This window comes from Triticum urartu, chromosome 2A, assembly GCF_056163025.1.
Source record: "Triticum urartu cultivar PI428250 chromosome 2A, HENAU_Tu73, whole genome shotgun sequence".
NCBI lineage: Eukaryota > Viridiplantae > Streptophyta > Magnoliopsida > Poales > Poaceae > Triticum > Triticum urartu.
Window position 1 is genome coordinate 707228245 of NC_141874.1, and position 72089 is coordinate 707300333.

At 44.6% G+C, this 72089-nt stretch overlaps 2 protein-coding genes, 1 long non-coding RNA gene and 1 other non-coding gene across 10 annotated transcripts; 3 read left to right on the plus strand and 1 right to left on the minus strand.

The window, feature by feature from the left end:
* Nucleotides 1–3686: 3686 nt before the first annotated feature.
* On the minus strand, nucleotides 3687–5941 carry LOC147987005 (uncharacterized). The gene is made up of 6 exons (XM_087540219.1): nucleotides 5855–5941; nucleotides 4924–5014; nucleotides 4728–4790; nucleotides 4517–4633; nucleotides 3963–4204; nucleotides 3687–3875 (listed from the first exon to the last, which is right to left on the minus strand). The coding sequence occupies exons 3-5, from the start codon at nucleotides 4785–4787 to the stop codon at nucleotides 3992–3994; spliced, it is 390 nt and encodes a 129-aa protein (XP_087396345.1). The 5' UTR covers nucleotides 4788–4790; nucleotides 4924–5014; nucleotides 5855–5941; the 3' UTR covers nucleotides 3687–3875; nucleotides 3963–3991.
* Nucleotides 5942–26254: 20313 nt separating this feature from the next.
* LOC125539907 (uncharacterized) lies at nucleotides 26255–29879 on the plus strand. 7 transcript variants are annotated; one of them, XR_007297085.2, is made up of 4 exons: nucleotides 26255–26726; nucleotides 26919–26978; nucleotides 27236–27639; nucleotides 28103–29879. It is a non-coding gene; the product is annotated as an uncharacterized LOC125539907 (long non-coding RNA). The 7 variants fall into 7 exon arrangements; XR_015617513.1 differs by having other exon boundaries at nucleotides 26255–27639; nucleotides 28103–28712; nucleotides 29298–29879; XR_015617510.1 differs by having other exon boundaries at nucleotides 26255–26978.
* On the plus strand, nucleotides 26950–27014 carry LOC125541955 (small nucleolar RNA snoR101). Its single transcript, XR_007297745.1, has one exon. It is a non-coding gene; the product is annotated as a small nucleolar RNA snoR101 (small nucleolar RNA).
* A 210-nt stretch (nucleotides 29880–30089) lies between the features above and the next one.
* LOC125538039 (uncharacterized) lies at nucleotides 30090–38025 on the plus strand. The gene is made up of 10 exons (XM_087542230.1): nucleotides 30090–30102; nucleotides 30796–31617; nucleotides 32255–32374; nucleotides 32743–32851; nucleotides 33696–33785; nucleotides 33956–34080; nucleotides 34177–34357; nucleotides 35265–35307; nucleotides 36908–36996; nucleotides 37632–38025. The coding sequence occupies exons 1-3, from the start codon at nucleotides 30090–30092 to the stop codon at nucleotides 32368–32370; spliced, it is 951 nt and encodes a 316-aa protein (XP_087398356.1). The 3' UTR covers nucleotides 32371–32374; nucleotides 32743–32851; nucleotides 33696–33785; nucleotides 33956–34080; nucleotides 34177–34357; nucleotides 35265–35307; nucleotides 36908–36996; nucleotides 37632–38025.
* The last annotated feature ends 34064 nt before the right edge of the window (nucleotides 38026–72089 follow it).

Consider the following 72089-nt stretch of genomic DNA (forward strand, 5'->3'; position numbering starts at 1 on the left):
GAGTCCATAGTAAAATAACACGAAGCTATTCTTTCCGTTCGATCTATCCTAGAGTTCATACTAGAATAACACCTTAAGACACAAATCAACCAAAACCCTAATGTCATCTAGATACTCCAATGTCACCTCAAGTATTCGTGGGTATGGTTATATGATATGCATCACACAATCTCAGATTCATCTATTCAACCAACACAAAGAACTTCAAAGAGTGCCCCAAAGTTTCTACCGGAGAGTCAAGACGAAAACGTGTGCCAACCCCTATGCATAAGTTCACAAGGTCACGGAACTCGCAAGTTGATCACCAAAACATACATCAAGTGGATCACGTGAATATCCCATTGTCACCACAGATAAGCACATGCAAGACATACATCAAGTGTTCTCAAATCCTTAAAGACTCAATCCGAAAAGATAACTTCAAAGGGAAAACTCAATCCATTACAAGAGAGTAGAGGGGGAGAAACATCATAATATCCAACTATAATAGCAAAGCTCACGATACATCAAGATCGTGCCGAATCAAGAACACGAGAGAGAGAGAGAGAGAGAGAGAGATCAAACACATAGCTACTGGTACATACCCTCAGCCCCGAGGGTGAACTATTCCTTCCTCATCATGGAGAGCACCGAGATGATGAAGATGGCCACCGGTGATGGATCCCCCCTCCAGCAGGGTGCCGGAACAGGGTCCTGATTGGTTTTTGGTGGCTACGGAGGCTTGCGGTGGCGGAACTCCCGATCTAGGTTTCTTTTGGGGGGTTTCTGTATTTATAGGAATTTTTGGCGTCGGTCTCACGTCATGGGGTCTCTGAGTCGTCCACGAGATAGGGGGCCGAGCCCAGGGGGGTAGGGCGCGCCCTCCACCCTCGTGGATGGCTCGTGACTCTTCTGGCCCAACTCTTTTACTTCGGGGGCTTCTTTTGGTCCATAAAAAATCATCAAAAATTGGCACGTCAATTGGAATCCGTTTGGTATTCCTTTTCTGTAAAAGTTAAAAACAAGGAAAAAACAGAAACTGGCACTGGGCTCTAGGTTAATAGGTTAGTCCCAAAAATCATATAAAATAGCATATAAATGCATATAAAACATCCTATATGGATAACATAATAGCATGGAACAATAAAAAATTATAGATACGTTGGAGACATATCAACGACCCACCATGGAGGCACACATATGACGCATTCTGTCGAGCCCAATGCCACGTTGCCGTGCCCTCCTGCATGCTTCGTCTCCCCCAATCACCCTATGCCGCTCCCACCCACGCGCGCCAACGCCTACTTCCTGGACTCTGGGAGATTTCCTTGCCGCCGCCACCAAGTAGATCGATGCCGCCCTCCCACCCCCAGGCAGACGCCCGCGACGCATACCTCCCAACTTCACCCCGCGATGTGGACGCTCGGCTGCCTCCCCGTCTTGCAAATCTACAGCCCCGCGAACGGCTGAGCAACGCTCGTAGATCCACATCTCGCGCACCCTGGGCATCGTCGGGGTCGGTCAGAGGATCACATCGGCCGAGATGAAGGCGTACGAAGGCCTCTTCGCCACGCCCATCCCTCTGCCCATCCTCTCGGTCATCGTCGCGCTGGTTGATCGCAAGCTACTCGTGGATCCCACGATCACGCCGATTGCCACGGTGATCGCCGGCAGCGCGATTGAGGCATGACCGCGCCCCCGCACCCCTCTGTCGACCTCTTCTCCATGGATCACGAGCCCAAGATCCTGATCTGGAATGTGCGCGGCCTCAACGCGCGCGCCCGCCTTACCTCCATTCACTCACTTGTTGTAACCGCCAATGCATCCATCGTTTGCCTCCAAGAAACACGATGGCTTTGGTTTGCTCGTCGACTGTCCTCGAAGCACTTGGATCGGAATTCGATGACTATGTTTACCTCCCTGCGGATGGCACCCATTGTCGGTGTCAAAACCGGCGGATCTCGGGTAGGGGGTCCCGAACTGTGTGTCTAAGGCTGATGGTAACAGGAGGCGGGGGACACAATGTTTACCCAGGTTCGGACCCTCTTGATGGAGGTAATACCCTACTTCCTGCTTGATTGATCTTGATGATATGAGTATTACAAGAGTTGATCTACCACGAGATCGTAGAGGCTAAACTCTAGAAGCTAGCCTATGATTATGATTGTCCTTCTACGGACTAAACCCTCTGGTTTATATAGACACCGGAGGGGGCTAGGGTTACACAGAGTCGGTTACAGAGAAGGAGATCTACATATCCGAATCGCCAAGCTTGCCTTCCACGCAAAGGAGAGTCCCACCCGGACACGAGACGAAGCCTTCAATCTTGTATCTTCATGGTCCAACAGTCCGGCCAAAGTATATAGTCTGGCTATCCGAGAACCCCCTAATCCAGGACCCCCTCAGTAGCCCCTGAACCAGGCTTTAATGACGATGAGTCCGGCGCGCAGATTGTCTCCAGCATTGCAAGGTGGGTTCCATCTCCGAATACTCCATAGAAGATTTTGAACACAAGGATCGTGTCCGGCTCTGCAAAACAAATTCATAACGTGACATCCTGCCATGGTCTGGTCATTACGAACCATTTTTCCCAGCCTGCCACTGCACGTGTTGCGAGGCGGTTTTATTGGCACGTCTTGTCGAAGCAGAGATCGTGCTCCCCTTATCACGGGATTCTCATCAATACGGGTGTGGGTAACCCAATTGTGCTTGTTAGTATGACTCCTCGATTTTAGGCAAGTTCCAAACCGCCACGCGGAGGACGCTTGGTATTCACCCTTTTTATAAAGGGGCCAAGGCCTGTCCTTTTCTTCTCGCGCTCGATCCTTCCCTTCCCCCACGTCGAGTTCCAACACCCAAGGCTCAGGCTAAGCGCTTTGGACCTTCAACCATGTCTGGATCCAACCTTCAAGGTCGGTGGATGGCCTCCTCTGTCACAGAGGAGGACATCAAGAAGCTAAGGGAAGCCAGGTATCTGACCACACTACAAGAGGACAGAGCTTTTGTAACACCGTCTTGTGTTACTACCGGCCCAAAACTATGTTACTAGGCCATATAGTAACACAATTTGAAATGTGTTCCATTAGACCGTGTTACTACGTGGTGTCAACTGTCACACATAATAATTGTTACCATATATTAAAAAGTGTGTTACAATTACATTGCAGTAACATGTGTATTATGTGTTACCAAACACACTGGTAACACATTTTTGTACTTATAGTAACACTGTTAGTAACATATTTGCATAGACGCAGAACATTGGTGGTAACATGTTTCTGTAACAATAGTAACACAACTGGTAACACATTTTTCTAGCATGGGAACACAACCAGTAGCATAATATCCAAATATTGTAATACTATAATTAGTTGTCAACTACTCTAGTAACAAATTTTGTAACTATAGTAACACCATCGGTAACACTACTATGTCAATATGGTAACATAATTAATGTATTTGTTTTTTATTATTACCCACAAAATTTGATACCCATTTTATGGAATATAAATTTATTTAGTAAATAGATGCAATTGCATAAATAGTTAATCATTTTATTATTATGTTGGCAGCATCAAAATGATATTGAAACTGAACCAGAACACATCTAGAAATTGGTATGAAGATATTTATTACGAATACACAAGAGTGTATGATACATATGCATTACAATAAATATATCAGTCATATCATTTTGAGCAGAGAAAACACAACTATCGAGAATATCACACCATAGCATTTGCATCAATTCGACGAAAGAAAAAAAATCTTGTGGATGATATTACATTTTTCAATCTATCAATGTAAACTACGACTATTGGTAGCTAAAATCTTCAAAAAAAAATTGCTTCTTGATCCAAGAATTCAGCTTCAACTCAATTATCCTTCTCTTGAATCTGTAAAAGAAAATTGCACCTTAGATATATGTGATTAAATGTACACAAATATGATTTCAGAATGTGGAAGAGAAGATTTTAACTTACAAAAGCTGAAGGCCATGCAATTAAGTATCCTAAAGTGAAAGCCTCACCAATTGTCTTGCAACCCAATCCCTTACCAACTCCTCATTATCAAGAATAGGTTGATATATGCGCACAATGGCAAATTCAACACCTAATTCAATGCCACCAGCCTTAGTTCTTTGATCAGTGCTCCGAATAGTACCATACACAACATTTTGCTTGTTGGGATATGTTGAAGTCTTTAAAACTACTTTAGAAGCAGCCTATATTACAATCAATATTAGCATTCAACGACAATGATAATATAACTTGTAATTTGCATGAACAATATGAGATCTTTAGAACGTCAGCCCAGTAAGGTGCCCCCAAAAAACTAAATAAACTGGACCCGACATCAATGTCTAATAATACCCAAGGTCACCTCGCTTACTCATGCTTGGTTAAATATATCCTTTACTTGCATACAACAGATTGAGCAAAATTTGTAACAAAATCCATTTTTCAAGCAGGCATGATAATGTGGTCTGGGTTGGGAATTTAGGTGCAGTAAGCCATGCCCCTTGGTGAATCTTTACCTTGATGGAAGAAGTACGCCTTCTTTTTGAGCTAGCTGGGTGTGGGTGTTCAGTTCTATTCCCCTGCTGGTTCTGTGTTGAAACAGATTCACCTGTAAGATCCCTCATTTCCCTCACCTACCAAGAGACAATAATATTAGATGGAATGATATTCATATCTTGAAGCTACAGAAAGCTACAACTTCAAAACCCAAAAGCACACAAAATTTACCTCTGGCACAGAATCAATAACAAGGTCTTCATAGTGCAGGTATATGGTCAGCATGTCCATCACCTACATATATATATGGCAATTGAACCATTACAAATAAAGACAAATTAACTAATGACATAACAGGGATAATTTTATTTGCCAATAGACATGAATTCGTAGCAGATAAATGAGGGAAGGAGAAAGGAGAATCCACCTAGGACAAGATTGTAGTCTCGGACAGGGAAATCAAGCAATACAAGTTGTGGAAGTCCCCTCGGCAATTTGGGTCCCAAAACCGATGAAACCTACCAAAAGAAACATGTGAATGTAGAGGGCAGAGAAGTACACAGTAGCATGTCAATGCACTATCAGCTTATCATAACTCAAAATAGAGAGAGGAGGTACAAGAACATGGGTCCAGCCACACCCACACTCAGATATAACACTGTCGACATATGGATTCAGGACAGGTTTAAGTTGAAAACTGTATAGATTATGTAAACTGAGCAGTATTCAAGCGACGGATAAGATTCTGTTAAGAACTATGTGATAGTACAGCAGCAACATGTTGCCTCATGTGCCATCCCAATAAGTCAAGAAGCAGCAGCCAAGGTTTATTCTAAGTCATACTTCTTCACGTTTGAGTTTGTCAAAAATATATCACTATTTGGAACACTAGATTAGTTTTATACTTTTATTAGAATCTTTAGAAAATATTCACAATATGTATAGTTTATTTTGCAGATCTTGCCATATTTTCTCTATAAATTTGATCAAATTTAGACACGTTTCACCTAGAACGCCCTAGCAGAAGTGTAGAACATGCACCTACATATCAATGGATTGATCTGATTGATGGATTAAACACAGGCCCAACACAAAATTATAGCCAGCCACAACCGTACATGGTTTATGGGATTTTCTACATCAGTGATGGTTTAATTACTTATCTACGTATGGGCTAATTATGCAATTAGCTGCGGCCATTAGCATGTACAGTACACACTGTCTGCTACGAATCGTTAGGGGGGCTAGCGAGCGGCAGGGGTCTGACCCCTGATCGCCCCTTCGTCTCCGCCCCTGCATCTGTATAGCGGCGTTCGTAGCAGTCAGATCAGGGAAGGGGTGGGCATTCAGATCCATACCAGCCAAGAGATCGTACCGCAACGATCCAAACGGCAGCGAGGCAGATGAAGGAAGCGGCGGCGTGGCAGATCGATACGGGATTTGGGCTGGGGGGGGGGGGGGGGGGGGGGGTCGGGGTGGGCGCTGAAGGGGCGGCGTTTTTTGAGAGAGAGATCTCGCAAGCTTTATTAATTCAGAAAGATGTTCATATATACAGTAGCTGGGTTATGAGGAATACCCAACCACACATCTTTCCCTAATAATAAAGCATGAATTGAAAGCTTTATTAATTCAGAAAGATGTTCATAGGTACAGTAGCTGGGTTATGAGGAATACCCAACCACACATCTTTCCCTAATAATAAAGCATGAATTGAAAGCTTTATTAATTTAGAAAGATGTTCATAGGTACAGTAGCTGGGTTATGAGAAATACCCAACCACACATCTTTCCCTAATAATAAAGTACGAATTGACTCCATGGGTTCACCGTCACAATACACTTCAGCCCAGTCCTAATACGCTTTTATGATTACGTTTTGGAATTAACCGATGTGGTACTAACCAAACATTTCGTTTTTGCCTCCATGGTAGCACAATGGTAGACTTGGGCTTGCTTTAGTCCAGCCCATACACGTATTTAAAAAAAAGAATACCTAACCACACATCTTTCCCTAATAATAAAGCATGAATTGAAAGCTTTATTAATTCAGAAAGATGTTCATAGGTACAGTAGCTGGGTTATGAGAAATACCCAACCACACATCTTTCCCTAATAATAAAGCACGAATTGACTCCATGGGTTCACCGTCACAATACACTTCAGCCCAGTCCTAATACGCTTTTATGATTACGTTTTGGAATTAACCGATGTGGTACTAACCAAACATTTCGTTTTTGCCTCCATGGTAGCACAATGGTAGACTTGGGCTTGCTTTAGTCCAGCCCATACACGTATTTTAAAATAAAACAGGGGGGGGTGGAATTGATACACTGTGATTTGATCACTGGTCTACCTAATGTATGCCAACAAAGCAGACCACTCCGGCTACGCTCATGTCTGTGCTAATGTAGGCATTCGTCTTTTAAGAATAGAGTATGAGGTGTACACGGGCTGAGGCAATGAGCACGGTCGTGCTGGGCCGGGCCGACTGCTCCGGCGCACGGGACGTACAAAGGGAGTCGGCTGGACCGCTGGAGGCAGTTTTTCATATTTGTTTACGTATTAAATAGTCCCACCTTGCTATTTTACATAATTTTTTATCAGTTTATATACGTTCTTAGGTTGTCTAGCATCAAGGAGCTGCTTTGGAAATTAAGCAAAGAATATGAGATGAATAAGATTTGTCCTTAATGGAACAAATGAGGGGCAGAGCACAATTATGTGGATCCAAAAAGAAAGGAAATGGACACTACATGAAAAATAAAGAAGGAAAGAGAGGAAAAGTAAAATAGATGGTAATTAAGGACGTGCGGGAATCGATGGCAGGCGGCCCTCATCTTACGAATAAAAATGAAGTGCCATTCTTTTCCTACATGATCCTCATTAAATTCACTTCATTTTTTTTCTTTCGTTGCAACAGACAACATGACATTTTTTTTCCTTACACTTATAATCCTTACTAAGCTTGCACCAAATTTATAACACATTCAACATTATGTTGCACATACAGTCTTCGCTAAATTTATGTCAATTGTTTCTGACGTTGTAACCCATCGGTATATATACTATTTTTTATATATAAATGGAGGTATAATATTATTGGTCCTCCCATTTCATATGACCATGGCGTTTCTTCATACTGAGCTAGGCTATTCTGCGGTTTCTACCCCGTTCTCCCGCGTAACATTTCACCAACAAAAAAACAATGCCCTCCCAACAGGTCCGTGCGACCCGACCCAACCATCCCGTTTAGGAGACGAGTCAAAAATAGTTGACGGTGACTGGAATCAAATGCGGAACCCCCACTGTTTTTGGTGTTGATCATGTTATCCCGCAAAAAAGGTGTTGATCGTTTTCAACTAAAGTTGAATTTGGTGGTTGTTTGTGTCCTTCACGGACTGGTACTAAACTACTACAATGTAAAATCCAGATCACGCAAACACAAGGCGCAAGCACTAGATTATGCAGATTTGACCGGGATCTCAAACTTGATCGTTCGTTTATCTGTCCATGCGGGGGATGCAATTCTTTATTGGATCCAAGTTTGGGTGGAACGTTCGCTGTGTAGTGGACATCGTGACCGACATTGATGACAAAGAAAAGAAGAGATAATAGGTATTTCATTATGATGATGTTCCATACTGCTCCTATGGAGTCCCTCTTTGGACTGTTGGACGCGTATATCCAATGAGACTACTTTTCCGGTTGTTGGCTGGAGCTATCATTATGACTGCAAATTTCTTTTCAGTCAAGTAAATTTATATGCTCACCAGAAACCAACGACAGGTCAACACTTATCAGCAGTTTGCAATCTTTATTAGACTATGCATAAGCCAAATGTTGTTTTAGTTAGGCAATGTAGAAAACATGGTCGTGATTTATGTAGATTGGGCAGTCCCTTCAAACTGCATTTTTCAATCTTGAGTGGACGATTACATGTTTTCTTATAGAAATTGACTATATGTTTGATGAATTGACTAATTATTTTTGCCCATCAGATTAAACTAGGTCTTAATTTGAAGGTACAATTTAGGTTGCTGGTGTTGGTTTGTTTATTATACTAATTATGCTCTTTAGACAGAGACATGTTGTCTTCCTCATTCCTCAGTCGCTATGAGCTGGGCATAGATCGATGACCCGGTTAATCCTGATTTGTTGCAACATATGTTTTCTCCACATAGGTCTAAATAATGCAACCTCTTCTTAGGCTGTGGAAATATGATTTGGATGGAGGTTGATGGACTAGAGCAATTAAAGGGATGTGATATTTTCTTCTCCCGTTGCAACGCACGGGCATATGTCCCATCTATCCCTAATAATAAAGCACGGATTGACTCCGTGGATTCACCGTCACAATACGCTTTCTTTCTGTGAATTTATGCTTTCGGTTTGAATTTAAAACATATACTCGAGGTGGTACTAAACCGTTGATCGATTTCGCTCAAATCACTCGACACCGAGAAAGCGAACGAAACAGCCCATCAAGAACGAAGAAACAGGCAAGTGACCCGCGGGCGTAGCTCAGGCATTACCCCGGGAGGCCGTATGTTTCGTTGTCACGCGCGTGGGCCGAATTGACATAGTCCACATTTTACTAAACCGATGAGCAGAGGAGCAGTGAAAAATACTTTCTGCGTGAGGATTAGAACTCATAAATAGTCCCACCTTGCTCCTTTTCAACCAATTCAATCAATTTATATACGCGGGCGACTTTTCCGCATCAAAAATCAACAAGCCTCTGAGAGGAACAGAACGAAGGAATTAATCCGCGAAGAGTAAGTAGGTCTGAAGGAAGAATCTCAGATAAGCACGCAATCGGCAACCCCAGGAGAGGGAACATAATGGAATTGGAAGGATGGAATGGAATGGAACGGAGCCCCGCGAGCTCGGCCAAGCAAGGCCGAGCGTCGGAGCAGAGGAAGAAAAGGGCACCAACGGACACCACTGCTCGGCGGACCCGCGATTGGCGAGGAGGGTGCACAATGTCGGCGCCCTGACGTCTTCTCCTGGCCCAGGCTGGAGGCGGACATGACACGGTCGCGCACTCCAGGGAGAGTGCATCGTCGGCGCCGAGGGAGGAGGGAGGGGTGTGACCGCGCCGCGCGTGCTCGATCTGTTCTACTTGATTGGCTGTGGAAGAGGGAAGAGAGGAGGGGAGTATGCGGCGCCGTAGGTGGGGGTGGGAACTTGGGGCCGGGGCGGAGAAGGAGGAGCAGCGCTACTGGGATGTTGGCCTATTGGGTGCTGGCCTGCTGGACGGGATGTGAAGGAGGAGCAGCGCAGCACTGCGTGGATAAAAGAGGGCTACACAGGAGGATTACTCGGTGGGGATTGTTTGCTATGTTTGCTGAAATGTAGAAGAAGCATATATACGTGATGGATGGTGTACGTCGCCTTCACATGAAATTTATCAAAAAAGTTTGCCTTTTTTATGGTGATGAGTGAGAGTGAGTGCGGTTCGGTCTTTGGGCCAAGTTCAAGTAGTGCAAAAGGAAAAAAACATAATATAATCTTGCAAACCAAGCAACCAACTTTTTCTTAAAAAAATATCAACATAGTAAAAACCTGTTTGCTTTCGAATATTAACCAAAAAATGTATATAAACAATCCCACTTCAATGCACCACTACTCTTCCATCCAAAAAAAAATTGTTTGCATTTAAATATTTTCAAAATTTTAAGAAAAAACATTTAGATTAGTTATTAAACTCTCAGACAATTTTATGTCGGTGCATCCTGCTAAAAACACTTACACCATTGCTCTTCCATCGATGATAGTGCTAAGATGAAGGAAGGACCATCAAAGGACACTCTTGACGACTTTCCCAACTTTACACTACATGGTCTAGACACCAACAATTATTTCTCTAATTGCGGACACCAAATGTGTGTGTGTTTTTTAGATAAAGAGTGTTTCAAATTCTTCTTAATTTTTTTTAAAAACATGCTCTTAAATATGTTCACGCTTGTTTAAAAATGCACAAAACTCCCAAAAAATGTTCCAACTTTTTTTTAACAAAACCATTTAAATTTGACCACAAATTTTTCAAATTTCATAGTTAAAAAACATGTGTTCAAAAAAATGTTCATCTTCAAAAGATGTTTCGGTTCTAATAGAAAGATTAAAAATTTCAAAATTGTTTAATTATTCTATAATAAAGAAATATTTGTGTTTTATGAAAAGTAAAAATAGAACCAATTACTAGACTATTCCATGCAGCACTACTCGTTCAATGATGAAAGATATTAGGGTGGCTTATTTACATCCATGCCTTATACTCCGAAAAGAGATAACATTATAAACTTATGCTGATGTTTATCAGAACTAGATATAAAAAATGATGCATGCTGTCATACAGAGCAGGTTTTACGAATTTTTAGCCCGTTGCAACGCACGGGCATTTGTGCTAGTCTATCCCTAATCCCTAATATATATATATATATATATATATATATATATATATATATATATATATATATATATATATAATAAAGCACGGATTGATTCCGTGGGTTCATCGTCACAATACGCTTCTTCCCATAAGTTTGCACTTTCACTTTAAATTTAAAACATATTCGAGATGGTACTAAATTTTGTTTAGACTGTTTTCGAAAACTCCTCCTGTTGTATCAAATATTCAACCCGCGGTCCACAAGCACACAGAAGCACGGGTTCTCCTCGCCTCCCGATCCCAGCCGCCATGAGGCGATCCCGGCGACGCTCGATCCGGTGCTGCGAGCTAGGTTCGAGCAGCCACCTCTCCGGCCTCCCCGCCGGCGGCGCGCCGACGCACCGGTCACGCCTCTTCTCCTCCCCTTCCCTCCTCTGCTCTTGCCCCCTTCTCCTCCACCCAATTTTTTCATTCCGTCTCAATTCGCTCGATCCACCCCTCCTGAGCGGCGGACAGTGGAGATGATGAACAGGCCGCGGACGCCAGTCGAAGGCCTTGAGAAGGACTGCGCCGTCGGACTCGAGAGCAGCTGCACTAGAGGACACCATGGTCTTGGCATTGCTGCCCCGCACGAGAAGAGGAGGGTTCCCTCCGCCGCCGCCGAGCCCGCATCCGTCCTCTCCGCGGTGCCCGTCCTCGCTCCGCCGTTGCCAAATCGTACGAGATCGGTAGGATCCGCTGCATCTTGCACGCCGCCGCCGGTGCTTCACCTGTTGCTGGCCTCCTTCCAGTTCCCTTCATCGCCGAGGACGAGCACGCCAAGTTCCCATGCCTTTTCCAGCGGTGCTGATGACGAGTTGTTCCCCAACTGAAGGAACAGATCAAGGCCTTGGGATCCAGCCGGTGAGAGTCCCTTGACCGCATCACCTTGCTGAACACATGGTGGTGGACGGCATGGACGAGCTGCTCGTCGGCATCCATCCCCTGCACCCAGCCCCCGCCGACCATGGCCGCCCATCACCCTCGACGGCGCGCGCCTCCAGCATCCCGAGAATCAGCGCCCACCTCCGTGGGAGAGCTCCTCCTACCTCCAGAGGAGGCGCATGAGCCGAGCCCAGCCATCACGCGCCCGTGGCCAACAACAACCTCCAGGTCGCATCAGCGTTCGGTGGCATGGGCATGCTCTCCACTGATTGATTTTTGTATGGAAGATTTTTCTGAGTGGGGGCCGGGGAACGCCCATAGGTGCTGTGTAGGAGTACATGTTCAAGACAATCAATAGCTTCTTTGATGACTTCCTCACCTAATGGAGAGATACAATTTTGGGGTAGTGAATAGATGTCTAATAGGTTTGTTGGCTACTTCTGAATGTTCATAATCTGTAAAACCATTCAAATTTACTATGATTTTGCTTGAACAGGGGCACCGCCGCATGAGGAATGACACTTTGTGGCTAGCAGTGGCAACGACCACCACTGGACACGAGGGATCAACATGCTGACTGACCAAGCTCGCCCTCGGAGTTAACTTCCACTACTTTCACTGATTTGGACTCACTTCTCTTCAGTCCAAATATTTGGACTCTCAATTAACTTCCTGCTTTTCAGAAGTTAATTTAGTTCCACCATTTGAAATTCTTCAGCAACAGTTAGTCGTCGGCCGTGAGGCGGTTAGAGAACATGGTGACTATAGCATAAGATACACATCCGGTTTTTGCTCCGAACACCTGCGTTGCTACTTGTGCGTGATTATGATCTGATTTGTATGCAAATCTGACATGTGAAAATAATGAAGCTGCCAGCTGGTTCTTTGCATGTTCCAGAGAGCTTTTGTGTTCGTTTAATTTTGATAGAAATTTGGTTCTCAGTTCTTGGATGCATAGCTCATCTACTGTAGCAGTTATCTTTTGTTAACTGCAACAGTTAACTTCATTGTTACTGTAGTGGGTTCCTATTATAAATTGAGAAAAAAATAACTGATGCAGTTAGCTGTGAGATGCAGTTCTCTTTGGAAATTGATGGTCCCGTTAGCTTTAGGAAAAACCAGAAAGTTTAATTTGCATTTTACAAAACAATTCATCTTTTATGGTCCAGTTAGCTTTAGAAAAAACTAAGGGACGTTCTGCAGTTTGTTTTTCTTTTGATGAGAAAATGTAGTAGTTAGATGAGCACTCCCGCCATGGTTGTAGGAGGAGAGAAATGTAGCAGTTAGGAGTTTATTTGTCTTTGTTGCTTCGGGCCACAAGAGAATAACTGTGAAAAATTGTTGTAGCAGTTAACATGTAAAAATGTCACAGTTAATGTGTGAGAGAAAAAAGTTACTGTGTTACAGAAAAAGGAAAATATTTATTATACCAGAAGTTAACTATTCAATTTACCAGCAGTTTTTTTTGCAGGGGTAATTTAGCAGCAAAATTAGCATCGTTTTCCTTCAGTCCACTTTTCGTGTGCGTTCAGTCATGTATTGCCGTCTCTATTTGGCATGATTTGCAGCGAGTTTCTTTGGTGTCTATTTTTATTCCAGTGCCTTGTTCTTTCTGGCAAGACAGTGTTTGTGCTAATGCCTATGGTAGATTAGCATGTATTATGATTAAGAACTACAATTGATTAGCATATTGAGTAAGCAAGATGGTCGCCAATCAAACTGAGTGCTAGCATTAAGCTTGAATCCTGGTCGTTCCTTCTCCCCTTCTCTGTTTTGCTATAGTCTGAATATTCTGAATTTTGAATACTTGCAGGTACCTTCTGAACTGAACTTTGAACACTTGCATGTAGATTCTGAACTGAAGTTTGAAGGCATGCAGGCAAATTTATTTCAAGCATCGGGTTTTCTTGGGACCCGACACCGATGAGGTCGGAGACGATGGTTCATGGCGGAGGCCGTCGACAACGGCCAGGACACAAGGTTGCCGGTCTACAATCTTCTCCAGCATGCTTCGTATGTTGTCCTTCTCCCCCTCTGCTTTTTCCGTACTTCTCTCACCTTCGTTTCTTTTTATTTTGTGCGAATAGCTGGAAACGTCTTGCCTGTTGAGGCCGACGGGTACGTGTTAATATAGGCGGGGCGCACCTCCCGTACAGCGCATACAAAGTAGTTTGGATACAGGAGATATTCAGGGAGAAGATAGAACTTGGAGAGAAAGAAACAACTCATGTATATCTATCCTATATCTATCCTAACTACCTCCAGGTGCGGGTCAAGGATGACATGCCAATATACGCCAATGTATACCGTACCAATATAACAGCATGTTTGACACCCTCCCTTAATCACAACTTCATCAAGTTGAGATTATGCTTGAAGTTTTCAAAACTCTTTGTGGGCAGGGGCTTTGTGAATCCATCTGCAATTTGATCTTTGGAATGCACAAACCGGATGTCAAGTTGTCTTTGAGCAACTCTTTCTCTGACAAAGTGAAAATCTATCTCTATATGCTTTGTTCTGGCATGGAACACAGGATTGGCAGAAAGATAAGTAGCACCAAGGTTATCACACCACAAGCATGGAGCTTGTTTGCCTTTTACACCAAGCTCTTTCAACATAGACTGAACCCATATGATTTCAGCTGTGGCATTTGCTAGTGCCTTGTATTCTGCCTCAGTGCTTGACCTAGAGACAGTAGCCTGCTTACGTGCACACCATGATATCAGATTAGGTCCAAAAAATACTGCAAAGCCTCCTGTGGAGCGCCTGTCATCCAGGCAGCCTGCCCAATCAGAGTCAGAGAAAGCACTGACAAGAGTAGAGGATGACTTGCTGAAATTCAGACCTATACTCAGAGTATGTTTAACATATCTAATGATACGCTTTGCAGCTGTCAAATGAACAGTAGTAGGTGCATGCAAAAATTGGCGAACTTTGTTGACAGCAAATGAAAGATCAGGCCTGGTAAGAGTTAAGTACTGAAGAGCCCCTACTAGACTTCTATATTTTGTACTATCTTCCTGACTCAAAGGTGTACCTTCCATAAGTGACAACTTTTCTGAGCTTGATAATGGTGTGAGAGAAGGTTTACAACCTTGCAGTCCTGCCTTTTTAACCAGATCAGTTGCATACTTAGCTTGAGAAAGGTGAAGTCCATTCGAATGCTTCTTTACCTCAATTCCAAGAAAGTAGTGCAAGTCTCCAAGATCCTTTAACGCAAAGTCTGCACTCAAGTCCTTTAACAGTCCTTTAATTGCTTCATCAGATGAACTAGTTACAATTATATCATCAACATAGATGAGAACAAATATGCATGTATTGGATCTGCTATAGATGAACAATGACGTGTCTGACTTAGAGGGGATAAATCCAAGTGTTTGCATCTTGTGACAAAGACGTGAGTACCACGCCCTTGGAGCTTGCTTCAATCCATATAATGCTTTATCAAGTTCGCACACATAGGAGGGAGTTTTCTTACTTTCAAACCCAGGAGGTTGTTTCATATACACTTCCTCTTCCAGAACACCATGAAGAAACGCGTTATGTACGTCAAGCTGCCTGAGACTCCATCCCCTGGAAACAGCAATGGACAAAACAAGACAAATGGTGGCTGCTTTTACCACAGGACTAAATGTATCCTCATAGTCTATACCATATCGCTGTTTGAAGCCTTTTGCAACTAGCCTAGCCTTATAGCGATCAATAGTTCCATCAGATCTCCCTTTGATCCGAAAAGCCCACTTACAATCAATCAAGTTTTTACCTTGCTATGGAGGAACCAAGTGCCAGGTCTTGTTTTTCTTTAATGCCATGTATTCTTCATTCATTGCCTTCTTCCACTTATCATCACGAAGTGCTGCATCAAGAGTCGCTGGCTCATTTGGTTCTCCTGTGGAACAGACCAAGCCATATTTGGTTACATGTTTATAATTTAAAGGCTGAATTAAACCTTGTTGGAGCCGTGTTCGTCGCGAAGGAGGAGCTACAGAGTCCGCAGCCACAGAGGATCCGGAGGGCTGCATGGATGGATCAGCAACAGATCCCGAGGGGGATCCTGCCGCGGACCCAGTAGCAGGTGCAGCAGCAGCCTCAGTCAGCGCGGGGCTGGCCGGATCTTCTGTGGTCGCTGGCTGAGGCGCCTCGTCACGGGTGGGTGCAGAAGATCCCAAGGCGGGAACCCGCTCATCATTGCGCGGTCCGGTCGGTTGATCAGCACCGGTGGGGCCAGCTTCAGAGACCCGCGCGGATCCGCGCCGCTGATACGTGACGGGACGGGCGCCGTACCGCGTGCTGCCTGGAGGGACCCGCATGTCGGGGAGGGCCCACGTGTCGGTGGTGGAGACGCGTGCATCTGGCGGGGCGGCGCGCATGCCTGCACCTGGCGTCCCTGCACCACTAGATTCCGAGGAGGATCTGGTCAGTGGCTGCGCTGTCGATCCCGAGGCGGATCTGATCTGCTGCTGCGCTGTCGATTCCAAGTGGGATCTGTCCCCTGGCGCGTTGTCTCCTGCCACAGGACACATGAAATATGGCCCGGATTTTTCACCTTATTGATTATTTGCTTCACAATTTTCTCCTGTTTCATCAACACAAAGCTCATGCATGTCATTAGATGAGTTAGTCAACGAATGATCATCAATATTTAGTCCCCCTTTGTCAAAACTAGTGAGATGGGGGGGTAGGAGGAGAATTTCTTCTCGAAGTAGTGCACCGGCGTTTGGGTGGAGATCGGCAAATGGAAACTTGGTTTCATCAAAAACGACATCACGGGAGATGTACACTCGCCCGGTGGAAACATCTAAGCACTTGGCACCTTTGTGCTGTGCGCTATAACCAAGAAATACACACTGTTTTGATCGAAACATGAGCTTGCGGTTGTTGTAGGGACGAAGGTTAGGCCAACATGCACACCCAAATACACGAAGGGACTTATAGTCTGGTTTGGTGTGGAGAAGTCTTTCTATCGGAGTTTCATTATGAATAACACGACTAGGGAGCATGTTGATGATATGGACTACGGTTGAAAACGCTTCATCCCAGAATTTTAGAGGCATGGATGCGCCGGCTAGAAGGGCAAGGCCAACCTCGACAATATGTCGATGCTTGCGTTCTACTGACCCGTTTTGCTGGTGAGCATGAGGACATGACACTTGATGTGAGACACCAAGTGTTTGGAAGAAGGAGTTTAACTTTTCGTACTCCCCTCCCCAGTCTAACTGGACAGCGATGATTTTGCTGTCAAATTTTCGCTCAACAAGAGCTTGAAAGTTTTTGAACACTTGAAACACATCAGACCGTTTCTTTAAAAGATAGATCCAAGAAAATTTGCTAAAATCATCGATGAAGCTAACATAATAAGTGTGTCTGCCAACAGAAGTAGGGGCAGGACCCCAAACATCAGAAAAGATCAATTGTAGTGGTTTGGTAGAAACACTGCTAGAAATAGGGTAAGGCAACTGATGACTTTTAGCTTTCTGACATGAATCACAAATTGTCTCATTATGACGCTCACCAACAAACGGGAGATTATTTTTCCTAAGTAATTTTTCAACTAAAGAAAAAGATGCATGTCCTAAACGATCATGCCATCGTGTGGACGAGAGCTTGATAGCACCACAAGCATATTTATTTGGTCTTCGAAACTCCAGAATCAACGGATAGAGGCCACCAACGCATCTACCTCGATAGAGAACCGTCCTCGTTGCCTGATCCTTGATAAAAAAGAAGTAAGGGTGAAATTCAAGAAATACATGATTATCAAGGGCAATTCGATGGACAGAAAGAAGACTCTTGTTGGCACTAGGAACATGCAGAATTTTCCTAAGATGAATATTACGATGAGGGGTATGAAATATTGAGTGACCAAAGTGACGTATACTCATACCTTCTCCACTGGCAGTATGGATTTGATCCTTGCCGCGATATTTCTCCTTCATGGTTACTTTTTCGAGCTCATTGGTGATGTGGTTGGTAGCACCACTGTCAACATACCAGTTCGTGTCAACACCATATGAGCCATCAGCCGCCGCAGCGACCTTTTCTTCATCTTGGGAGTCATAGTCGTCCTCCTCATACCTGTACCAGCAATCTTTTGCTGTATGCCCGACCTTGCCGCAGATCTGGCACTTAGGGGTGTCCGGACGGTTCCTGCCACCGCCACCAGCACCGCGTCCGCGACGTCCTCGGCCACCAGATTGGGGTGGCGCAGCGCCACGGTTGCTGCCGCCGGACCTGCCCTTGTTGCGAGAGGAGCCACGGGAGCGAGAGCCGCCACCCCGCCCGCGAGTGGCCGCATTCGCGGATGATTTGAAGCCGCCTCCACCGGCCCCCTGGAAGTGAGCCATGCGCTGATCAAAATTGGATAACATGGCAAAGAGTTCATCAAGGGTTACCCCGGTCACGCGAGCGTCGAGGGCAGACACCAGAGGCTGATAGTCGGCGTCGAGCCCATGGATAATGTAGGAGGCGAGTTCGTCGTCGGGGATCGCCTTGCCTGTGGCGGCTAGCTCATCGGCATAGCCGCGCATGGTGGCGAAGTAGGAGGCAACGGAGAGACTCCCCTTTTGCGCGTTGATGAGGGACGTTCGTATGTTGTTGATGCGGCTGGCAAACTGAGACGAGAACATCCCAGCGAGCGTCGTCCAGAGCGCGCCCGCGGTGGTGACCGTGGTCACCGTGAGCAGCACCTCACGCGTCAGGTTGTTCAGCAGGTATCCCAGAACCTGCTGATCCTCCCGGACCCAGATTGGGTGGAGAGGGTTGGGCGTTGACGAAACCTCCTTGCCGTCCTTGGTGGTGACGAGGAATTTCGCCGGCTCCGGCTGGGTGCCGTCGACGTAGCCGTAGACACCGGCGCCGCGCAGCTGAGGGATGACTTGCATGCGCCATAGCACATAATTTGTGCGGGTTAGCTTCTCGGTAACTTGGCTATTGAGGCTGGTTTGGGATGCGCCGGAGGTGGAAGACATGGCTAGGGCTAGATGGAGTTTGCAGGGAGCTTTGATGGGAAAAGGATAGCTCTGACTACCATGTGCGAATAGCTGGAAACGTCTTGCCTGTTGAGGCCGACGGGTACGTGTTAATATAGGCGGGGCGCACCTCCCATACAGCGCATACAAAGTAGTTTGGATACAGGAGATATTCAGGGAGAAGATAGAACTTGAAGAGAAAGAAACAACTCATGTATATCTATCCTATATCTATCCTAACTACCTCCAGGTGCGGGTCAAGAATGACACTCCAATATACGCCAATGTATACCGTACCAATATAACAGCATGTTTGACATATTTTACATAAAAAACCAGCACGTCGCCCTCGCGCGAGTGTTGAATCAGTCGTGTGAAAATTATGTGTGACATTTCTATGCCCAATATGTGTCGGGGCGCCGCCGCTGCTCCGTGCCTGCCACAACATCAACCACCACTAGCCCTCATGTTTCTGCATTGTCTGCACCACGGGCGTGGTAGCCCGTGCAGCCACCTCAAGCGTCCTTCATCGCCCATGCCTATGTCCCCTGTGTGACGCGGGATCCGCCTCATCGGGCGAGGAAACTGGCACCTCGGCTGCCATCTCACACATGTCGGCATGCACCTGGGTGTGCGGTGAGCACAATGCATTTTCCCAACAGGACATCTTTCTTTAGCAAACTTTATGTTTTTACAATGATAGTTTGCAAGATAGTGGTACTATCGTAACGTATTGTAGTGTCTACTGGTGACATAGTTTTTAGTAGCCATGGTGACATCATGTGATCCTTATGAGCAGAACTACCATGACAAGCATACGGGTCAATAGAATCCAGAAAGTTGCATTTTATTTGCTCTATTAAAAAATGGATTCAATTTCAATGAAAATCGTTAACTGGACTCCCATGATTGCGGTGGTGTATTATTCTGCAAAAAGTAGTTTTGTCGCCTTTTAATATTTTCATTCACATATGTGGTCATATATGTTGCCTCACATGATGCGAGTTATCAGCCATGTAGACGTAGTTCTTATCTTTCTTTTCATCACACTTTTGACCAATTAATTAGCTTTCGTTGCATCATACACATATCTGGATAATGAATAAAATGATGTACCTTTTGGATTACTTCTTCACCAACATATGTTCCACTCTACATTTGTCTTTTGGATTACTTCTTCACCAATTTATGTTCCACTCTACATTTATATCAGGAAAAATAGTTGTCTATAGGGACCTTGTATATAGTGGTTTTAGTAGGCATGGGTGTTTGCATTTTTCTATTTTCTACCCGTTGCAACACACGGGCCCTTTTGCTAGGTATGTAGAAAGCTTTGGTATTAGTAACTAAAGTATTCACAGCGCAGGCATTGGAATACTGATGTATTAAATTACTATAGTTTCAAAAAAAATATGTTGTATCTGTTTGGCTATGGCAAGTATCAATGTGAATTTTTTATTCTTGCAGTTGCTACACTGGTATTTTAAGTTGTTTTTATTGCAGAAATAATATTCAATTTAGAGACACAGACATAGCAGAGGCGACCATGTTGTATCCAAGGTGGCATCCCCACATCATTCAAATTCCTTTTCTCTGTGATGCATAGATGAACTTAATTTGGCAGGTGTAGAGTGGTCGGCAGAGGATATTACTATTGTGGCATGGGTTAACTTCATATATACAAGTGCAGTGTTACCTTTAGAAATTTCATGGAAGTATTTGCTGGTGTTTTCTCGCTCCTGATTGTAGTCAATCCTTACGAAGGATGGTGTATGGACTGGCAGCTGTCACGTTCAACTCAACAAGTTTATTTTTTGAAGTTTTAATCATGTATGGACTGGCAGCTGTCACGTTCAACTCAACAAGTTTATTTTTTGAAGTTTTAATCATTGCCTTGCGTAGGTGCGGTTCAATGATAACTCGCCTAAGGATTGACCATGTTTGAATGTAACTCGCCTAAGGATTGACCACGTTTGAATCCACAGATGACGTGGATCTATGGGGTCTTTAGCCATGTTTATCAGACTAGCATCGTTTGATTTTTTTCTTCCGTTGCAATGCACGGACTTTTTTGTTAATCTCTACCTCTCTATTTACTATACTAATAAAATATAAACCAGTCGTACGTCGTCTGCACTTTTGCAGAAAAGCCCCTTCAGTTTTGGTAATTCAATCCGCAATCCTATTTTAAGTGGGTATGTGAGAAAACGCTTCATTTTTACATAAAACCCCTGCATTTGTTACAATTCTACCCACGGTCCTTAATTAAACTGCTTCACCACCGGGCACCACCACCGCTCGCTTATCCATTTGCCTTCTCCACCGCCGGGCACGGGCCGCAGCTTGCCGCCGGCTTCCCGCAGAAGCCAAGGAAGGGGTGATGCGTCCCGGCGGAAAAAAAGGAAGGAGGGAAGTGACTAGGAGGCGGGGTCGGCCTGCTGGTTTGCCGGGGCTGGAGAGGCTCGTGGTAGGGAGCTCCTCTCCTCTGCTTCGGGTGCGAGGCGGCCGAAGCGCTCGGGCTGCAGAGCTGCGGGGCGGGGCCCGAAGGGTGGCGCGGGCGCTGGATGGGACTTGGTGTAGGTCTCTGGCGAGATGGGGATGGCGTGGAGGGGGTCTGGACGCCGGCGGATCCTTGGCCGGCGGCGCTCGGGCATCGGGCGGCCATGGCCGTCTCTCTGTAGAAAAAGAGAGAGCTCTTAGAGAAGAAGCACGGGGGAGAGAAGAGAGGTGGAGGAAGAAGGGGAGGGCTCACCGACGGCGCAGAGGAGGACGCCCGAATGAGGAAGCGGCAGGTCGTCGTCCTCCACATCGCCCAGCGCGCGGCTTCTCCGGGCGCGGAACTGCCGCAGCTGTTGCTGCTGGCCAGACACCCGTAGCCGCGCACTCACCTGCGGCGAACGGAGGTGGGAGAGGGAGAGTGCCCTGGCTGGCAGGGAGGGGAGGAAGAAGGGAGAGGAGTGGTGGTGGAGGAGCAAGGCAGTGAGAGGATGTGGTTGGACGAGGCATGTGGCCTCTCGCAGTCAACGCGAGCCGCGAGCAAAGGAAGAAGCGAGAATGAGCGACGCGGGATCGGCCGAACCTCTGGGGCATGGCGCAGGTGGCGAAGGCTACGCAGTCTGAATCAGGTCGTAGGCAAGGCTTCTGGCCTGATCCGGAGCACGGGGCCGACGGCCAGATCAGGACGAGGCAGAGGAGCTCCAAGAGCCTTGGCGGCCTCTGGGTTCATCGCCGATTAGGGGGTGCTGCGCTGGCCAGCCACCACGGCCCCGCGCACGTGCAGCTCTTGGCTAGATTGGATGGAGAAGAAGAAGAGGACCAGCGCTGGATTAGGATGAGCGGAGGAATTGGCGATCTGGATAAAAGAAGGAGAGGAGTGGCGATGAGATAAGGCACGCAGTGGGCGGTCAGTGATTTTCTTTAATGAAATGGAATGAGATTGGTCTTGTACCGGCCAGAAGCTACTGGATGCACGCATGCTAGCACCGAATTTTCATTTTCCGGAAGAGCACCGATTAATACTTGATGATGTTTGTTGTTAGTACATACTCCTTCTGTCCTAAAATAACTCGCAATACAATTTTATACACAATTTTGTATTTCCCTGTTTCTAAATTTAAGTCCTTTTAGAAATTTTAATACGGACTACATATGCATGTATAGACATATTTTAGAGTGTATTTTCACTCATTTTGGTCTATATGTAATCCATACTGAATCGTTAAAAAGACTTATATTTAGGAACAGAGGGAGTATTGTTATTTTTTTTAACCAATAAGACTTTATTCCTCAAATAATATCCAAGTCATTTACAATGAAGTGAGAAATAAAGTCAAGGATAAACGATTTTCAGAAAATAGAAGATTTATCACTAAAGGATTTGTGTGCTAATTTGTGTGCCACCTCATTCGTCTCGCGGAAGCAATGTGAGTATTCAACACTAGCAAAATCCAGAGCTAGCTGCTTACACTCTGCCACCATAACCGCATCAAGTCCAGCATGAGCATCCGGATTTTGTACTGATTTAACCACAAAGTTGTTGTCTGATTCAATTAAGATCTTATTGCATCCGATCTTCCCCGCTAAGTATAGGGAGTATTGTTAGTTAGTACAATGTCGAGACACTTATTTTAAGATGGATGGAGTATAATAATTAAAAGTGAATGAAATACTGAAAATAAATATTTCTTAATGGAGAATATATTTGAAGCTCGCCGGTACTTGCTAACCATCAAGATATTCCTCAACTATGTATGTCATCGATGTCATCAGTAAGATAGGAAGGAGAGCGAGGGATGAAGAATAGAGAGAGTGCGACAACAATGCTTCTTGCTCGCACCATGTTTCGCCCCGCACGACAGCTGGGAGAAGGAGCACTACCCTCCGTTGTACCATGTGTCCCACGGCTCTGCATCCCCTAATCCTGATACTCATCGAGGCCCGGTGATAATGTCCAGGGAAGTGGTCATGTTGGCATGGAGAGTGTGCTCCTACTGTTGACGGCACAACAAAAGTGTCGCAAGTATTGTAAATTCTTTACTTTCTGGTCATCATATTTTTAAAATGAGAAAGCATAAATATGAATTAATGTTAATAGGGATTGTGAGATATAGGGATGAAGATATGATTTGTTTGAAACTGTTACAGGTATGCCAATGATGTACAATTACTTTTGTATCGAAGCGGTGGCCGCTGTAATTATTTTTACATAGGGTTGTTAAATAACAACTTATTACACACAATTCAACTTCTTTAGAGCGAGTTGAAGAAGTAGGTTTTATTAGTAGAAAAAAGATTATGAGCTTTTGAAATACAATGAGATCTTCATAAAGTGGATATTTATGAGTTTCACAAGCAATTTAATTGGAAAATCTTATTTTCACCATGATAGGTAAACACTTGAATACCATATGAACTCTGAGATTTATTCTATACCCGATGCAATGCACGGGCATTTTTTGCTAGTTTTATTTTTTATAATATATAATATATAATCTTTCCCTAATAATAAAGCACGGATTGACTCCGTGGGTTCACCGTCACAATACGCTTCTTTCTGTGAATTTACGCTTTCAGTTTGAATTTTAAACACATACGCGAGGTGGTACTAAAATAAAGTTCCCATATATTAGCTCTTTTTGCTCAAGCACCCACGATCGGTTTCCCAGGAACGATCGATCCTTCTTGACCGATGCCTGGTCAAATTGTTCTGGCCCATGCAGCCCAATGAAGCCTGACAAAAAACGGCCACACAAAAAAAGTTGCTATTATGAGGACTCGAACACGGGTTGCAAGAAAAGTGCACAGATCGAGCGTCCAACTCAGCTGGTCCATCCTATGCTTAGAGTAACAAGGATTAGCTCTCTTAGTCTATCAGAGGATTTTCAGTCGCCAGGTCACATTATTCCGGCCCACCTTGCCGAAGGAAGCTACACAAGCGAACGGGCGAAGCTGGCCCACAGCCCGGTGTAAAAAAGTATTCGATGGTGGGTTGAATCAAACTCTGAACTGCATGTACGATAACCAGTGTCGCTACCAACTGACATAGCTCATGGTGTATTTTCCTTAAAAAGAACTCATGGTGTATTATATTTAGGCTGTTGATTCACCTTTTAAATAGTCCCATACCGCTCTCTTAAACCCAATCTTTATAATTTATATACATCTTCAAATTTTCTCGATATCAAGAAGCCGTCTCGGGACCCAATATAGAAGGAAATAAGTCCTTCCATAATAAAAGATAAGGAAGGAAAGAGGGAAAAATAAAGAATGCAAGAGGGAGGGACTTCATGTTTCTTGACAGAATAAAGAAGGGAGGAGAGAAAAATAAGGGAGGAAAGAGGGCAGGGATTTCATATGGAAAGATGAGGGATTTCACATGTCGCATGGCAGAATAAGGAAGGAAACAGGGCGGCGATTTCATGTGTAGACAGAGAAAAAAAATGGAAAGTGGAAGCTGTCCCATATAATTAAGTAAGGAAGGAAAATACAGAAAACTAAAAAAGGAAAGAGAGGGAGGGTCTCCAAATGGGGGATATAATGGCACTAAACGTCTCCGTCCATGGATAGCAACGGCATCAGGCAGGTTGAACTACTTTTTATATCTAAATTGTTGACGTCAAATTATAACTCAAAATCAAATTATGTTGGAATTGTTTAACATGCACAAAAAAAATACTATGTCTAAATCACAATAAACAGGATTCATTCTATGTTGGTTATGTACAATATTTTTCTGAGAACAAAACAAATTTTTGCTCTTAATTTTCTGCTCGACCAGCTAGCGCCCGTCACAAACTCTTACAATCCTTCTAATAAAAATAATGTTGATCACCAAAGCACAAGCAGTCGTACTCCCTGCTGTGTGCAACACAAACTCCACACTTTACTTTGTTCTATTAGCCAACGATGGAGGATCTTTGTACAATGCTCCTAATATCATTGCCCCGCAAAAAATGCTTCTAATATCATTACCCCGCAAAAAATGCTTCTTATATCATTGGACACAAATAGTGCTATGCTACCCAGTTCCTAAACCTAGCCCACACTGGTTCATGAAAATCTTTGTTGCCTCCATAGTGAAGCAAGAATGCTATACTAAGGGCCCGTCCAGAAGTGCTCTGGCTTCCCAAACGAGCCAGCTTCTCCACGAGCCAGCGCTAGCTAGCTTCTCGCGGGAGCCAGCGATCGTTCGGCTGTAGAAAATGCTTTGCCGCCCCCTGTAGCGAGAAAAACGGTTCGCCGCGCCCTGTAGCGAGAGGAAAGTGCTTCAAGGAGGCACTTCGGGAGGGCATTCCATGTAATATCCAGCAACTCCCACTTCTTGTTTTCCAGGAGCCGGGCGATCATAGCTTCTGTTTTTTGCACCGCGGGCCGAGCGGATTCCGGGAGCAGGCTTCTAGAAGCTGCGGCGTTCGGCCAGCTCCTCGCCCGCTTCCGGATGCAGCCTAAGACTTTACTATTTTTATTATAGTGTGATATTTTTGGGGCATCACTGCATCACCGAGCAACGCCAACAAATACGTGAAGAGATACTTGCGACCAGGTAGATATTTCTGTGATTTAAATTGCACACACCTACAGTACACTTATAAATTCCTTTTGTTGTTATGTTTTTGCACAACACATCTTTTCATGTTGTTTCTCATGTGGTAGTGTGGAAGATTTCAAAGAGTTTACTAATGTCACCATGTCTGGCAGTCGGTCGTGGGAGGAGGAGGACATGTCTGGCAGTCGGTCATGGGAGGAGGAGGAGAGGGAAGGGTCTTGAGCTATTGGGTTTAGGAAGTATGGTTTTTTTCTTCTACCGTTGCAATGCAAATATATAAAGCACGAATTGAGTTTTCGGGTTCACCGTCGCGGAGTTTTTGCAGAGAAGCCCCCGTATGTTTTAGTATTTGACCCGCAGTCCTATTTTAAGTGACCATCAGAGAAAACGTTTCGTTTTTACATAAAGAACCCTGCATTTTTTGTATTCGGCCCGCGATCCTTTTATGGTGCAAAAACGGGTGCGCCCGAACCAGGAAGCTCGGCGCCACGCCAGGCGCTCGCCCCGACCCCGCCTTCCTCCGCCGCCTCGCCGCATCTGCCGGCCTCACCGGAGATCACCGCCGCCGCGACCAGGTCACGTCGCTGCACCTGCCTTCTCCTCATCCCTCTCATTCCTTCCTCCCTCTCACCATCTCTCTCTCCCTCTCATTGCAGCGCCGCCATGGCCGCCCCGAGCTTCGCCGGCAGCCGCGTCGCCTGCCTCCGGCCACGGCTCTGGCGGGATCCAGCCGCCCCTGCCCGGATCCGCATCCTCCGCTCCGCCGTGCCCCCGATCCGGCCACCACCAAGCCTCCCGCACTGATCCGCCCGTCCACCGGCCTCCCCCTGCTCGATTCGGTTTGACGAGCGAAGTTAAATGTCTTGTGGTGTCGAGGATAATAGTTTTTTTAGCCCCCGCATGGTGAGTTGAGGAGGTTCTATTTAGTTTTTGATCTGTCGTGAGCGATTCCTGTATGGAATTGGTAGATCTTTGTGAAAATTCGTACATATCTCAGTGCTCTGCGTTCTACTCCTGTATGGAGTACTTGTTACTGTCGCTTTAGTCCTTTCATTCTTTGATCCTTAAATGTGAGTTGCTGCGGTGAATTAGCAGCTCATTGGTGAATCCATGAATCGGCGGTGATGAATTAGCAACTTGATCTCTGAACTTCAGGTAAGTTCACGTGGACACTATATCAATCCTGATGCACAATTTATTCTTATTTATTCAATTCCAATCGGCATCTTCTCTGTCGTAACAATATATGGTTTTGCCTAGAAGGATGGTACCAAAAAAGAGTGAATCCACCATCTTCTTTGAATGCCACATTGTGAAACCTTTTCATCTCTGGCTGATCTGTCTTTGCCCACCCTTACTCCTCGATGCGCCTCCGTGTAGATGACTAAGCTATTTATTCTGTTTATTTGCAGGTGATTTGATGCGGCTGGTTCCGGGTTCTGTGCTCTTCTGAAGGTGAACACATGCCAGGAAGGAAAGCTTGTCTGGTCGTGGCGCGGCATAGGATGGATTGATGGTTGCTTCCTTTCGAACCACACAAACCCCTTCTAGCATGGTCGAGATGATCAAAATGGAGGAGGATATCAGTATGTGGCTGTTTGTTTCCTTGGTACTGAAATGCTATCAAGCAGCTGGCTTCAGTGGCGGAGCTTCCTGTAGACCAACAGACACCACAAGACATCATAATGACCTGAAGCTCCGTTGGTGAGGAGCATTGCCGCTGCTGCAGGTTAGGGAGGAGGGTCGGGGCAACCACGAATTCCGTCCTGCACTGCTTCAACACCGGCCTATTCTAGCATGAATCTTCTACCGTAAGGTATTTTCTTGTGCACTTGGATGCTTGTACCAATATTTAATGCTTTTCGTTCATGAAATTGAGCACTAGCTGGTCAAACTATAGGTTTACTTCATGTTTCTTCCCTTGGTAATTTACAAATCTTTCCTGTATTGATAATCTGGTCCTAAATTTCGTTTGAAATTGAGGGGATGTGATTTTCAGCCCTCAAGCAAAAAAGTGATTGAGGGTTCTAGCTATACGACGAAATTAATTTCAGCAGTTTAAGTTTTCACTACACTTTTTGCAAACACTGGTTAAATTTTATTTTGCTAAGAAGACCTCACATGCTTGAGGTTGAGGTTAATTTCCTGTCTTCGAAATTATGATATAAGGATTTTATGCTGGTGTTTAAGTCAGCACAGCCTCTTCTTATTTTTTTTGTGTTTTTAACCTATACATGTGCAGCTGCAGAATTTGCCACTGACATCACATATATATGCAGGATTTGATGCAGCAAGGGCCATTTGTTTGACAGAAATAGAGTTGTTACCGCAAGAGGTACAAATCAAGGACCGAGGAGGGACGAGTGCGGATTTGATCTAAGTTGGGTTACTTTCTATGAATAGATGGTGTGATTGCTTTGTCATTTCATTTAATTAATAGACAATTGATGAGGCAATTGGAAGAATCGAGCAGCAATTTTACTACAGATCTGCGCCATTGATCTGGTCATCTCTGTCAGTAGCAAGTTGCATAAGAAAGGGTGGTGGCGTTGCAGAGGCGTGAATGAAAAAGTTAGTCTGGGATACAATTATAATTGTGAGTCCCTCAATTATAGAGCGGATCCAGGTGAAAGATGTAGGTGGTGTGTGGATTGAACTCTAGATCGGGAACCTGCAGTACTAGATGGACGATAACTATGCTTACAATTGTTGATCGAGAACTGTGAGGTATGTGCCTGTCCCTCTTCCACCCATATCAACATGTAATTTTGTAAGAAGCTAATTTAGTATAGCAAGAACATCATGTTTTAGACACAGACTGCAGATCGATGTACTTTGTCCGTCTTTCCTTCACCAAAGCATGCGTTGTGAGATCATGATTACTACCAGGTACAACATTGCAATTTATTTTCCAGAATGTTCCTTGAACACACTCCCAAGTTCCCAACCATCAGCAATTATAGTCTCCTCAATTCGGATGCATAGGAATGCAACTTTTATCCGAATGTGCAACAAAAGCATGTTGTTTGTATCTGTTGACCATTGAAATCCCAAGACCAATGCATGGAGAAGTAGCCTGTGAACCCTAAGTTATTTATTGAGAAATTAAACCACATATTTGACTACTTATTGATCTCCGATCTCTATAAATTATCCTTAATCTGTTTTTTGTGAAGACAGTGGATGAGAAAGAAACAGTATCCAGGACCGTGTACTATACTAACATTGTAATTATGGGTCCATGCCACCTATTTCTATTTTGAAGCTGTTCTTTTAGGAACAGATGATTACACATGAAGTAATGTTTTCCATGACTATGTACTATACTAACATTAGAAATTATGGGTCCATGCTAGGTATTTATATTTTGAAGCAATTCCGTCAGGAACAGATGATCACACAATAACTTTTGATAAATCCTTTTTACCTAGCTTCTGATTTCTATTATCAGAAACAGATTGTCTGTTCTTACAGGAAACATCTACAAACAGCCGTTATTCGTTATTGTGCTCTTCCATGTTGCGCCGCTGACAAGAGGATGGAGGGTTTTAGTCGTCGTCGCGGAGAAGAAGGGTAACCACCAAGCAGGAGAGAGGGAGGAAAGCTATGCCCGTTCGCTGGAAGCCAGGCAACCCAGCGCCATCGTCGAGGAGAGCGAGGAGGGGCTAGATTGTGCCGCCATAGAGGTGAGCTATGAGGGGCTGCGGCATCCCTGCATAGGAGGGGGAGAGAAGCCGCCACCACACCAGGTGATTCACTGATTCTACTTGAAACTCCTCGGAGCTTGCACCAGGCTCAAGCGTGAGTCCACTGATCTTCATATTCAGGCTGCAACATTTTCTGAATTTTAAGTTTGGCTGAAGATGCTCTTACTCGTACACTAGATCAACTGTACAAATTGCTCTAAATGTACTGCTTGACTGCTTGTCTTTATTTTAATCATTTTCTTTGGCAGCTCTAAATTTTTAGTTTGGCTCATTGTCTTTCTCTGGTGTACAAATGCTTTCAATTTTTAGTTTGGCTCGTTGTCTCTTCAGAAATCTGAAGAAAACTATACTGTGGAAGGATGGCAATATTATTTGCTGCTTCTCATCAATTGTTCGGTTCATTCCTTGCATAAACTCTAGCTTTGTTTCTGCTCATGTCTATGCAATGCAAGTATACATGATAGCTTTTCTGCAATGTTGTTTTATTCAGTAAGTGTTCTTTTTCAGTGGCTGTTGTTTGTATTTTTAACTGGCTAAAAAACTGATGTTTGTCTTTCTAATGGCTGAAAACGGCAAGTCTAAATCATGGTTTTTGTTCAGATGCACTGGATGCCTTAGACGTCTGTACCCTTGGGTTGTTTTCGAATCGAAACTGCCTTGCATACGATGATTTTTCATACGATTTCGTACGACAAGACACAGGCACGTTTCCCGAGATTTGGACCCACACCACCAGATGAGTCTGGTCATACAAAAAATCGTACGGATTTCTATCGTACGTATAGCAGCTCTCTTTTCGAAGAATGACAATTAATGTCCGGGCGCATGTTACAACGTGACTTGGCATGGCAAGCACTAGATCCCAGTTCGTGTCTTAGCGCTCTTTTCTTGATGGTGCCATGAGCAATGACCACAACAGCCACTGGATACCACACGCCGTCCTTCCCCTCCCATGATCACATCCCATGACCTGCAGTAGAATATGTGGGTTTGCACCAACTAAATGATTAAAATGGAATTGTTCATGATAAATGCATCACTTACAATAAGGCTTCATCATTGATGATAAATGTCTCACTTTTCATAGCAATTGGTGTTGCAAAGCATGAACGTTGTGCCAATATGCCCATCTAGAAAGCATGTAAGTGGCGACACAAATGGGATGGACTTGAGCCATGCTTATTGGACTCCCGTTGCAACGCACGGGCACGTTTGCTAGTGTCTACCTATGCCTAGATTACATGCATACTTTGCGAGATTATGAGCCTCAAAATTAAAGTTTCTACGTTCAAAAATAAACTTGCAGAAAGCAAAACCGGAACTACGAGCTGTTATTTCATGTACGATTGCTCAGTTCGCCCCACTTGTTCCATCATTGAACATATATAAACCCTCAAGAAGTCATAGGCAGGATGAAGGTGGCCACGTCGCCTTTAATTCGCCATTGAACATATATAAACCCTCAAGAAGTCATAGGCAGGATGAAGGTGGCCACGTCGCCTTTAATTCGCCATTGAACATATATAAACCCTCAAGAAGTCATAGGCAGGATGAAGATGGCCACGTCGCCTTTAATTCGCCATGGACAGTACTCGTGCCACCGCCTGTAAATTCTGTGCCCCGCCAGGGGCATTTTAGTCTTTTCACCTTTGGGTATAAAAAGCAGCCCGCCCGTGCAGAAGCCCTAGCCGCCGCCTCCCGTCCCACTCGCCTCCCCCTCCTCGTCGCCCCTCCTCCTTCTCCTTCCTCGTCCTCGTCGCCCCTCCTCCTTCTCCTCCCATCGTCGCCCCCTCCTCCTCCTCCCACCGTGTCCCCTCCTCCTCCGCCCCTCCCCCCTCCCACCCCCCGCATCTCGTCCGCCCTGGGTGCGGAGGCGAGCTGCTGCACCCACTCCCCTCCTCCAACTCCCCCACCCCTCCTCCAATGGCGCTCCCTCCCTGGCTCGAGCCCTAGGGCCGCCGCCGCCTGGCACCACCTACGGCCGCGGTCGCTGTTGGCAGCACCTGCCGCCTCTGGTGGCTATCGAAGCCAGGCACCAGCTGCAGCTCCAGCTCCAGCTCCACCTCGGCCCCTCCTCCCCACCCACGGTGAGCACCGGCCCCCCTCTCTGCTCTTATTTTTTTCATGTATAGATTTAGGAATTGATGGATCTGTGGATGGATGGATAGATAGATCGCTGGATGTGTGCTTCAGAATCTGGCAAAGCACCTCTTGTTGTATACATATGCAAATAGTAATTCTTGTTACTCACCCATATGAGGTATAGGTTGTGGGAATCCATACCTGAAGTTGGGGGTTGATGATGTGAAATGGCGGCGTCACGAGCCAGAAGGTCACCACTGAGACCATAAGCAGCCCAGCACCCAGCGCCCAACAACAGCAATCCAACATATATGCACATAACAAGTATGAGCGGACACACGCATGAGCAAGCATGGGAATAGAAATGGATAGCCGTGCTGAGATGGTTCTTGGGCGTACCTGTGGTGCGGGGAGCGCCGGTCAGCCCGGCGGACCTTTGACATAAGCACAATGCTGGATCAGACACACGCACAGTCGTTGGCGTGTGTGCTGGATACAAGCAACCGGCGCGCCTTGGTCGCTTGGCCTATCCATCAGCATTATATCTCCTTCATCAATTATTTTTCTCATATTCTTTATGATGAAGGCTAGGAACTATGCTAAAATATACATATGTCTTAGTTGTTGCTTTTCTTAATGCAGATATGGAAGATCTAAAAGCCTCTGAAAGATTTTTGGTTCTGCAGAAGCCAATGATCTGGCACACTGAGACCTTAATTTCTGGAGTGAACACTGCAGGAATCAAAATACAATGTTGATGAGGTTCTTTCTTTACAGAAGTAGATTACAATATTAACGAAATTAGCTCCTGGCCATTGCATCTTTGCATACTTATTGGAAGTTCATTTGCTTATTAATCGTAGCATAGAACTTTTCAGCTATGATGTGTGACAAAATTATTTGCATTTCTCATCTATCATGGATATGTTGATATATTGCTCTACTAAAAGGCATTGTTGGCTTAAGATGACTTGAGAATTGTACACTTTGGTATGTAAAGTTAGTTACTGAGTTTAGTAGCAGTTATGAAAGTTAGAGCACATACATGCTTGATTTTACTTCCTTTAATACGGGCATTCTATAATTACTAAGAACTGATTTGTTGAAGTGTGCCTCCCTATTTTGTCCAGATAACTACTTCTGGTTAGGCCGGGGAAATAAAAAGGGTAACCATAGATATATGGTCTAGCATCACGAGGTTCAGGTTCCTGCTGTTGATCAACCGTTGCTTCGGTCGAGGTGGGTTATGCTTGATTATGTTCTTCTTTGTATTTTTGTTCATGGCCTACACTGGTGTTATCATCTATTCTGTTTCAAAAATTTCAATGGCTTAGTTTCATGTCCCAGTACCACTTGAAGTACAAAACTAAGTACCTTCTGACAGGAGGATAATGTACGTACTTACCTATGGCTATTGTTTCCTATAAGAAACATTATTATCTCACCTTGGTTTCCCCTGTATGTATCTGACTTGGGATAGTTTTATGTGAGATTTGTTTTGCATTTTCTATGTGTGTGGATGCTTAAGCTTAAGCTTTTATTATTTGGTTCAGTAAGAGATTAAAGAAGACTGAAATTGAGTCAATGGTGTATATACTTGATATATATATATATATATATAAATGGCCAAAATAAGGAAGTGCTTTTATGAAAGTCAAATATGCAGTTGTCTTCCTGTTTGAATCTTCATTGGCGATTCCAAGTTTGCTGCTTCCCAAAAAGTGGAGATTTGTAGTACGGACAGAACTTCAACCTATTCAGTATAGATCTTAAATTGACCAGACAATAGTATACTATTTTTTATTTACGGCCTTAGAATTGTATTGCCACAACAAAAAAAAAACAGATTTGAAATCGCAAAGAAAGCAGGTTCTTATGCTCATAACAATCCAGGAGACGATTCTGTAGCTTAATGTCTGCTTAGTCTTTTCCATCCTTAGCTAACGGTATTGATTTGGTGATAATTTAAGATTTTGGGTAGTAGAGAGATCATGTAGGCCATTTAGTCTTGGCTATCAACTAAAATGTCAATTGGTACTCGATAGACTTATAGTTAACCTCTCTCTTTTGTTGTCTCTAACAGCCAAGAGGAGTGCTCTACACTTACGTCTCATGCTAACTGAATTGGTGATGTTTATTTCTTAACCTCGATTGACGCCGCATGTTCCCGCTGGTTAGTCTTGAGTCTTGACACCGTGTTTATGCAATTAAAATCGCCCTAGCTCTGGTTGGTTGACCACATTTGATTTATTGCAAATTTTGGTACACTATTTTGTTAAGAGCGTTCTTTGTTTACTTACGGCTCTAGCAACTGTGATCATTTTTCTTGGTACGAGTTTGCAGCTTCTCGGGGGGCACATCTGAATCGTGGAGCGTGAACTGGTCATAGCGAACTGGCCTGTTTGGCAGAAAAGACGAACTGGCCTGTTTGGCAGAAAAGACAATTTTTTTGTGGCTACCAGTTACAGGTTTTATATACTCTTGCAGTCTTCGAAGTTGTTTTCAGCTCATGTACACATCTATTGCTGATAAAATGTACTAATCATATGTATACTATGTATCAGGTGCACACAAGATGCTTACAATTGAGCGGTCTACACTACACAAACCATCATTTTGGTCCTTTATACATACAAGAGGCGAGCGAGGACACATACATACATTCGACCGCCAATAATTCAACTGTCGGTTATCAATCGGCTGTGTGTATCTTGTTTCAATCGGCAATGGTGCATATACATTTCAGTGAGCACACACATATGCTTGATTTTACTTCAGTTAATAGAGGGCATTCTGTAATTACTAAGAACTGTTTTGTGAAGGTGTGCCTCCCTATTTTGTCACTTCTGTCTACATATTGTGACCAGATTGTGATGCATGGTCTCTTTCCAGCTATGGAAAATGGTGTACTGCATACTGCATACACTGATGATAGGATAGATGGTTTGTGACGTACAACCTCTACCAAAATGTAGGATCTTTGGACAGGCACTTTGTGGTAGAATGTGTCGAACATAGGTCTGTTTGCTAGAATATGTGTTGTGTCGATGTTGCAACCAGCATACACAAAAATGACTTTGCTATATATTTTCATAATGCTATGTTCTGCCAGTTAAACGACTTCTTATTGTTTTGAATCTACTACAAAAGTGTTTAAAGATTTACTTTGTCCCAGCGCCTACTTTGGATCAAAAGAAAGTAAAAAAGCTAGAAGATACTCCCATGGAACAATTTATCCTATATCGAGTGGTAATTGTGTTATGTATCAGATAACTTCTCATATTAGTAGTTCCCACTAAGAATTCTTAGTTTTCATTCTTTTCTTTTAAGAAAAAAAATCTGAGTATTGGTGTATCCAGAAAGGATCTGGAGGTCAGCTTGTTAGTAATCCCAATATGTGTGTCAAATTATGTTGCTGTGGATCTCAAGGAATGAATGACAGCAAGCTGATGGTTCTGCTCGATGGATCTGTGTACATTCCGATATATGAGAACAAGGGCAGCAATAGGTTGCTCATCAGCAACATCCTGTGAAACTGACTGCTGCATGCTAACTATCCATATGCATAATCCTATATTTGTGTAGATAGTTCCTATCACCTGAAGTATCAAAATCTTGTTAAGCGTTGGCCTGATGTTTTATATATTTTCAGCACCAAGGGCGATGTAGAAATGCAAGAACAGAAGCTTTGCGAGGTAATTCAGTCAGCTAGCATGTATGTCTTCTGCTATAGCGAGATCATTTAATTTATTTAGAAAATAGAACATGAAGTGTGATTACAAGAATCTACTACTGTTAGCATGAACAGGCTTTGTAATGTACCTACTGAACAATAGCATAATTGAATCCTTCCTAAGCAGCGACCGTCAATCGAGACTTCACATGCCTGGTTTTACTTTACGAAGAGTAGTATGTCGTGCTCCAATATTCAACTGTGTCCTTGAATTAGGAATTATGTTTTTTTATAGTTAAAGTGCTTGTCTATTGGTCTGGTGTATATAAGTGAAAGAAAACAAAAACAGATGGGGGAAGGGAGCTTCTTGCTTTTCTTTTCCTTTTGTTTCTATTTGATAATTACTCCCTACTCTGATGCTTCAGTGTTTTTTTAATCTCCCGTGTTATATTTTTTTGGTGCTACTTGGGCTTTCTGAGGTCCTTTTTGTTTTCATTAAGAACAAAATAGAGTTACTTAATTTTAGATTTGAATGTTAGACACAGAGCTATGAGTCAATGTACTGGTTTGACAAGCTGTATTGTCATATTCACCTGTGCTTTGGAAATTAAAAAGAATTACTTTGTTTTATGTTTGAATGTCAAGCAAAAATAGAATGGGGGAAGGGAGCTCGCAATACAGATTCTAATTGTTACTTGGTGTTTTGATCCTTGTGTCTGCTCTTGTAATAATCTTGTGTGGGTGCCTTCACATGTAATCTATTGCCTCTCTGACATGTTTTGCTACAAAATTATGTCTCGACCATATGTATTTACATTACTGCTGTCAGCTTCTGATATTTAAATTATGATAGGACAATGCCTCTTTAGCTGTAACTGTGATACTCCTGATGTGCAAGTAAACACTACTAGGATAACTAAAAAAATCATGAAATGCGAGCAATTCTTGATTTAAATAGTGTGACCTTACATAATAGGAGCTAATCATTGTGTCGTGTTCAAAATGGGTACTAGAAAAGATAATTGAATAGCAAGTCCTGTAGAGTTACTACCATAAAGTTTATTTCTAACTGCATGATCTGAACTGCACATTCTGAAAGTATATTAGACTCCTGCCCTTGGGAAATTAGACTGCCATAGCAATACTTCTGTAAAAAAAATGCCGTGCTAACTTGACGGTTCAGTTTAAAGCTGTAGGCAGAGGCTTGCGGTAGGGAGGAAATCATTATGCCAGTTGAAAACCAAGCCGTTTATTTGTGGGTGTATGATCTGGACTGTGCTTCTCTGAAAGTATGCTCTTGGGAGATTTAGCTATTGTTGTTTTGCTTGGTAAACAAATGACATGCTAAAATGTTGGTTGTTAGAGCCTCCCTGTTCTTCTAAAAAAATGTTTGGTTGTTAGTACAGAGGTGGTGACACTATTTGGTCCTCTGGTATTGATTCATGATTTGTGCTTAATACATGATGTTGGTATCTGATCACTTTATTGCTCATGCCTCACTTGATGTTGCATGGTGTACAGGCAAAGTGCCAATGGAGTGGCATATATCGTACTTCGCTACTACCTACATGCGATTCCATTTGATTTCACTTTGATTTTGTTTTTCTGCTGATCGTTTCTAGGTGGTTGTTGATGAATCATGTAAGGATGGTGCAGAACTCACAAGAGGGAAAAGACCGAACTGCGGTAACCAAATCAAATAGCTGATAAGGTACAAATTTCTGAAGATATATGGTTTGCCCTAAACAAGCATATACATCATAGTACAAAGGGGAATTACATCTCTATTTTATGTTATGTTTTCTGCTTGCTATCTTGTTCATGGACTCTCTGTAAGTGCGCCTTTCTATTAGCAACCTTAGTGCCAATGACTCAACAGTCAGCTATCAACCAGAATACTAGGGCATTGAGCTTGTTTAAACTGTAGAGTACACATGCATATACTGTTACTCAGACATCAAGAAAACATGAGATAAACATGTATGACGATCTACCATGTTATTACTCAGGTGTTGATTAGGAAGTAGACATAGGTTTAGCAGAGAAGAAGTTTCAGTGATTTATCAGTTCAGGCTATGGAAGTAAACATGAGGCATTGAAGCTAATTTGAATTAGGCGTGATGAACCAAACATTTTTGTAATTGCCATTAGTGGGTCAACAGGGTAGGCATTTTCATGAGACAATATTGATTTTAATGACGGGTAATAATTACACTGCTGCCTTTGTTTCAAAAGTAAAACTTTGCTATCTTTGACCTTGCCTCTAGGAAAAAAAATCAGCTCAAAACTGAAATACTCCGGATTTACTAGATATCTTTTAGACGTAATACTGTGTTGTTTGTGAAGGTTCACTTGGAAGTGGTTGAGGTAGCCTGACCTGGTGAGACCTGGTGACGCGATGCATACATCGGAGGAAGTAGATCTGTGAGTGCGGGAGTGGATCTTGCAATTGAAGTCGTGTCTCCGATGCAGAGGAGCAGCGGCGATGTGGTGGAAACTACAGGGTGAGTGAGAGATTGGAGGAGGGGATTTTTTTTTTTGAGAACTCGCCAAACTTTATTAATTATCAGCAAATGTCATAGGTACACGGTTTGGGTCGTGAGGAATGCCCAACCAAACATGTCTACCTACATCTAGATTACAAGCAAACTTGGCGAGATTATGAGCCTCATAATTATGGTTCCTACGCTCATGGATGAAAAAACAAGAAGTAAAGCTATTACAATGAATTTTGATCTCATGCACTATAGCAGCATTTGTGCCTCCGGTTCCTTTCTCAATATCAGTCACGACTCCCTGGCAATCCGAGGCAACGCATATAGACTGTACTGCAAGATCATCCGCCAAAGATAAGGCTTCACGACACGCATAGGTCTCCAAGACCACGGGGTCATTTATACCTTGGATAACGACAGCCGATGATCTGAGATATAGGCCTGTCTCATCTCTGCACACTGCTGCGACCGCTCCTCCATGGCGTGACCTAGCTACTGCCCTATCCACGTTCACCTTGACGGTGCCAGTCGGGGGAGGCAGCCACCTGTTCACCTGTACAGAGGGAACGCCCGGGGTTCTTCTTCCTTCATCTTTAGTTTGCACTTGCCCTAGTTCCGCAATGAAGTTATTTATGAAAGAAACAGTAAGTTGCGGACTCTGAAATATGGCCTCGTAGACTGCCTTGCGCCTAGCATACCAAATTGACCATAGCGTCACGGCCAGCTTAACGAAAACCGCATGATCCATAGAATCATAGAGCTCAAATAGCCAGAGCCTCGCATTGGGCTCCAAATTATTCGTCATGCGTGCAACCATATCAGCATCTGATAGTGCCCATACACATCTGGACATGGTGCAGGAGACAAGAGCGTGTCTCCACGAGTCAGCGCACCCCACAAGGGGCAAGTGTCTTGTACCGCCATGTTACGCTTCTTCAGAGTATCTGTCGTAGGGAGAGAATGATGGGCAAGTCTCCACAGGAATATTCTGATTTTTGAAGGGATTTTTAATTTCCATAAAACAACCCAAGATTTCTCATCTTGTTGATTCGATGATCCACCCCTTCCCTCTAGCCATTCCTCTCTCTGCAGCTTGGTTTTCAAAATAAATTTATAAGCCGAGCTGACCGAGAACTTGCCCTTTTTGTCTGGATACCAGGCCCAAAAATCGTCAACATTGCGTGTGCATATGGGAATTTTCATAATCGCATTAGCATCCATTGGTATGAAGATCGATCTTACCAAAGCCTCGTTCCACGACGCTGTAGCAGGAGACAGGAGCTCCGCCACCAGCCTTGGGGGATTCGGCACTAGAGATGTTATAGGTCTTGGTACTGTTTCCTTGGGGATCCAATTATCAGCCCATATGTCGGTACTCTGACCATTGCCAATACGACGTATAATTCCCTGTTTTAAAAGGTCACACCCTTCCTTAATGGACCGCCACACTTGAGAAGGCCTTGAACCAATTTCCGCCTCAAGCATCGGTCGATTAGGGAAATAAGCAGACTTGAGTATTCTCGCACTCAAAGTATGAGGTTCCTGAAGGATTCTCCATGCCTGTCGTGCCAAAAGAGCCAAGTTAAATAATTCCATATCTCTGAAACCAAGACCTCCCAGATGCTTCGGTCTTATCATAACATCCCATGAAACCCAAGCTGGTTTACGTTCTCCCTGTTTGCAACCCCACCAGAACTTGCGAATTATTGATTTGATGTGATCACATAGCCCTCTAGGGAGTTTAAAACAGGACATAGAATAAACAGGGATCGCCTGTGCAACTGATTTAATGAGAACATCTTTGCCACCAGCAGAGAGGCATTTGCACATCCATCCTTTCACTTTGTCCCAAACTCTATCACTAAGGTATTTGAAAGTACCTTTTTTGGAGTGTCCAACGTCTGTTGGCATCCCAAGATATCTATCACTCAATGACTCGTTTGGTACCTGCAAGTAGCCCTTTACCGCAGTGCGCACTATGTCCGGGCAGCCCTTGCTAAAGAAAATTGATGACTTCTCCTTATTGATGCGTTGGCCCGAAGCCAAGCAATATGTATTCAATAGGTTTGACACCTCTTCTGCTCCACTTACACTTGCCCTGAAAAACAGCAGGCTATCATCCGCGAATAAAAGGTGGTTCACTGCCGGGGCCGACGGTGCTACCTTAATACCGCTGAGCTGGGATGACTGGTTCTGGGATTTTAAAAGGCACGAAAGGCCCTCCGCTGCTAACAAGAACAAGTATGGAGAGATCGGATCTCCCTGTCGAATACCTCTTGTAGGTCTAAACTCCTCTGATTTGATTCCATTGAACATAACAGAAAAAGAAACTGAGCTCACCATATTCATGACCACTGATATCCATGGTGCAGCAAAACCCAGCTTCTCCATAATTGACCTTAAGTAACTCCACTCCACTCGATCATACGCCTTCATCATGTCAAGTTTCAAGGCATAAAAGGTGTTGCTCTTCGCTCTATTTCTCTTCATAAAATGCAAACACTCATACGCTGATATAATATTGTCAGTGATAAGCCTTCCGGGAACAAAGGCCGATTGCTCCTCAGAAATAATGTCAGGAAGAATTTGCTTCAAGCGGTTCGCCACAACTTTGGAGGCGATCTTGTAAAAAACGTTACATAAACTGATAGGGCGAAACTGAGAAAGTAGCGTGGGATTCGATACCTTTGGGATGAGCACTAACAGTGTATCATTTAGGCAAGCTGGACTCTCGTCGCCTCTGACAATACTTAGCACAGACTTGGTGACGGCCTCACCACAAATATCCCAATGCCTCTGGAAAAAATGAGCAGGGAATCCGTCAGGACCCGGAGCTTTCGCCGGGAACATCTGGAAGAGTGCCATCTTCACCTCCTTGGCCTCGTAAGGAGCCATAAGCATATCATTCATCGCCGGAGTTACCTTTACAGGAACATGCTCAAGTACATCAGCCACCCCTTGCACACCCTCGGAGGTATATAGGTTCTTGTAAAATTCCAAAGCTAGCTGTTGCATCTCAGACACGTCATCTGTCATTTGTCCGTCTTGCCGTTGCAAAGCTTTAATTAAATTTTTCCGTCGTCTCAGCGAAGCTCTCATATGAAAGTAGTGTGTGTTGCGATCGCCCTCAGCAAGCCATGCCACTCGGGATCGTTGTCTATTGGAGGAGGGGATGGTCATGAAGTAAGTGGATTAACATCGTCTGGTCAAGTAACTTGGGCCAGCCCATTATTGTGAATCTGTCATTTGTCTTCTTGTAAGCCCACAACACGGTTTAAATATGTATTGGGAGTTTCAAGTTTGGGACAACTAAATCAGATAAATGAACGAAATTATAACGCTTATAACGGTTTATAAAATGAAGTAACAAAGTGCATATCCAAGTTTAGTTTTCTTGGAATGTGATTGTTTGTTATTCATTGTTAGGCTTGGCATTTGAATCTTTGTTAGATCTAAAGTGCCTTTGATAGCATGGAATATTTGTACAACGCACTGGAGGCATGGTCTTTCTCAGGATGACTAACAAGGATGATCAGCAAGTGTTTGTTTGCCAAAGTTATGGCGGTTTGAAAAAAGTCGTTGATGCATTGCTGTGGATCTCAAGATGGCTATGTGTTTATATTTTGCATAATCACTCTGAAGGCCATGCTTTATATTTTCTCTGAAATTTGCTCTTGAAGAATCATGTATCTATGTTAGATCCGGTGAGAAAAGGCGGCTTCCAACCAAAGGATGCGGGAGTGTTGGCCATATTTGGTTTTCGACTTGCGTGTCTAAATATTCTCATAATACTTGGCTCCCTCTCGCCCCTTGCGCCATTTGGCGCAACGAGTCATCTAGTTGATGTCATTGACAACTCCCTCACAATTTGAAGCCAGAACCACCTCATGAACATTTAGATCTTCTGCCAAAGCTAATCCCTCCCTGCAAGCAAAGATTTCCAAGATCGTGGGATCAGTAACACCTCCATAGACCACTGCCGAGGACCCCAGATAGTTGCCCTGCTCATCTCGACATAGTGCAGCCACAGCTCCGCCGAAGGGGCGGCGTGCTGGGCGTTGGAGCGCGGCGAGGTAGCCGCCGAATGGGGGCTGGGCTGGATGTAGATGTATTTGAGACCCAATTTATTTAGCGTTTTCTAGTTAACTGGAGGGAAAAGTAAGCGCGAAAATTAGAGCTTTTGCGCCAGAATTAATTTTTAACCATCGAGAACTAGAGGGAAATTTGGATCTATTTTTTATCGAAGGAAAACTGGACGGAAATTGTTTTGGAAGATCTGCGACATTGTTACATATACTTACTTGTTTGGCATGGAAATTTCCCAAAAAGTGTTTTTGGCATGGAAAATTAGAGCATATTTTATATATTAATTATTGAAAGGGAAATTGGATACATCTAAATAGTAAGGACTTTATAAAATTGATTTACGTAAAATATAACACGGTTTTCCTAGGCTAACTAGTTGATATAAAAAATCATTGAGCTTGCAGCTTCGATGGGCCTTGGAGAATATTGTGATCGGGAGATCCCCGATGTTGGGACGATGGACGTGCTGGTGTTGTCATGAACATCCGCGATCAGCTGATAGATCTCGCTCCTGATCGGTCGCCTCGACCAAGATCACGTCATTCCCACACGACTTCCCATGGAAAGTACGACCGATGTGGGAGAAAATTGCGACCGACAATGCTAGAAGTTGCGACCGGCCCGGAACATGTTATGACCAGCGAGGTCGGTGACTTTTGATCGGTACTAAGAGCGAAGACGGTGGTGCTACAAAGTGGCGACGGCGATATGCGTCAGCTGCAACCAGCTGCCGGCGGTGTTGTAACGACATATTTGAGAGGCTGTCACATTAATCTAGTCTCTTCCTTCCTTCCACCTCCATGACGACAGAGAATAAGGGGCGGGTATCCCAACTACACCCAGGGTTTAAAAACCGACCATATTGGCAGTCGTACCGGAAAAAGGAAACCTATGACCTCAATGGTTGGTTAAAGAAACACATTGTAATTCTACCGCCTGATCTCGCTCCTGATCGATCGCCTCAACCAAGATCACGTCATTCCCACACGACTGCCCAGGGAAGCTTTGGCCGGTGTGGGAGAAAGCTACAACTGTCAATGATAGAAGCTGCGACCGACCCGGGAGCATGTTGTGACCAGCAAGGTCGGAAACTTCTGATTGGTGTTGAGACCGCATGCGGTGGTGGTACAAAGTGGCGACAACGAGATGCGTTAGGTACGACCGACCACCGACAGTGTTCTAACGACAAATCTGGGAGGCTGCCACATTAAACTAGTTTCCTCCTTCCTTCCACCACCATGGCGATAGAGAATAAGGGGAGGGTATCTCAGCTACACCCATGGTTTAAAAAACTGACTGTTGGTTACAGAAAAACATTGTAATTCTGTCTAGGACGTTTACTGATTGACTTTACACCAGTCAACTGAGTCCATGAACGTGGAGATACGCAGCTGATGAGCCTTCGCTGAAGGGAGGGGCAAATGGGCCGGCCCAGCTGATGAGTTCTATTGATAGAGTCACAACCAGATAGTTGAAGTATCAAACTTATTTCGAAAATTATAAAAAAATATAGAAATTGAGCAATTTGTAAAATTCCGTTGAACATTTTATTAATGTATGACGAACATTTTTAATAACGATGAATTTTTTAATACACGGTGAACATATTTGAAAAAAATGAGTATATGCATTGAACAATTTTTTAATACGCATTGAACATTTAAGAAAATATGTTGAACAATTCTTGAATACACATTGGAATTTGTTTATGGTAATATACACAGAACAAATTAAAAAAATAGAGTGAACATTTGTATATTTGGTGAACAACTTCTAATACACGCAATGAACATTGTATAAGACACGAAAAAGGTAATTAAAAAAGTAAAATAAAATAAATAGAAACCGAAACAAAACAAAATAAATAGAAAAGAAGTGAACCGCGTAGCAACCATAGGCCGGCCCAAATTGTGGCGTCGGCAGCTCAAGCTTCAGGAAGACCCACCCTATTAGACGCTTCAGGTGCCCGTTACAAGTGTTTTTGCAAACAGGCGCCTGAAGCGCCCCCGTGATGGGCCGGCCCATCTAACATTTGTTTTCATGTGTCTTAACAAAATATTTAAATACACATTGCATATTTTTGTGATATACACTAAAAAATGTTTAAATATGCATTGAACATTCTTTTGAATATATGTTGAACAATTTTAAAATACACAATGAAAATTTTATTAAATATGTTGAACATTTTCTTAAATATACGATGAACATTTTTTATATAAATATGCAATGAACTGCGTATAATACACGAAAAATAAACAAAAATAAAAAAAAGACGAAAAAGAAAAGAATAGAAATAGAAAAATGAAATGAAGGAAACAGGAAAAAGAAGAAAAAACATTGCGACTGTGGGCCAGCCCAAATGGGGCGTCGGGTGTGCAGGTTTCAGCGAAGCCATGTCCTTTGACGCCTGCGGGCGTCAAATAGGATCTGCCTTGAGAATGAATCAAGCGACTTCGCTCCTAAGGGTGGGTACGCTGGTGTAACCATCAGGCCACCCCGTTCGGATCAAAATTTTAATTTTTCATCTCTTTGATGCTTTTTTTTCATTTTTTTTCTCTTTTTCCTGATTCGATGATTTTTCTCAAATATGTCAACATTTATTTAAATCCATGAACTTTTCCAAAAATTGTATTAAAAATTTATAAATTGATGACCATTTTTTCAAAACCCATAATGTTTTTTAATTTGGATGAACTTTTTAAAAATTATGAGATTTTTGATAAATCCATGAATATTTTGTGAATTTTGATGAACTATTTTTCAAATTCAACGAACCTTCTTTAAACTCGGTGCACTTTTTTCACATGGATATTTTTTTTCGAAATTGATGAACTTTTTCCATTTTTGAACTTTTTTCAGAATTCATTGTTTTTTTGGGAATTTCGTTTCAAATAATTAATTCTGGGTTTATAATATATCCTTTTCTCGGTAACGGTTTATAATATATCTCTAGGAGAAGGGTCAAATAGGCCTTGTTTCTTAAAGTGGACTAGCTTGGCAGCTTGGTGTGGTGGTTCTGACGTTGTTTACTCTTCATTTAGGTTAGCACCAACTAGCGTTCCCAAAGCTTCAGCGAAGCCACGGCTATTTGACGCATGTGGGCGTCAGATAGGATCTGCCTCTTCCTAGTTCGCCCCCTCCTGATCACAAATTGCAAGCCCAATTGGTATTGGGTTGTTGGGCATGCGGCTGCTCAAGGTCAACGATCCTATTCCTAGTTTCACATGATTTTTTTATTTCGCTAGAAGAACACTTTTTTTATATAGTTTACTACTTTTCCCCTAAAAGGCCGACATACTTAAAAACCTGGACAAGGCCTCGGTTCCCTTTTTTCGGTCGGACCGCCGGCCCGGTTCTTAAAACCATGTTCAAATTTAAGCTCTTGTTTGATGTTGATCTTCCACTCTTGTGAGTATTGACGTCAAATATTTAATTTCATATGATCATCTCAAGGTGTGCATTTTGCATTTATGGTCGCCGAGTCATCCAAAAATTCACATAAAAAATAAGGTTAATATGATATTCACTGCAACCATACCAAAAAATAGTTTGGTATTTACCAACCAAATTGTATTGTTTTTCATACCATATTACCAAAGAATGAAAATACTATTTACGAAAACAAAACATATTGAAAAAATCATGGTGACTCACGGGTCTTTCTAGTTCCGCCTAGAATAGGGATTGTAACACTATGTATCAGCCATGATTATGTGTTACTATAGTTGATCTACGTAACACATTTCACTAACACATATTTATATGTTACCATTCCAAAAACTATGTAACACATTCGACCAACATATACTTATATGTTACTATTACAATATCACTGTAACACATTTATGGCCGTATATAGTATGTGTTACTGCCTGTCGTTCGACACAAAATGATGTGTTACATTAATTTCCCTTGTCACACATTTTTCAATCTGTTACATGATTGTGTTACATAAAGTCTGTTTTGTTGTAGTGCCACCAAAATCTCGCACAGGCTACCTGCTCAAGGGCAGGTCATCCCCACTCCCGAACCCAACGAGAGTGCCGTATTTGTTTCCCACTTCCTCCGAGGGCTGGGCTTTAGTCTTGATCCCTTTGTTAGAGGGCTTATGTTCTATTACGGGCTTGATTTCCACGATCTAGCTCCAGATTCCATCCTTCACATCTTGCCGTTTATCGTCGTATGTGAGGCCTTCCTCCGCATCACCCCACACTTCGGCTTATGGCTCAAGACCTTCAATGTGAAGCCGAAGGCGATCGATGGGCGACACGCAGAATGCGGAGGTGCCATAATAGGCAAAGGCGCCGATGCTTCATGGCCAAAGGGTTCCTTCCTGGAGGTGTCCAACTTATGGCAGCGGGAGTGGTTTTACATCACAGCTCCCGAAGTACGAAGTGGGCAGCTGCCCCCACCTTCCGCTTGGCCCCCCCGCTGCAACTGGCGTCATGGGTCAACAAGGGGCTGGACTGGGGGCCAGTTAATGACGTGCTGACATTGCAAAGTCGCATCCGAGATCTCCTTAAGAGGGATGTCAGTCTTGTCAAGTTAATGCAAGTTATGCTAGTTCGTCGGGTCCTGCCATGCCAACGTCGATCTCTTCGTATGTGGGAGTTCAACCCGGAAGGACCGCAAACTATTCAGCAATTCTTCGGCGTGACGCTCGAAGAGACGTATGTATTGTTTTTCGAATCACGAATAAAGTGTCCGGACACCACCGAGGATGCGGGTCTCAACTGGAACCGTCTAGATACCCACATAAGTAATTTTGCGGCCGAACATGCTGTCTTTCTATTTGTCACAACATCATTCTGAAAAAATCGCTCTTGGCCAGGACTGGATAAGAAAGGCGGAGATGATCAGGTGTTCGGCCCCCCTTACCGAAGGCTCACGGGATCCTGTACTAGCCAGGATGCTTGAGCACGCACCTTATCAAGTGCCATCAGGGGAAGATAAAGGGAGGAATAAAGAAGCCGATGGCGGGCTTCACGCATTACTCATCCAAACCGGGGGACTTAGTGTCTCCGCGAAGGAGGATAATCGGGGATAAGAATCTAGAATCCCCTCTCCCCAAGGAAGGAAAAGGACCACCTCTGAAGACTTGGAAACGAAGGTTTCCAAACGAGGGAAGAAACCTTTGCCAGGGGGCCCTGCCCCGGAGGGCGTCCTTACCGCACAGTGCCTGCAAGGGGGCCAGCCCTCCACCGAGCTGTAAGTGAACAAGAGTACTTTTGGTAAATATATCCTGCTTTATCTCTGAGGACAATAACCGGAGGCCCAGCCCAGAATTGCTGTTTTTTTGCCTGTTTTAGGGTTTCGAAGAAAAGAAATATCAAACGGAGTCCAAACGGAATGAAACCTTCGGGAACGTGATTTTCTCAACGAACAAGACTCGGGAGACTTGGACCCTATGTCAAGACACAAAAGAGGAGGCCACGAGGTAGGGGGCGCGCCTGGGCGCGCCCTCCACCCTCGTGGGCCCCCTGTTTTTTACAGCGCTTGTTGGGAGGCAACCCAATTTTATTTTTATTCCTTGCTTTTTGCTCCTGTTTAGTAATAAATAATTTATCTAGCCTCTGTTTTGGTTGTGTTTTTTTGTGTTTAATTAGTGTTTTTGCTAAGTAGAACCATTGGGAAGACTTGGGGAAAGTCTTGTTACACTTGCTGTAAAAAACAGAAACTTTAGCGCTCACGAGAACTGCTGCAATTTTTATTTGGAGAGTGATATTTAGTTAATTATTTTTGAAGATGATTAATAGATAAATTCCTCACGTTCAGCAATTTATTTTAGAATTTTTGGGGTTCCAGATCGTGCGCTAGCTACAGATTACTACATACTGTTCTGTTTTTAACAGATTCTGTTTCTCGTGTGTTGTTTGCTTATTTTGATGAATCTAGGGCTAGTAAAATAGTTTATAAACCATAGAGAAGTTGGAATACAGTAGGTATAACACCAATATAAATAAAGAATAAGTTAATTACAGTACCTTGAAGTGGTCTTTTATTTTCTTTTGCTAACGGAGCTCACGAGATTTTCTACTTTAAGTTTTGTGTTGTGAAGTTTTCAAGTTTTGGGTAAAGATTTGATGGATTATGGAACAAGGAGTGGCAAGAGCCTAAGCTTGGGGATGCCCATGGCACCCCCAAGATAATCTAAGGACACCTAAAATCCAAAGCTTGGGGATGCCCCGGAAGGCATCCCCTCTTTTGTCTACTTCTATCGGTAACTTTACTTGGAGCTATATTTTTATTCGCCACATGATATGTGTTTTGCTTGGAGCGTCTTGTATTATTTGAGTCTTTAATTTTTAGTTTACCACAATCATCCTTGCTGTACACACCTTTTGAGAGAGCCATACATGATTTGGAATTTGTTAGAATACTCTATGTGCTTCGCTTATATCTTTTGAGTTATATAATTTTGCTCGAGTACTTCACTTATATCTTTTAGAGCACGGTGGTGGATTTTGTTTTATAGAAACTATTGATCTCTCATGCTTCACTTAGATTATTTTGAGAGTATTAAATAGCATGGTAATTTGCTTAAAATCCTAATATGCTAGGTATTCAAGATTAGTAAAATTTTCTTATGAGTGTTTTGAATACTAAGGGAAGTTTGATGCTTGATGATTGTTTTGAGATATGGAGGTAATAATATCAAAGTCGTGCTAGTTGAGTAGTTGTGAAATTGAGAAATACTTGTGTTGAAGTTTGCAAGTCCCGTAACATGCACGTATGGTAAACGTTATGTAACAAATTTGAAACATGAGGTGTTATTTGATTGTCTTCCTTATGAGTGGCGGTCGGGGACGAGCGATGGTCTTTTCCTACCAATCTATCCCCCTAGGAGCATGCGCGTAGTACCGAGGTTTTTGATGACTTGTAGATTTTTGCAATAAGTATGTGAGTTCTTTATGACTAATGTTGACTCCATGGATTATACGCACTCTCACCCTTCCATGCTTGCTAGCCTCTTCGGTACCGTGCATTGCACTTTCTCACATTGAGAGTTGGCGCAAACTTCGCCGGTGCATCCAAACCCCGTGATATGATACACTCTTTCACACATAAACCTCCTTATATCTTCCTCAAAACAACCACCATACCTACCTATTATGGCATTTCCATAGCCATTCCGAGATATATTGCCATGCAACTTTCCACCATTCCGTTCATCATGACACATTCATCATTGTCATATTGCTTAGCATGATCATGTAGTTGACATAGTATTTGTGGCAAAGCCACCGTTTAGAATTCTTTCATACATGTCACTCTTGGTCCATTGCATATCCCGGTACATCGCCGGAGGCATTCATATAGAGTCATCTTTTGTTCTAGTATCGAGTTGTAATCATTGAGTTGTAAATAAATAGAAGTGTGATGATCATCATTTTAGAGCATTGTCCCAAGTGAGGAATATATAAAAAAAGAAGAAAGATAAATGTCATAAAAAAAGAGAAGGCCCCCAAAAAAATGAGAGAAAAAGAGAGAAGGGACAATGTTACTATCCTTTTCCACACTTGTGCTTCAAAGTAGCACCTTAATCTTCATGATAGAGAGTCTCTTGTTTTGTCACTTTCATATACTAGTGGGAAATTTTCATTATAGAACTTGGCTTGTATATTCCAACAATGGGCCTCCTCAAGTGCCCTAGGTCTTCGTGAGCAAGCAAGTTGGATGCACACACACTTAGTTTTCTTTTGTTGAGCTTTCATACATTTATAGCTCTAGTGCATCTGTTGCATGGCAATCCCTACTCCTTGCATTAACATCAATCGATGGGCATCTCCATAGCCCATTGATTAGCCTCGTTGATGTGAGACTTTCTCCCTTTTTTGTCTTATCCACATAACCCCCCTCATTATATTCTATTCCACCCATAGTGCTATGTCCATGGCTCGCGCTCATATATTGCGTGAAAGTTTATAAGTTTGAGATTACTAAAGTATGAAACAATTGCTTGGCTTGTCATCGGGGTTGTGCATGATGAGAACATTCTTGTGTGACGAAAATGAAACATGACTAAACTATATGATTTTGTAGGGATGAAATTTCTTTGGCCATGTTATTTTGAGAAGCCATAATTGCTTAGTTAGTATGCTTGAAGTATTAATATTTTTATGTCAATATGAACTTTTGTCTTGAATCTTTCGGATCTGAATATTCATACCACAATTAAGAAGAATTACAGTAAAATTATGCCAAGTAGCACTCCGCATCAAAAATTCTGTTTTTATCATTTACCTACTCGAGGACGAGCATGAATTAAACTTGGGGATGCTTGATTCGTCTCCAACATATCTATAATTTTTGATTGCTCCATGCTATATTATCTACTGTTTTGGACATTATTGGGCTTTATTATCCACTTTTATATTATTTTTGGGACTAACCTATTAACCGGAGGCCTAGCCCAGAATTGCTGTTTTTTGCCTGTTTTAGGGTTTCGAAGAAAAGGAATATCAAACGGAGTCCAAACGGAATGAAACCTTCGGGAACGTGATTTTCTCAACGAACAAGACTCGGGAGACTTGGACCCTATGTCAAGACACAAAAGAGGAGGCCACGAGGTAGGGGGCGCGCCTACCCCCCAGGCGCGCCCTCCACCCTTGTGGGCCCCCTGTTGCTCCACCGACGTACTCCTTCCTCCTATATATACCTACGTACCCCCAAACGATCAGAGACGGAGCCAAAACCCTAATTCCACCGCCGCAACTTTCTGTATCCACGAGATCCCATCTTGGGGCCTGTTCCGGAGCTCCGCCGGAGGGGGCATCGATCACGAAGGGCTTCTACATCAACACCATAGCCCTTTGATGAAGTGTGAGTAGTTCACCTCAGACCTACGGGTCCATAGTTATTAGCTAGATGGCTTCTCTTCTCTCTTTTTGGATCTCAATACAATGTTCTCCCCCTCTCTTGTGGAGAACTATTCGATGTAATCTTCTTTTTGCGGTGTGTTTGTTGAGACCGATGAATTGTGGGTTTATGATCAAGTTTATCTATGAACAATATTTGAATCTCCTCTGAATTCTTTTATGTATGATTGGTTATCTTTGCAAGTCTCTTCGAATTGTCAATTTGGTTTGGACTACTAGATTGATCTTTCTTGCAATGGGAGAAGTGCTTAGCTTTGGGTTCAATCTTGCGGTGTCCTTTCCCAGTGACAGTAGGGGCAGCAAGGCACGTATTGTATTGTTGCCATCGAGGATAACAAGATGGGGTTTTCATCATATTGCATGAGTCTATCCCTCTACATCATGACATCTTGCTTAAGGCGTTACTCTGTTTTTAACTTAATACTCTAGATGCATGCTGGATAGCGGTCAATGAGTGGAGGAATAGTAGTAGATGCAGGCAGGAGTCGGTCTACTTGTCTCGGACGTGATGCCTATATACATGATCATACCTAGATATTCTCATAACTATGCTCAATTCTGTCAATTGCTCAACAGTAATTTGTTCACCCACCGTAGAATACTTATGCTCTCGAGAGAAGCCACTAGTGAAACCTATGGCCCCCGGGTCTATCTTCATCATATTAATCTCCTACTACTTAGTTATTTCCTTTGCTTTTTTACTTTGCCTTTATTTTACTCTGCATCTTTATCACAAAAATACCAAAAAAATTATCTTATCATATCTATCAGATCTCACTCTCGTAAGTGGCCGTGTAGGGATTGACAACCCCTATTCGTGTTGGTTGCGAGGATTTATTTGTTTTGTGCAGGTACAAGGGACTCGCGCGTAACCTCCTACTGGATTGATACCTTTGTTCTCAAAAACTAAGGGAAATACTTACGCTACTTTGCTGCATCATCCCTTCCTCTTCGGGGAAAACCAACGCAGTGCTCAAGAGGTAGCAGAGAGCAACATAAAGAGTCTGGGATTGTCTGGTGCACAACCGGACGCACTAATGGGTCTTTTGGAGCAAGCGGCTATCTCAGAGGTGCATCATACTTTAATGGGTACGGTGGTTGAGAGGATTTCATCCGCTAAAAGCGGGTTGCATGAGGCTTTTACGAGCCTGCAAAGAGGCTTTGAGGTACGCAATGTAATATATAATTTTTTGATGGTACCGCACATGCTAGGTGTGCTCTATACAGATAGTAGCCCCTGAGACTCTGGTTGCTGTCCAGAGGCGGCAAACAGAGGATCATAGTCCCAGGTAATGATCGCATTGCTTTCATGTGCAGGCGGCTGAGGGTCCGGTGGCTGGGCGGACTGCTGAGTTTGCCGGACTGAGGCGACAACTTGATGCGGCAGATGCCGACATTGCGCTTGTGAACAAGCGGCTTAACGAGGCACATGGTATGTATCTTCGGGTGGTCAACAAATATTAAGAGGAGCATGATGCTAGTATCTATAATATGCTGTGACTGCAGATGGAGCTACCGCCGTGGAGACCCTTCGGGCGGAACTTGCCCGAGCCAAGGAACAAGCCAGGAGAAGTGATGCGGCCGTGCTAAAGGCGGCCGAAGACTTGAGAGCCGAACAGGCTGCTCATCGCCAGAGCAAAGATAAAATAGCCAAGATGGCTGTTGAGCTGAAAGATGCCGCCGGCCGATATGAGCTTCTTGAAAAGGGAAGCCAAGCGAGAGCGGCTGACCTGAAGAAAGCCGTGGAAGCAGCCAAGGAAACCCGCTCTAAAATCTGAGCGGCGAAGGAGGAGCTCCGTCAAGCCGGAGATATCACGGCTGGGAAGCCTTTTTTGTTGCGGACGAAGTTCGGAGATCCGAAGTATGCCCCTCTGGATCAATTATGGAGTGCTGCAGATGCGTACTTGGACTTGGCAATGAGTGTTGCTGATGCGACTGGGTTTTTCAAAGATCAGAAAGATCATGAAGTGGAAAGTTTGTTCTGGTCGCAGTTCAGTGCTCCAACGCGTCCGTTGCTGTTAAATGAACAAATGGCCGAGTGGGCTGAGCTCCATAGGTTGTCCGGACTTGCCATGAGGTCTATCATGGATCATCTTTGGCCAAAGGGACCAAGGCCGAATAGTTATTTTGGTTTAGTGCAACGATTCCTTGGTGCTGTGACACACATCGACGCTGTAAAGAGGTCGGCGTGCATAGAGGGTGCGCGGATGGCTCTTGCCCGTGTTAAGACATACTGGGCAGAGATGGAGGCCACCGCTATTGCAACCCAGGATCCGGCCGTAGGCCAGGTCTCGGCTGAGTACTATTTTGAAGAAGTCCTAGAAGGCGCTCGTTTAATAGAGGCTCAATGCTCGAAGAGTATCATGTTCGAGTGACATGTATCCCAATTGTAAAAACAATGCTATTTGGATTATAAAGGCTATGTTTATACTTTTGCCTGAAAGTATTATGATGCCTCCTGTGCGGCCATTTATGTATGTATATAACCTAAAAGTTTGCAGTCGTCGGCTTCAGCCCCCCCACACATAATGCGGGGGTGTTCGGAAAAGCGCGTATTCACACTTGACCCAACGTCTTGGTCCATTAAGGAGGTGCTAGCGCGACGAACAAGGCAATCAGACTATATAGCTTTAACACTTTCACTTAGCCATAGGAGTTTGACGGCGGGGCTACTATATAGCCCTTGGTACTTCCGCGCTCATCCGAATACGGTGTGCGTACATACATGACCGGGAAACCGGTCCTCCGTTTATGTGGAGGAATCGCGAAGATTCCGCTGAGTCATCGAGTGGTTGACCAGTCTCCCGCTTTATCATGACAATCAGTTTTCGGCTTTCTCTACTGAGGTGCTCATCCAGATGAACCAGGGCACAATCGCAGTAGTTCTCCCGGTGCCACCTTAGCCGATAGAGCGGAACGTAAGGTAGCAAAACACGGGAGCCGGGAAAACCCAACTATTGACCAAAGACATGATTCGGAGCTGATGCATATAAGGCCAAACTCGCGACGCCGAACACTCCCTAAGGTATTCGGACTTTACAACATATACTGGGCTGAGTAACACCCTCGATAATGAGCCCTGAATTTCCAGGTACTTGCATTAGTCTGACGTGACGAAATGTCAATAACACTAGCATCCCTTTCGGTTGTGTTGAGTATCCGGAGGGAGTGAAGCAACAAGAGACAGTAAAAAAGGTTTACACATGGTCTTAATCTAAAAAGAAGCCTTTGAGCGGGGCCCTGCTGCACGTCTGTGCCTGTGTCTCCATTGTGCCGTATTCTGGAAGGGTGTAGCATGATGATCATCTGTAAAAGAGAAAAACGCAGGTGAAAGTTTTTGTGTGAAAAATTGGTTATTCTTAATGAACCATTAAAATACAATCTAAATAGGGTCAAGCCGAACTGTAGCCCTTTTTAGTTTTTACATGCGGGGAGCCCCTAGCACCACCTATGGGGTGTATCCATTGACCCAATCTCAGGTTTATCTGAGCTGTTACAGTTAGTGGTGCGCCGGACTCGTCTAACCGTGTCTGCGGTCTTGACGACCGATCATTTCTTCTGGTTGGAGAGGCCGTTCAGTGGTTGGCTGCTAGAGCCGCCACGTATTCCTCCTTATGTGAGGAAAGCTCTGTGTTTCTGCTAACTATGATGATGCCACGTGGACCGGGCATCTTAAGCTTCAGATAAGCGTAATGCGGTACTGCATTAAAACGAGCGAAGGCCGTTCTCCCGAGTAGTGCGTGATGGCTGCTTCGGAATGGAGCGATGTCGAAGGTTAATTCTTCGCTTCGGAAGTTGTCGGGAGAACCGAATACAACCTCTAGTATTACCTCTGGGCCTGGTATTACTCCTTTGAAGGTAGTATTACTTTGGCTGATTCTTGTTGGGTCTATCCCCATTTTGCGGACGGTGTCCTGATATATCAGATTAAGACTACTGCTGCCGTCCATACGGACTCGGGTGAGATGGTATCCGTCAATTATTGGGTCTAGCACCAAGGCAACCGATCCTCCGTGCCGGATACTAGTCGGGTGATCCCCGTGATCAAAAGTGATCGGGCAGCCGACCAAGGGTTGAACTTGGGGGTGACGGGCTCCACGGCGTATACGTCTCGGGGTGCGCGCTGGCGCCTCCTCTTTGGTATGTGAGTTGCGTAAATCATGTTCACTGTTTTGACCTTTGGTGGGAATTTTTTCTGTCCCCCAGTGTTCGGCTGGCGAGGCTCATCCTCGCCTTCGCTTGGTGCCTCCCTCCCCTTATGTTCGGCGTTTAGCTTGCCAGCCTACTTGAAGACCCAGCATTCTCTGTTGGTGTGATTTGCAGGTTTGTCGGAGGTGCCATGAATCTGACATAATCTGTCTAGAATCTTGTTTAGGCTGGACGGTCCATCTCTGTTGCCTTTAAATGGCTTTTTCTGTTGACCAGGTCGAGAGCCCCTGAATCCGGCATTTACCGCCGTGTTGTCTGGGCTGTATTCGTTGTTTCGACGCTTGCTTTTATTGCGTCGTGGTTTCCCGTTGCCATCCCTGACTTCGGATGTGCCTGGGTTGCTGGTGCCGCTACGGGCCAGCTAGCTGTCTTCGCCCGCGCAAAAGCGGGTCATAAGGCTTGTAAGGGCTGTCATTGTCCTCGGTTTTTCCTGGCCGAGGTGTCTGGCGAGCCATTCACCCCGGACACTATGCTTGAAAGCCGCTAAGGCTTCGGCATCCGGGCAGTCGACGATTTGATTCTTCTTCGTGAGAAATCTGTTCCAAAGCTTTCGGACTGACTCTCCGGGCTGTTGAATTATGTGACTTAAATCGTCTGCGTCCGGAGGTCGGACATAGGTCCCTTGAAAATTGGCCCTAAAAGCATCCTCAAGCTCTTCACATCTTCCAATTGAGTTTTCGGGAGGCTTTTCAGCTAGTGCCGAGCTGGTCCTTTCAACTTGAGGGGCGGGTATTTGATGGCGTGGAGATCATCTCCGTGAGCCATGTGGATGTGAAGGATAAAGTCCTCAATCCAGACCCCAGGGTCTGTCGTTCCGTCGTATGCCTCTATGTTCACGGGTTTGAATCCCTCTGGAAATTCATGGTCCAGCACCTCGTCGGTGAAGCATAGGGGGTGCGCGGCACCCCTGTATTTGGATGTGTCATGGAATTCTTCGGACGGTTGTAGCGTTTGGTTTTGATTCCGAGCTGTTATTCAGTCAGTATAGTCGTTTGGGCGGCCATGATTCTATGCCGGAGCGCGCTTCCTAGATCCATAGACGGACCTGGCCATACCGGCTTTTTTGTGCAGGTCGTCACGTAAATTGTGTGCTGACTTATGTGCGACGTCGTTAGCCGCCCTGTCGCGGCCACGGTGTGGTCGATCCGGCTGATCGACCGTTTTATTTTTCGGCTGAATGGGCTCTAAAGCCTCGTCGTCGAATTCAGACAGCAGCTTGCGCTTTGGATAGCTCTTTGTGTGGCGACTACCGCCGTACTTTTCTTCAGTGTCAAGCACTTTGTTCCATCTGCTATTGAGCGTATTCTGCGCGGCCTTAAGACTTTGCTTCTGCTTCTTCAGGCTCCTCGCGGTGGCGATAAGCCTTCTATGGTGGTTCTGTTGTTCCAATTGCCTTTCCGGGATGATGTGTGCATCGTCGTCCGGAATGTTCTCCTCTTCGAAGACATGTTGATGAGCATTACCCTCGGCGTCGCCGTGATCGGACAGCGGCTCTGTACTATGTTCACCGTCCGCTGGCTCATCCTGCTCCATCGTTGGGTCCATGTGGTCGTCGTTTCCTTTGGAGTCGACCGGGGTATTATTCTTTCTTGCATTGTTATCGCTGTTTTTGCTAAGGCGGGATTTCGAGCGGCGCCTACGTCGTCGCTTTGGTTGCTTCTCGAGGGGACTATCCTTCGCTGCATCCTCCCGTTCCTCATCGTTGTTTTCTTTGGGTGTATCCACCATGTATATATCGTGTGATGAAGTGGCTGTCCAGCGCCCTATGGGCGGTGGTTCCTGTTTCTCTTCTACATCATCGTCCATACAGTCGATGTCTTCGGAGTCAAAATCAAGCATGTCGGTTAAGTCGTCGACAGTGGCTATTAAGTGGGTGGTGGGTGGGGAACGAATTCCTTTGTCGTCCGCTTCCCACTCGAGCCGGACATAGTTCGGCCGAGGGTCTCCTAACAAGGAGAGAGACCTCAATGAATCTAGCACATCGCCCAAGGGCGAGTGCTAAAAAATATCTGCGGAGGTAAACTCCATGATCAGTGCCCAATCAGATTGGATAGGCACGGATGCAGGCGGTTTGGAACCTGTGGCCGGGGACGAATCCAAGGGTCCGGTAACACAGGTCTCATAGGAGGTGAAGTCAGTATTCGGCTCTATTGCCGCTGAGTGTGCGGCCTCCGTGGCGGGGTCCATCCACCCGTCCTCAGAAGACATGATCTGCTCCGGATTGAGGGCCGGAGTGGCCACAAGTGTGATCTCCCGAACACCGTCCGACGACAGAGCTAAGTCATGCTCATCGTGACTGTGCGGCGCACCTGACATGGGCTCGAATCCGTCGAAGATCAAGTCTCCGCGGATGTCGGCAGTATAGTTCAAGCTTCCAAACCCGACCTGATGGCCAGGGGCGTAGCTCTCGATCTGCTCCAGATGGCCAAGCGAGTTGGCCCGCAGTATGAAGCCGCCGATTATGAAGACCCGTTCGGGGAGAAAAACCTCACCCTAGATCGCATCGTTGCCGATGATCGAAGGAGCCATCAAGCCTTTACACGACGACACAGTGGAACTCTCAATGAAAGCACCAATGTCGGTGTCAAAACCGGCGGATCTCGGGTAGGGGGTCCCGAACTGTGCGTCTAAGGCTGATGGTAACAGGAGGCAGGGGACATAATGTTTACCCAGGTTGGGGCCCTCTCGATGGAGGTAATACCCTACTTCCTGCTTGATTGATCTTGATGATATGAGTATTACAAGAGTTGATCTACCACGAGATCATAGAGGCTAAACCCTAGAAGCTAGCCTATGATTATGATTGTCCTTCTACGGACTAAACCCTCCAGTTTATATAGACACCGGAGGGGGCTAGGGTTACACGGAGTCGGTTACAGAGAAGGAGATCTACATATTCGAATCGCCAAGCTTGCCTTCCAAGCTTGCCTTCCACGCAAAGGAGAGTCCCACCCGGACACGGGACGAAGCCTTCAATCTTGTATCTTCATGGTCCAATAGTCCGGCTATCCGAGGACCCCCTAATCTAGGACTCCCTCACCCGTGGAGGCATCTTGCTTGCCTGGAAAAGCAGGGAGGTGACCATATCGGACCCTAAGTTCACGTCAAACACATTGACGGCCAAGGTGTCCACCCCCTCTAGCGCACGGACGCCGTGGTGGATTACCGTGGTTTATGGGCCGCAGCTAGACGCCAACAAGATCGCCTTCTTACAGGAGCTACGCGACGTCCGGCCAGCTTGCGATGGCCCCTGGATGCTTTGCGACGACTTTAACCTCATTTACCGCGACGAAGACAAGAGCAACGGCAACCTGAATTGCCACATGATGGGTCATTTCTGGCGTACAATCAATGACCTCATGCTCAAAGAGGTCCACCTCAATGGCCGTCGTTACACGTGGTCCAACGGGCAGTCACCCCAACCCTGGTGCACCTCGACCGCGTCCTCTGCACCCCCGACTGGGAGGAACTGCATGGGGAGTGCCACCTTCGATGCCTCGCCTCCGTTGTTTCCGATCACAACCCCTTGCTGCTTGATGATACTTCCTTTTTGCATCATGCATTTATATCGATATTTATTGCATTATGGCCTGTTATTACACATTATGTCACAATACTTATGCCTATTCTCTCTTATTTTACAAGGTTTACATGAAGAGGGGGAACGCCGACAGCTGGAATTCTGGGCTGGAAAAGAAGCAAATATTAGAGTCCTATTCTGCACATCTCCAAAAGTCCTGAAACTCCACGGGAATTATTTTCAGAATATATACAAAATATTGGGCGAAAGAAGTACCAGAGGGGGGCCACCCACCGTCCATGAGGGTGGGGGGCGCGCCCCCTGCCTCGTGGGCCCCCGGGTGGCCCTCTGATGCCCATCTTTGGCTATATGGAGTCTTTTGTCAAGGAAAAAAAATCATAAGCAAGCTCACGGGACGAAACTCTGCCGCCACGAGGCAGAACCAATCTAGGGCTCCGGCGGAGCTGTTCTGCCAGGGAAACTTCCCTCCATGAGGGGGAAATCATCACCATCGTCATCACCAACGATCCTCTCATTGGGAGGGGGTCAATATCCATCAACATATTCACCAGCACCATCTCATCTCAAACCCTAGTTCATCTCTTGTATCCAATCTTTGTATCCAAACCTCAGATTGGTACCTGTGGGTAGCGAGTAGTGTTGATTACTCCTTGTAGTTGATGCTAGTTGGTTTACTTGGTGGAAGATCATATGTTCAGATCCATTATGCATATTAATACCCCTCTGATTATGAACATGAATATGTTTTGTGAGTAGTTATGTTTGTTCCTGAGGACACGGGAGAAGTCTTGCTATAAGTAGTCATGTGAATTTGGTATTCGTTCGATATTTTGATGAGATGTATGTTGCCTTTCATCTAGTGTTGTCATGTGAATGTCGACTACATGACACTTCACCATTGTTTGGGCCTAGAGGGAGGCATTGTGAAGTAATAAGTAGATGATGGGTTGCTAGAGTGACATAAGCTTAAACCTTAGTTTATGCGTTGCTTCGTAAGGGGCTGATTTGGATCCATATGTTTCATGCTATGGTTAGGTTTACCTTAATACTTCTGTTGTAGTTAAGGATGCTTGCAATAGGGGTTAATCATAAGTGGGATGCTTGTCCAAGTAAGGGCAGTACCCAAGCACCGGTCCACCCACATATCAAATTATCAAAGTACCGAACGCGAATCATATGAACGTGATGAAAACTAGCTTGATGATAATTCCCATGTGTCCTCTGGAGCGCTTTCCTTCATATAAGAGTTTGTCTAGGCTTGTCCTTTGCTACAAAAAGGATTGGGCCATCTTGTTGCACCTTATTTACTTCTACCGCTTGTTACCCGTTACAAATTACCTTATCACAAAACTATCTGTTACCGATAATTTTAGTGATTGCAGAGAATACCTTACTGAAAATAGCCTATCATTTCCTTCTGCTCCTCGTTGGGTTCGACACTCTTACTTATCAAAAAGGCTACGATAGATCCCCTACACTTGTGGGTCATCACTTGACTACAAACCGGTGCCGCCAGGTCATCGACGATTCTACTTCGAGGAATTCTGGACGCGATTGGATGGATTCCACGTCATTGTGGCGGGCGCCTGGCACTCCTTCCATGATGACGACCCCTTCCGGCGGCTCATGTGGCGCATGCAAAACACCGCGTGCAAGCTTACTAGCTGGAGCACGCGAACTGTTGGCAATGTTCCCCTCAAGATTGCAATCCCCAGGGAGCTCCTTCTCAGGCTGGACACGGCATAGGAGAGCCGCCCCCTGTCCCCGCACGAAGACTGGCTCCGGCGGCATATCAAGGCTTCCTAACTTGGCCTTGCTTCTTCTCAAGCGCACCATCACCTGATAGCGTGCCCGCATTGCGACTCTCAAGTACGGCGACGCTAGCACATCATTCTTCCACCGATAATGCATGTATCGTCGGCAGAAGAATCAGATACACAGCCTCACAGTGGACGGCGCCCCGATCTCCGCCCCCTGCGACATGGCGGCCGCGGCCTACACGCACTTCAACGCCCTGCTCGGCCGCGAGACGCCCCGTGATTGTAGCCTCGACCTCATCGAGCTGATCATGCCCACAAACCTCGACGACCTCGATGCCCCCTTTGACGCCGACGAATTTGGAATGCGGTGAAGCGCCTCCCTGCTCGAAAGGCTCCCGACCCGGACGGCTACACCACCGAGTTCTTGCGTGCGTGCTGGCCCATTGTCCGGCAAGACTTCGTCGATGTTTTGCAGCGGCTGTACGAGATGCACGGCCGAGGCTTTTGCTCCCTCAATCAGGCTCTCTTCACCCTGCTCCCGAAGCTCGTGGACGCACGCGGCCTTGGCAACTTTAGGCCCATAAGCCTAATTCACCTCATCCCCAAAATCTTCGCCAAGGTTCTTTCGCTCCGCCTCGCGCCGAAGCTCTGCAGCCTCGTCAGCACTTTACGGAACGCATTCATCCCCAGGCGTAGCTTGCGCGACAATTTCATCCTCATGCGCAAGTCTGCGTGCCTCCTACACCAGCTCGGGGCCCCTCGCGCCCTCTTGAAGCTGGACCTGGCTCCTGCCTTCGACACCATCAGCTGGCCGTTCTTGTTCGAGGTCCTCCAGCAGTACGGCTTCGGTTCCTGCTTCCATGGAATGGCTCGCCATCTTGCTCTCCTCGGCAGCATGAAGGTGCTCATCAATGGAGACCCCGGCCCCACCATCTGGCACCGGTGTGGCCTCCGCCAGGGCGACCCCGTGTCTCCATAGCTATTCGTGTTGGAAATATTCCCTAGAGGCAATAATAAAATGGTTATTATTATATTTCCTTGTTCATGATAATTGTCTATTGTTCATGCTATAATTGTATTATCCGGAAACAGTAATACGTGTGTGAATACATAGACCACAACGTGTCCCTAGTGAGACTCTAGTTGACTAGCTCGTTGATCAATAGATGGTTACAGTTTCCTGACCATGGACATTGGATGTCATTGATAACGGGATCACATCATTAGGAGAATGATGTGATGGACAAGACCCAATCCTAAGCCTAGCACAAGATCGTGTAGTTTGTCTGCTAAAGCTTTTCTAATGTCAAGTATCTTTTCCTTAGACCATGAGATTATGAAACTCCCGGATACCGTAGGAGTACTTTGGGTGTGCCAAACGTCACAACGTAACTGGGTGGCTATAAAGGTACACTACGGGTATCCCCGAAAGTATCTGTTGGGTTGGCACGAATCAAGACTGGGATTTGTCACTCCATATGACGGAGAGGTATCTCTGGGCCCACTCGGTAAGACATCATCGTAATGAGCTCAATGTGACTAAGGGGTTGGTCACGGGATGATGTATTATGGAACGAGTAAAGAGACTTGCCGTAACAAGATTGAACAAGGTATCGGTATACCGACGATCGAATCTCGAGCAAGTGCTATATCGATAGACAAAGGGAATCATATACGGGATTGATTGAATCCTTGACATCGTGGTTCATCCGATGAGATCATCTTGGAACATGTGGGAGCCAAGATGGGTATCCAGATCCAGCTGTTGGTTATTGGCCGGAGAGATGTCTCGGTCATGTCTGCATAGTTCCCGAACCCGTAGGGTCTACACACTTAAGGTTCGATGACGCTAGGGTTATAGGGAATAGATGTACGTGGTTACCGAATTTTGTTCGGAGTCCCGGATGAGATTCCAGACGTCACGAGGAGTTCCGGAATGGTCGAGAGGTGAAGATTTATATATGGGAAGTCCAGTTTCAGTCACCGGAAAGGTTTCGGGGTTTATTGGTATTGTACCGGGACCACTGAAGGGGTTCCGGAGGTCCACCGGGAGGGTCCACCTGCCCCGAAGGACCTAATGGGATGTAGTTGGGTGGGAACCAACCCCTTAGTGGGCCGGTGCCCCCCAAGGGCCCAAGGCGCATAGGGTTGGAAACCCTAGGGGGCCGCTGCCCCCCCCGGGGGGGGCGCCCCCTAGCTGGAAACCCTAGGAGGCCGCTGCCCCCCGGGGGCGGGCGCCCGCCCCTAGTTGGAAACCCTAAGGGGGCCGCCGCCCCCTCTAGATGGATCTAGGGGGCCGGTGCCCCCTCCCCTTCCCATATATATAGTGGGGGTTTTGGGGCTGCCAACGACACGAGTCTCCCTTTCTCTTGGCGCAGCCCTACCCCTCTCCCTCCTCGTCTCTCGCAGTGCTTGGCGAAGCCCTGCTGGAGTGCCACGCTCCTCCTCCACCACCAACACGCCGTCGTGCTTCTGCTGGACAGAGTCTTGCCCAACCTCTCCCTTTGTCCTTGCTGGATCATGGGGCGGGAGACGTCACCGGGCTGCACGTGTGTTGAACGCGGAGGCACCGTTGTTCGGTGCTTAGATCGGTTTCAGCCGCGATCTGAATCGCTTCATGTACGACTCCACCGACCGCATTCTTGCAACGCTTCCGCATCGCGATCTTCAAAGGTATGAATATGCACTCCCCTCTCGTTGCTAGTAAGCTCCATAGATTGATCTTGGTGATGCGTAGAATTTTTTAATTTCTGCAACGATCCCCAACAGTGGCATCATGAGCTAGGTCTATGCGTAGTTTCTATGCACAAGTAGAACAGAAGTTGTTGTGGGTGTCGATTTTGTCAATTTACTTGCCGTTACTAGTCTTATCTTGATTCGGCGGCATCATGGGATGAAGCGGCCCAGACCGACCTTACACGTACGCTTACATGAGACAGGTTCCACCGACTGACATGCACTACTTGCATAAGGTGGCTAACGGGTGTCTGTCTCTCCCACTTTAGTCAGATCGGATTCGATGAAAAGGGTCCTTATGAAGGGTAAATGGAAATTGGCATATCACGTTGTGGTTTTGGCGTAGGTAAGAAATGTTCTTGCTAAGAAACCTATAGCAGCCACGTAAAAATTTGCAACAACAATTAGAGGACGTCTAACTTGTTTTTGCTGCATATGCCGTGTGATGTGATATGGCCAAAAGGATGTGATGAATGATATATGTGATGTATGAGATTGATCATGTTCTTGTAATAGGAATCACAACTTGCATGTCGATGAGTATGACAACCGGCAGGAGCCATAGGAGTTGTCTTAATTTATTTATGACCTATGTGTCAACATAAACGTCATGTAATTACTTTACTTTATTGCTAAACCGTTAGCCATAGTAGTAGAAGTAATAGTTGACGAGACAACTTCATGAAGACACGATGATGGAGATCATGATGATGGCAATCATGGTGTCATGCCGGTGACGATGATGATCATGGCGCCCCGAAAATGGAGATCAAAAGGAGCAAAATGATATTGGCCATATCATGTCACTATTTGATTACATGTGATGTTTATCATGTTTTTACATCTTATTTGCTTAGAATGACGATAGAATAAATAAGATGATCCCTCATTAAAATATCAAGAATTGTGTTCCCCCTAACTGTGCACCGTTGCTAAGGTCCGTTGTTCCGAAGCACCACGTGATGATCGGGTGTGATAGGTTCTAACGTTCGCATACAACGGGTGTAAGCCAGATTTACACACGCAATACACTTAGGTTGACTTGACAAGCCTAGCATGTACATACATGGCCTCGGAACACGGAAGACCGAAAGGTCGAACATGAGTCGTATAGAAGATACGATCAACATGAAGATGTTCACCGATGATGACTAGTCCGTCTCACGTGATGATCGGACACGGCCTAGTTGACTCGGATCATGTATCACTTAGATGACTAGAGGGATGTCTATCTGAGTGGGAGTTCGTTAAATAATTTGATTAGATGAACTTAATTATCATGAACATAGTCTAAAACTTTGGAATATGTCTTGTAGATCAAATGGCCCACGCTAATGTTACCCTCAACTTCAACGCGTTCCTAGAGAAAACCAAGCTGAAAGACGATGGTAGCAACTACACGGACTGGGTCCGTAACCTGAGGATTATCCTCATAGCTGCCAACAAAGCATATGTCCTTGATGCACCGCTAGGTGAAGCACCTGTTTTCCCAGCAACTCAAGACGTTATGAACGCCTGGCAATCACGTAGTGATGATTACTCCCTGGTTCAGTGCGGCATGCTTTACAGCTTAGAACCGGGGCTCCAAAAGCGTTTTGAGCAGCACGGAGCATATGAGATGTTCCAAGACTTGAAAATGGTTCCAAACTCATGCCCGGGTCGAGAGATATGAAGTCTTCGACAAGTTCTATAGTTGTAAGATGGAGGAGAATAGTTCTGTCAGTGAGCACATACTCAAAATGTCTGGCTTGCACAACCGCTTATCTCAGCTGGGAGTTAATCTCCTGGATGATGCGGTCGTTGACAGAATCCTTCAGTCGCTCCCACCTAGCTACAAGAGCTTTGTGATGAACTTCAATATGCAGGGGAGGGAAAAGACCATTCCTGAGGTATATTCAATGATGAAATCAGCGGAGGTGGAGATCGAAAAGGAACATCAAGTGTTGATGGTGAATAAAACCACTAAGTTCAAGAAAGGCAAGGGTAAGAAGAACTTCAAGAAGGACGGCAAGGGAGTTGCTGCGCCCGGTAAGCCAGTTGCCAAGAAGAAGCCAAAGCATGGACCCAAGCCTAAGACTGAGTGCTTTTATTGCAAGGGAAATGTGTCACTGGAAGTGGAACTGTCCCAAGTACTTAGCGGATAAGAAGGCCGGCAATACCAAAGGTATATGTGATATACATGTTATTGATGTGTACCTAACTAGCGCTCATAGTAGCTCCTAGGTATTTGATACCGGTGCAGTTGCTCATATTTGTAACTCAAAATAGGAGCTACGGAATAAGCGGAGACTGGCGAAGAACGAGGTGACGATGCGCGTCGGGAATGGTTCCAAGGTCGATGTGATCGCCGTCGGCACGCTACCTCTACATTTACCTACGGGATTAGTTTTAAACCTCAATAATTGTTATTTAGTACCAGCTTTGAGCATGAACATTGTATCTGGATCTCGTTTAATGTGAGATGGCTACTCATTTAAATATGAGAATAATGGTTGTTCTATTTATATGAGAGACATGTTTTATGGTCATGCCCCGCTGGTCAATGGTTTATTCTTATTTAATCTCGAACGTGATGTTACACATATTCATAGCACTACAAAAAAATACACTTCCGTGATGATACGTGTTTGTCACAGTAGGTCGCGTTTTTTGTCATGCATGTACATCCATGACGATTTTATGACAGAATCAAGATAGTCATATCTTTGCTGTCGTAGAAGTGTTCCATGACATTACCAAAATTATCATCACGGAAGTGTCCACTTCCATGACGATAAATCGTGCGTCACAGAAGTGCTTTCATCAAGGGTGACCGACACGTGGCATCCATCGTAACGGAACGCCGTTAAGCTATCGGGTCGGATTTTGGATCTGATAACCCGTTAACAGCCCTAACCAATGGGAAATTTCCACGTGTAAAATTCTGATTGGCCGAGGGAACACCTGTCAGCTCGTCAGTGGTCCAGATGTCGCCCGTCCATTGGAGGAGACATGCCTATGATACGTCGACACGTGGCTGGGCCCAACAGAGGCCCATATAGGTTAAAAAGGCTGGCCCAGTCAAAGGCCCGTAGAACTTAATCAGGTACTAGTGGGCCAGCCCAATAACGACATGCTTAATAAAGGCCCATTTACAGCCCGAAGCCACATCTGCCCGTTAATTGTTCGCCCAATATTTGGGCCCATTTACGGCCCGAAGCCAGATCTGGACCGTTAATTGTTCGCCCAATATTTGGGCCCATTTGCGGCCCGAAGCCAGATCTGGCCCGTTAATTGTTCGCCGAGTATTTGGGCCCAACTACAACCCAGTGACTTTCGGCCTGTTAGAGGCCTGATGTAGACATGGGCCCATTTCAGCCCGGTGTGACTTTCGGCCTGGGAATGGCCCGTGCTGCCCATGGGCCATATATGGTCCGATGGGACATCGGGCCCACTAACGGCCCGTGCTAAAGGTGGCAACAGTTAAGCCAAACGTGACTTTGGGCCTGTTAAAGGCCTGTCGCGTAATTCGGACTGTTGATGCCTGTGCTATGCTTTCGGCCTCTTAAAGGCCCATGATATCAGTGGGCCAACTAAGGCCCGTGATATGTTTTGGCCTGGTAACGGCCGGTGAGCTAACTGGGCCCAAAACGACCCGGTCTACATTTCGGCCTGCTGAAGGCCCATCGACGACTAGTGAAAATTGAGGCCCAACATGCATTTTGGCCTGCTAAAGGCCCGTGGTTTCATCTCGGTCGTAACATGCCAGTACAATATTCAGCCTATTAATGGCCCAACGCTACCTGGGCCAAACTAAGCGCTGGGTCGACAAAAGGCCCAACTAAAATATAGGCCGGTGTAAGTTTGGGCCTGGCGCATTGTGTGAAGGCCCCAATCATTCGGGCCCAAGAAAGATGCAGGCCAGCCCAATTGTGGCCCGCTAAAAACCTGGCCCGTTAGAGTCGAATGTTTCGGTCCGGTCGACTACATCTGATTTTTTTTCAGATAGCGAATGATGGCAGTAACTAGTAGGAATTAAGAACAAACCTACTCTATACAATAAAGAAATTACGGCATAGTAACTAAGAATAAACCTACACTATACAACAAAGGATTTAAGGTATATTACATCCACTGGGCATCGAAGTTCGCCACCAGTGATCATAAAGCGCAACGAAGAAGCAGATTACAAAAACTGGGCACCATTGCAGCGTAACAAAATAATACTGAACCGAGACCACTTCCAAGACAGTTCAAGAAAGGTTAGCCTTGCGGGGGAACTGCTGCGCAAGCTGCTGAGCAAGGCTGTGAGACCGGCCTAGCATGTCGGTCATAGCTTCCAGGTGTAGCTGTTCAGCGATGAGGTTCTCATTGGTGTTCTCCGCAATCTTTCTTAGAGATAGGACTTCAAGTCGAAGTTGAGTTGCAGAATGCCTTTCTGCTAGAACTTGGGACTGAAGAAGTCAAACTACACTACAAGGAAACCCCCTATAAAGCAACACATATTCTACAACGTTTTGACTGTATGTTGCAAAATTCATAATAGATACGCATAATAAGCATTGTAGCATATGCGTTGTAGATTTGTGCTCCATAACTCCAAGTAAAGAGCCCAACGTACTAACCCAGCCTCTTGCCTAGCCCGGCCCAAGTTGGTTTTCACGATTAATCTAGGTCATTACCTTTCCCATCCTCCCTATTCCTCCTCTCGATCCTATAGGCTCCCACGCCGGCCGCCGCCCCTCGACCTACCTCCATCCCAGAGCGCCGCCCCTCACCACTCCCCTGCGATCCTCCGCCGAGGAAGGCCGCCCCTCACCACTCCTCCTGCGATACTCCATCCGGGTGCGTCGTCCCTAGTCAACGCTCCCCTGCAACCCTGCTTCCCGGCGCGCCGCCCCTCGTCACCGCTTCCCTATGACCAACTACGTCTACTACCTTCGCACGAGGGCCTGCAACTACGGGCAGAGTTACTGCTGCAACCACCCTCGCGATCGCGCTGCCATGGTGAGCCGGACCGCTTCTCTTCTCCCAATTTTATTATCCCCATCTTGCTCTGTTTGACTTCAGTATTGTTGGGGATTGCTAGTTACGACTTGCCAGTCCCTGATAATGACGGACAAGTTGAATTATAGATGGTTTGTGCGGAGGGGAGCTTCTAGCTAGAGCCTCTTGTTGTGATTCAATTGATTTCAGTTATGGCTTATAGGACCCTGTCACGAGCCCATGGAAGTAAAATTTGATTGTGCAATCGTTGGTTGCTTGATTATGTGGTTGACTGATTGTATAATAAGGCTGCTTGTGTTAGTCCCGTGGTTGATGATGACAATTCAAAGTTCCACTTTTTGCTTATGGTGCCACTTGCTTATGTTGTAGGCTTGATCAGTCACTCCGTCATATGGTCATATTTCTTTTCGAGACTTCAGAGCAAGTTACAAATCAAATTTCTCTACTAAGTAATAATTATCTCCACTCGGTGCAGAGAAAGGCAATCGCACTCAAGCACTGAATATGTTGCAATGGACATGACCTCAAAACTTTCCCCCTCTTTTATTTGAGGCACGGTTCAGTAACTTTTTTATATATTTCATTCGCTTAAAATACCATTTAGATCTCTATGCTCTCTGCTACTACAAACTGAGGAGCAGGTTGACAGCTTTACGCAGCTTGGTTGACTAGGCTGCCGCGACGCTGTGGGAGAAGGATATCGGTGTAGAGCAAGGCAAAGCTGAGTACTTGTTGGATCTGAGGGCTTCTGATCCACAGTTCTTCGCATTATCATCCATCAACATCTGGTGAAATTAGCACTCAGCTGCATAAGGCTTTCTCCCCACTACAGTTAGAGTTCAAGATCGAAAGGAAGGTAATCTGGTGATCAATCACTGTTGCTTGTCACAAAACTCTGAAAAATATTATTGAGTACATCTACCATGAGCTATGCTTGCCATTTAAAAAGATGTTTATGTGAGCTGAATGTCATATCAATTTTTTTATGCAAGCGGATCTTGCGATTTACTTATGATTTATGAACAGAAATTTGTTTACCGCGTAACCCCTAAATACAGTAGAAGGGAAACAAATCTTATAAAACTACGCTGAGACAATTAGTACTTATTTACTCAAGTGACATGTTAGATAAAATTCCACACCTATTACAACCTATCCGACTTCTGTATTTTTTAAAGATAACTGAACTAGATTGTGTTCCAGGAATACAAAACCATAGGTGTTTTCCATTTATCCACTTGGCTTTTGGAATTTGATTGATGTCCCCTTCTTCTATTATTAACAACGTATACATATACGGTTCTGTGTGCTAGTTTACCAAATTCTAGACACTTCTTTTGTGGTTCGTGCTTCCTCTTTATACTATGCTTGCCTACATCCGTAGTGTCACTCCTTTACTCTCTTGATGTGTTTTTTATTTACAACGAAGAATACACACCATGGGGAAAAGAGAAGTAAATTTGTAGCCTATGGCCACTTTATAAATACTAACATGTTTCTGATTCATCATGAGGTCATGTACTGATGGATTGCAAAAAGAAAAAGGAAAATAATGTCAATTGTTTCAATATCACTTTAATAGGCACCGTTCATCTGTAGTGTCCTTCAATTATTAGGCCATATTCAATATTATTTTTTGGATTCCTACAACTTCCAATTAAATATATCACCATATCTCTATCTGATTTGTATTTGTAGTCTACAAACAAGACATCCTAATTATTTGTTCGAACATACTACAGTCTTGTTTTCTCTGCTGTGTCTTCTCCTTTTCTTAATAGTGTCACTGCCTTTGATTTATCTGCTCAGATGTGCTAGTTAGAGTTTGATCTGGATATATACTAGCTATTTTATTAGGAGTTGGTGGTAAATATGAACTAATGCTTGATCCGCCCTGCTGTCCTCGCTGTAGTGCATGCAAAATCATTGGGTCGGTACTGGGAGTACCTCATTTATGATGGATCTTATGCTTCAAAGCTTCTTTTTATTGTCTAATATGTTTTATTTGTACTAATTTGGTAAATTTAATTTATCTTTTGGCTTAATATGTCCCAAGTATTGATATAGTAATATTTTGTTACTTGATTAATGGTCAAACACACTGCTTCTCTATCTTCCAGTAGGTGCCTCAGAATTTTGCAGTTTATCATACCATACTGCTACTCGAATAAAAATGTCTATCTTTGTGTTCTACATTAAAGGTATCATATGAAGTTTAATTATTTTAAGCGTTCATCACCAAAACTACTTTGTTTGTAGTGAAAGGCTTCATAGAATTTCATAGATGTTGCACATCATGAGATTAACATGTAGAAGAATGTATTCATAACCATAAAGTAGAGGAAAAGATGCAAACACGACATGTCTTTGCCTCTCAACATTTTGTGTTATATGTCATGTTTCTATTAATTATTTTGCTTGACATGATTCTGCCCATGGTAACTTTTATTTTCTCTAACAGGCAGGAAAAAAAGTATTTTTAACGAGCCTAAAAAATCATAACAGAAATGTAGCTCTTGCTACAGTTGTAAGTTGTGATCCTAAATTTGAACTTGATGGTGCTGAAATTACTAATGAATTCTAGGTAGTGCATGTCAAGATGGCACTTGTGAAAACTGAAGATTAGGTACAGAGTCGCAAAAACTGCAACTCTTGGTAATGCAGATTTGGTTGTGCATGTCAACCTTTGTAAGTGACTAATATCCTGCCTATATCAGTACTTGCATCATGTCAATGCATTGTGTGTTAACTGTTCATTTTTTTGTAGATCCAAAAGATAAATGGACGATTCTATGGGTGTGTGTGGCAAGTATACTACAATGATGATGATGTTCCTGTTCATGATGATGAAGACGGATGGTTTCAGTTTTAGTTAAGCTGTAGGGATCATGTTCCTGTTGGATGATGTTCGTCGATTCTGTTTTAGTTAAGTTCTAGGGATGTTGATGGATGCTTTCAATTTAAGTCAAGAAAACATTTAGATTGTATATCCATTTGGATGATTTTCCTTGTGTAATATCCCCTATTATAATCCAACAATTTTATCTAATATATGATTCTTCCTCTCGCGAGTAATTCTCTTGTTTTTCTTTACTGGAGATTCATAGTTATCACCATTATGTGAAGCACTAATTTAATTCCTGGCAATATGTATAAAAAATAATATTATTGACATTATAAATGAACCAACACTTGAAGCGTTGCAAATCCTCCGTTGCCAAGCCATGGGATTTTGTTCCATATACAATAATCACCAACACATAGAAGTGTTGCACGAGTCTATTTTATGTGTTGTATTTTTGCAACGGTCCGTTTTACCAACGATAATATAAGTGTTGCATATGCGCTAGCAACATCGGATAAGGCAACACATCCTAAACCGTTGGTAAAGACACTAACAACGGATATATGGACTTCTAGATACGGAAAAATGCGTTGCTATAGGGGGGTTCATGTTGTAGTGCTAATTCAGACAACGAATTTTGTGAGCTTGTCTGACTGTTAGTCTCAAGTAACTTGAACACTGCATCAAGACAAGACCTTGGGGTTGTCTCGCTATCTTCAAGATGTTTTGGCTTCTTTGCTGCAATATATGTTGGGTTTGTCTCACAGCCTTCAGCAGACTTGTGCATGCCATCAGGCATATCACCCTGAAACAAAGCAGAGAGATGACAGGTTTTGCACGTGTATAAACAAAGATGATAACTGTTCTGTTAATTCTACCCAATTTCAAATTAGAAAATAAAGAGTAAGTTCAGAATATCAATAGCATAATTTGGCATTGTTCATAATGCGGGGAGCTTCACCACACTACTGGATTACCATGTCAACATAACAAGCATAGATGAAGGGCAAAGAAAATCATTGTATCTATTTTGGATAATGTGCATGGCATGTTGTTCATATCATCAGCCACATCAGTAAGATAAAACAGGAGATGACAAGGTGCAAACGTGGGCTGCTTCACCACACACTGGATTATAGATCCACAAAAACAAGCATACATATATGGAGTATTAAGTAATGTGCATGGTATGAATAAGGAATTTGGTTTTACAAGTAAAACTTAGAACTTACGGTTCTTACGAACATGCATTTTGGTAGAAACA

What these genes read in the sequence shown, in the direction of transcription:
- LOC147987005 (XM_087540219.1), bottom strand. Translation starts at nt 4,787, where the DNA reads ATGGACATGCTGACCATATACCTGCACTATGAAGACCTTGTTATTGAT. An exon ending in TTATTGATTCTGTGCCAGAG is followed by an intron (nt 4,634 to 4,727) that starts GTAAATTTTGTG and finishes GTCTCTTGGTAG; the next exon opens with GTGAGGGAAATGAGGGATCT. An exon ending in GGCGTACTTCTTCCATCAAG is followed by an intron (nt 4,205 to 4,516) that starts GTAAAGATTCAC and finishes ATTGTAATATAG; the next exon opens with GCTGCTTCTAAAGTAGTTTT.
- LOC125538039 (XM_087542230.1), top strand. An exon ending in GCCCCTCCTCCCCACCCACG is followed by an intron (nt 31,618 to 32,254) that starts GTGAGCACCGGC and finishes TTCTTAATGCAG; the next exon opens with ATATGGAAGATCTAAAAGCC.